The 72089-nt window shown below is 37.5% G+C and overlaps 1 protein-coding gene and 1 long non-coding RNA gene across 3 annotated transcripts; one reads left to right on the top strand and one right to left on the bottom strand.

Moving 5' to 3' along the window:
• Positions 1 to 43789: 43789 nt before the first annotated feature.
• On the bottom strand, positions 43790 to 63138 carry LOC131392994 (uncharacterized). Of its 2 annotated transcripts, none has more exons than XR_009215820.1 (4): positions 62821 to 63138; positions 61760 to 61887; positions 51537 to 51630; positions 43790 to 44175 (listed from the first exon to the last, which is right to left on the bottom strand). It is a non-coding gene; the product is annotated as an uncharacterized LOC131392994 (long non-coding RNA). The 2 variants fall into 2 exon arrangements; XR_009215819.1 differs by lacking the exon at positions 43790 to 44175 and adding an exon at positions 50316 to 51440.
• HTR1F (5-hydroxytryptamine receptor 1F) lies at positions 46026 to 47126 on the top strand. Its single transcript, XM_058523372.1, has one exon. It carries the CDS (start codon positions 46026 to 46028, stop codon positions 47124 to 47126), a length of 1101 nt encoding a protein of 366 aa, XP_058379355.1.
• Positions 63139 to 72089: the final 8951 nt, after the last annotated feature.

Here is a 72089-nt window from a genome sequence, read left to right as displayed (position 1 = left end):
TACAATACCCTCAAAAGTTAATAGTGCCTGAGATTTTCCAGACCTCTGAAGTGACTTTCTTCCGGCTCCAACTTTCTATTACTAGATGAATATATTAAGACAGACGTGAAGAATGAAATTAAGCCAGCTACTTAACTGAATGTCTGTTAGACATGATTGTTCCTTAAATATTTGCATATACTTACAATTTACATATACTTACCAAAAATGCGGGGCGGGGGGGCAGTTCTCTTCTCAGTATTCTAAGAGAATAGCTAGTTGTGTAATACCATGGCTAATTTCCTCCATCATTTGTTTCCAGTCAGGAATGACCTTTCTGGGGTTATGTTTTATCGAGTCTTAAGTGGGCTAGCTTCAAAAACATACAATACTTAGAGTTAAATCTAACAAAATATCAGCAAGCCCTCTATAAAATAATTGCCAAACATTGCTGAGATAAGGTAAAGAAGATCTAAATAAATGGAGTGGTAAATCATGGTTAGAACCCTCAATATTGTAAAGATATTAATTCTTCCATAAATTGAGCAAAATAGTTTTCATGAAAATCAGATTTTTGTGGAAATTGAGTCTAAGATTTATCTATAAATACAAGACAATCTTGAAGAATAAAAATAAAACTAGATATCTTAAACTACCACGTGTCAAGACATAAAACTACAGCAATTAAGATTGATGTTGTTGTAAGGGCAGAAAAATAGAACAGAGACTCTGAAAAGATATCCACATATATATAGTTACCTGGTTTATAATCAAGATGCTACTGCAATACAAAAGGAGAAAATAGTCTTTTCAAGAATTATTCTGAATCAATTTAATTTCATCGGGGAAAAAAAATGAGTCATGATCTTTATCCTACAATATGCACAACAAAAGTCAGCTCCAGATGGATCATAGTCCTAAATATAAAAACATAACATAAAATATCTAGGCAATAACATACCTTCATGACCTTGGGGTAGGCCAAGATTTCTTAAAGTGGACACAAAGAACAAAACAAGAAAGAACAATATGGACTTGATTACAATTAAGAATTTATAATAACCAAAGGATGCATTAGGAAAGTTAAAAGTTAAGCCACAGTTAACCACATAATTGCAATATATCTATCTGATTAAAAAAACTTATATCCAGAATATATAAAGAAACTCTACGAATAACTAAGAAAGAGACAGACAATCCAATTAAGCACAAAATGAGCAAGACTTGAACCAACATTTCGCAAGGGATAGCCAATGGCCAATAAACAGAAGCAAAGATATTCAACCTCCATAGTCATCAGAAAAATACAAGTGAAAACCGTAATGAGATACCTATTGCAAATTTAACAAAATAGCTAAAATTTAAAAAGCTGCTAATACCAAATATTAGTGAGGATGACGAGCAACTGGAAATCTTATACACTGCTGGTGACAGTGTAAAAATGTCCAAACACTGGAAAACTCTTTAGAAGTATCTACTAAGTTGCACATTCAATACTCTTACTAAGCAAATTTCGTTTCTAGCTATTTACCCAACAGAAATCTGTACATCTATGTATTCTTCAAAAGACAAATAGAAGGCGGCCCCTAGCAGCTTTATTTGTAATAGATCAAAAACCGAAAACAACCCAGTTCCATCAGCAGCAGAATGGACAAGTAAAGTGTGGTATATTCATACAATAAAATAATATACAGCAATAAAAAAGAGCTACATTGCATACAACAATATGAATATCACAATCGTAATGTTCAGCAAAAGAAGCCAAGCACAACAGGATACATACATACCACATGATTTCATTTATATAATATTCAAATGCTGACAGGCTAATCCACGTGGATGAAAGTTAGAACAGTGGTTACCTTTTGTGGGAGTGGGCGTGATGATGTCTGGGAGGATACATGAGGGAGCCTTCTCAGGCACCCACAGAGTTCTTCTGCAGCCTGATCTGAGAGGTGGTTTATGATATGTCCACTTTATAAAAGTTCACACAGCTGTACACTGAAGATGTGTGCACTTTTCCATATTGTTTTATTCTTCAATAAAAATATTTGTCCAGGGGCCAGCCCAGCGGCATACTGGTTAAGTTTGCACACTCCACTTTGCTGGCCCAGGGTTCGCCAGTTCGGATCCTGGGCGAGGATCTACGCACCGCTCATCAGGCCACGTTGAGGCGGCCACCCACATAGAAGAGCTACAACCCTACAACTGTGATACACAACTATGTACTGTGGCTTTGGGAGAAAAAAGAAAAAGAGGAAGATTGGCAACAGATGTTAGTGCAGGGCCAATCTTGCTCAAAAAAAAAAAAAATTAGGCATGTGGCAAAAACTTAAAAAAATAAAAAATTCAAAAAAAAGACGTTGGTGCCACTTACATTAATTGTTGGCCTGGGCTCACCTAATACTCCCTACTCAAAACCTAACTGTTCTCTCTGACTTCTTTTCTCCACTGTCCCTTGATTTTTAAAACACATGGTTTTTTTTCTCTCATGGTATATAGGTAGAGATCATTGGTAGTGACAAAAATTTTGTGTGGTCTGCACCAAGAAATAAATGCTATAAAAATAAACTGTAAAGAGTTTGGATTCCTCCTATTGACCATCACTGAAACATTTTTAAATGAATTTCTTCTAAAGAATGTTATTACTGATAGTCTCTATTTTGAGTGAGTAGGAAAGCAATGTAAATTCCATTCAAGAAGGACTTAGAGGTATAACCTTTTCTATTTTAAAGACGTGTGTGTGTGTGTGTGTGTGTGAGGAAGATCAGCCCTGAGCTAACATCCATGCCAATCTTCCTCTTTTTTTTTTTGCTGAGGAAGACTGGCCCTGGGCTAACATCCGTGCCCATCTCCCTCCACTTTATATGGGATGCCACCAAAGCACGGCCTAACAAGCAGTGCATCGGTGCGCGCCTGGGATCGAACCCGGCTGCCGGCAGCGGAGTGTGCGCCCTTAACTGCTACGCCACTGGGCCGGCCCCTTAAAGACTTTCTATTTAGCAAAAATGGAAACTGTCACTCCAGTCTTCCCTCTAAGAAACTGGCACAAAGATAGCATTTTTTAAAGCCTTGAAATAAAATACGTAAAGATAAACTGTAGATTTAAGATACATATTTGGGGGATAAACCACAAAGAAACACAAGGATTTGAAATCTGTGGAAACCAAGATGATAGTTTTTGTTGGAGGGAGAATGAGGACTGTGATGGGGATCAGGAACAATGAGAGGCTTCTGGGATTGCTGGCGAGGTCCTGTTTCTTTAAAAGAATTCATTGAAGTATACATTTGTTTTGTGTTTTATTTTACAATTAAAAAGGGAAAAATAAAATAAAATACTTAAATTATCCCTTGAAAAAAAAGTGTCCCAATATATGATTCAAAGAGAAAATACCAACGACTAAGGCTGTAGACTAACTTTTCAAAATTGTTCTTCTGTATCTAGCATTCATTGAAACTGTTTAATTGTAGGGTCTTATGAAACACCTGTTCTTCTCTATCTGTAGTGTTATCAAACTGTATGTTTTGTAAAAAGCAATCACTTTTAGGGAACCAGAAATTATAACAATTGAACAAGTCACTATAGGAATGCTATGCCAAAATTGTTTTGTCACATTCGATTTTGAAATAAAAATCCTTTTCTGTTGACACTCTCCTGATAATGTTGCTTACCAAACTGAACTATTATAGTTTTAATTAGTAGGAATAAAGAGTTAATGACATTTTTAACGAAATGCTTTGAAGACAACAGGAAAAAAACCATGAAATTAAAGTAGCTATGTTTTCATAATAAAAAAACAACAAGTTGTCTAAAACAAAATTGATTTAGAAGAGCCCGTTAAGCCATAGCAAATTCATCAGATGTTTTAAATATAAGAACAACTGTAGTGACATTTATTCTAGAAACATTTATACCATATCTACCATGACAATGCACTATTCTAGGTTAAATAGTGTGCAGGAAAGAAGGAATAAGTAAATATTAAATAGCTAGATTGGAGAGAAGAGAGTAGAACAAATTGTAATACTAGAATTAAATATAGGTAAATAATAATGTGGTTTCTGAATAGGGAGGGACTTTCTTAGCATAAAAGCAGTGGAAGAAATAGCAAAGAAATAGAGTCATTTTTGATAAGATTTTAAACCAAAATAAAGAGCTATCAATAGACTGATTATATATTGGAGTATAAATTAGTATAAATTTCTGGAAGCATTTTGAAAGTGTGTATTGAATTTGTTCTTTTAAATTTGTATTCATACCCTTTGAAATAATATTTCTTGGGTGGTGAACATGATGTAATCTATGCAGAAATAGAAGTATAATGATGTACACCTGAAATTTAAACAATGTTATAAACCAATGTTACTGTAATAAACAAAAAATTTTAAAAAAAAAGAAAAGAAATAATATTTCTATTTCAAGTTATCTATCCTAAAGAATAATCAGAATTGGGAAAAAATACCTTTTCAAATATTTCCAAAGTGTTATGCCAACACGTTTAGAACATAAAAGCATAATTGGCAACTTTTTTATTGAGATATTTCCCATCACAGATTTTTCCCAAGTTATTATTTTAAACATCACCTTATATTGCCATGACTCTGTCATGAGAAATTCTGGTACAGTGTGATACTTTATTTAGAGCAGCTCAATAAATACCATTTTAACGAAACAGAATTAGTTTGATGACTTTTGAATTAAAATGCCAGTGAATCTTGTATTTTGTGAAAAATAGCCACGTTGTTACATTACTGTCACGAAATGTTTAGGCAGCTAGCTAGCATCAGCTGGTCAGGAAAGTCTTCTTGGGATCTTACCCACAGAGAAATCTTACTGGTTCACATAGATAAATTCTTTTTAAAATCCCCCAATTGGGATAAGTGTCACTGCAATATTTAATCATGATGACATAATTAGTTTCCAAGAACTATCTGATAACTTAAATGCATTTGGAGGCTATAATGTAGTTGCTATATTCTGAATAAAATTATATTTTGAGAGAGAATTCTAGAAATATTTAGAGTCATGTCCATTTCCCTTCTCAAATCCTTCTCCCTATGCCTTGGTTTCAATAGGTCTTATCTGAACTGTACTTAACAGATGCTCCATGCGTGTCTGCTAAATGATGGATGAACAAACATGTGTGGATGCTTGTGAATCTTTATGATTTGGTGCTCGTCTCCTTCTCAAGCAAAGAGACTTGTTATTTTTCTGTTAAATTGCCTTACACCTGCCAAAGAGAGATTAGTTTTGTAGAAATTATCTGGAAATCTTTTATTTTTTTCTTTCTGGAGGAAAACCTTTTTTAAGAAATTAAATTAGCTATAGTGAACTTTTGTAACCAAAAGGTAAAAACATTATTATTGTGCATTAAAAGTTTTTGTATAGATTCTTTTACATTTTAGTAGGGTAGTAGGTATTATTAATGTTCCCCAATACCCACTTTTCTTCTACTTCTGAGTAGGAGGAAGACTCTACTTCCCTACCTCTTGAAGTCAGTCATAGCCATAGAAGTAGTTCTGACAAACAAAATGTGAGGGGAGTTGTTGTCCACAGCAGTAAATACTGGTGCCCAACTACCCAGCTCATTCTCCTCCTTCTGTGCTAAGGAGATGTCATATGGTACGGAAGGACTACAAGGAAAAGAGCCTGCCATCAACCCAAGTTGGACATTTTGCAATGAGGAAGAAATAAACCCTGTTGTTTTAAGCCATTGAAATGTTGGTCTTTTTCCTTGCCACAGGATAACCTAGCTCACGTGCTTCAGGATACCTGTGGTCCATCGCTATATACAAAGTCTTTCTTCAAGACCATGCATACATTCACTAACAGTGAAAAAAACAGTTCATGATATGCTTCATCTCCTTGATTTAAAAGTAGAACAATTCGTTGATGTGTGTTTAAAAGATTCAAATCATCAAATCGTAGTTTCCCTTTCTCTTTCCCTTTAGAAGCCTACTTTGTAGAAATTCAAGGACCCTGGAGATACAGAATCAGTCTCTATGAGAACGGTTAAGGTCAGCTGTAAAACATACATAAAAGATAAAATTTCCTTAAACATGACAGAAGTTTATTTTTCTTTCATGTAAAAGAAGCTGAGCTTGAAATCTAGGGCTTGCATGGCAAATCCACAGTGGCTTCAGAAATCCAAGTTCCTAGCTTTCTGTTCCACCTCCCTCAGTTCACGGTTTTATCTTCAAGGTCAACCTTTTGTTCTAAGATAGCTACTATAGCTCCAGCCATTGCTCTGACATCCAGGCCTGCAGTAGGAGAAAGAGGAAGATGACACCAGAGTGTCCTATCCAGCTTTCTTTAGGCAGCCTTCATGGTTCTTCCTGGAAATTCCCCACAACACATCCTGTTACGTCTCATTGGCCAGAACTTGGTCACCAACCTGCAAATATGGCTTGGGAATATAGTCTTTTAGCTAGAATTAACAGGAGGATGAACGTTAGATGGGAACTACAACCTGGGCCACACGACTTGCCAAGGATTCTATCCTATATTGGCTATAATTTTCTATGTAAATATTCTTCTAACCCCTTAAGATTCAACTTCTACCCCTATTCATTCTTCATATACATATTAACATTACTCTCTTTAAGTTTTATACCTTTTTTCTTTTCTTGATAAATTCAATGATCTTTTTGACTCCAAATCCTGTTGGCACCCATTACAATTCGAAACTCTTCCAAATTGAAATGATACTCCCCCCTCCTGCTTCTCCTCTTCCCTCTCTGATTGTGCCTTTCCTTCTGTTTTCATTGACTGTCTCACATGGTGTCCTCCACAGCTCAAAGCTTGGTCTTTGATATAATTCTACATATATACACAACTGAGTTTTTCATTATCACTGGAAAGGTAAGCTTATCTTTCATATTTGAATATGACTCACCAATAGAAGATATCTGTTGCTGGATATTCAGAGGAATCATTAAAATTAAGAATAAACCAATATAACATATCAGAACATAACTCTGTTGTGTTAACAACCTATAACAAAATAGAAAATGACAGAGCACCTAGTGTTTAAGTATATATTGATTGGACTTAACTTACCCTCTTTCATGTGAGGAGATTATAATTTATCATAAGAATAGAGTTTTTGTTGGAAATTTGCTGTGACAGCAAGATACTAAGTAATATTGGTTTAATTTAAGGCAACATGTAAGGCAGTTTCCAGAAAGAAGCTCATGAACATTTTTTTTATTTTTTTGAGGAAGATTGGCCCTGAGCTAACATCTGTGCCCATCTTCCTCTATTTTGTATGTGGGACGCTGCCACAGCATGGCTTGATGAGTGGTGTAGGTTCACGCCCGGGATCTGAACCCGCAAACCCAGGCTGCAAAAGCAGAGAGTACTGAATGCAACCACTACACCACTGCGGCAGCCCCTAGAAGGTCATGAACATTTTAATTTGAAATATATTATTTACCCTTTGCTTTTTCAAAAAGCAGATACATTCATTTCATATTTTAAGGCATGAGCTTATATGAGTCCTTTCATAGCAGTACAGTCATATTCACATATTCATATTCCTTTGACATTGCTGAAATGAGAGTATCCAGGTGGATAAAGTTGGTACCAGTAGAGCTTCTGCGTGAAGTTGAGCCTTGGAGGTTATGTCCACGATTCCCCTAAAAGTACTCCGTGTGTGTTACACTCTCAAGTGTAACAGGGACTTCAGAATAACCAGATACTTTACCTAAGACAGTGGATCAAATTAGGACATGAATATAGACAGGACTATTCTTGGAACAATATTTTTCCTGTCTGGCACTTGTCAGCACAGCCTCAGGTGGCTGCCTCTTCTATATGCTCCCATAGCACCCTATTTCTCTTTATCAGAACATTTATAATATTATTAGTTTATTTACACGTCCCCTATTCTATGGACTTCTTTTGATGAAACATTGCTCATTAATCTTTGTATTCTGCACTATTTGGGAACCGCAAATAGTATATTATGTTTGGAAATCTCAAATGCTACATTTTATAAAACTACTTGTTCTTTGAATAAGGAAAGAAAAATTAACATGAGCCTTTATGGAACAAATTTATTCTGATTTTTCTTCCTAACCATTTGTGCTATTTGTACACATACCAATCAGGATTTGCAAATACTTCAACTGAATTATTGCATTTATTCATTTATTATGCAACAGATATTTATTGATGCCTACCTTGTGCAAAGTATAGGGCTAGATACTGGAGATACAAAAGTAAATAAGATTGGGAACAGTGCATAGCAAATAAGGCTTCAATGACTTGAACACATTAACACAGCTAATTTTACAAGTGGTGATTCTACAGTGCATTAATTTTAAAGCAATTTTTAAAATTTTGCATCGGAGTTTATCATGAAATGTGTAAATAATCTCCATTAGTACCTTAACAAGTGATTTTCTAAAATCACTGTCTGTGCCTTAAATTATGGGTACAAATATCAGTAGTTCAGGTGATCGTCACTTACTTCTAATTGAAAAGTACAGATATGGTTTCTTCATCTATATGGTGAAATATGTGATTCAAACAGGCTTTATTTGGATGGCTCTAACTCATATCAGCCCTAAAAGAGAAGTTAAGCAACTTACCTTAAGAAGTACAAAATTGGATTAAAAATTCAGGGTGTCTGACTTCAGGCTCTTAACCGTTACTTCACAAAAGCTGGACCCTAATGGCAGAGAACAACAATGTGAGGACTGTTGACAAGGAGCCACAACCCTCAGAGAAGAAAGAACGGGAGTTCGGGCAGCACCTGACCTCCGTTCTCACGTCACCGCGTGTCACCAGCAGGCTCTGTCATGAGGTAATTGGCACCACCCTGACTCTTCACTCTCCTCTCCCCTCCCAGAAGAGAGGAGGGCAGGCAACTTGTCCCATTTTCCCGAGTTTTCACCTAAATAATTCCACCAGGGTGAGGCTCCTGCAGTTGGCCTATCCTCGCTAAGGATTTCTCGCCAAGTCAAATGTTAGAAATAGATTTAATGGCTGCAAATGAAATGATTAGGGCAAAGAAACTACTGTCTTTAAGAAATTTAGGCTTAATAACATTTTCCCACATTGTTAGGGTTTTTCAGTGCTTGCCGATGTCCCCTGTCCAGCACGTGTTCTAAATAATATACTAGTATTCTGACAAGTTTTACACAGTGGAGAATTTTTTTTAAAAACTCAGTTGTGCATTCAGTATCTAAAATTAAATGTACTGTCTTCTGTTATAACTTTTTAATATGGAAAATTAAGCAAATAAAAGTGAATAATTTGTAAATGACATTATAGAATACATTGTGTCTTGATTGAAAGATGAATAATTTATTTCTCTCAGCAATCGGTGTCTCCATGCCTGCTTAAATTTCAGCTTTGGATTTTTTTTTTAATTCATTGACTTAATTCATTTTAGTCATTGATTTTACTACAGACTGTAATAAGGATTAACTATATTTAAATAAATGAATTAATGACATAGAAAAAATTAATAATTTTTCTTTTTTGTAACACTCCAGCGAGAGACTGACCACAGAATGGAGGTAAAATCTGTGATGCTTCTGATCAAATGTTGTAGCACAGGATAAAAGGATAGTGATAATTCACATATATACTAGTAAGTCTAGCAAGGAGTGAAAAGGAAAAAAACAATCAAGTTCTGTCCCTAAATAATCTGAATTGTTAATTTTATCATTTAATGGCTATGTTGAAAATGGTCATGGACATTTTGAGTGTAGGAACACATTTGGCTTTTCTCTTCAAGTATTTCTTTGAATGAGTATCTTTGAACCTCTTTTAAACTGAAATCCGTATTTTAAAATCAGCAATTTACAGTATTATTCAATACAATTATTTTTGCCCTAAAAGTAATATTAATGCCATCACAATATTTCTCCCTGTTATTCATTCAGAGTAATTTGAAATTTTTATTACTGGTAAGACTATGCTAAATGGAGGTCTTTTGCTTTCAAATTGTCTTCACGTTAAATGTTAAAGTACAGGAAAAAAACGTGATTTGGGTAAACTTAAGATAACATGATTATATGTGGAATCCTAGAATAGTTCTCTCTTTTAATTTCCAAATGAAAAATAAATTCATCCTCAGAGTATTACGTCATAATTGTGAGTCTAAGAGGAAATTATTGATACTTTTCTTTTTGGCCCATGAGCTTTAGAAGAACTATTTTCACATACATTATTACACAAAGTTGTAGCATTTAGAAAGACTGACATATTTTTGTTAGCCGTGATCACAAATGTCAAAGGCACAGAAAATACTAGAGAAGTTCTGTAGGATGGTATCTAACAGCTTGAGTATTGGAGCCCAAAAGGCCAGCACTAGCCACTTCCCAGCTGCAGGCCCTTGGGAAAATTATGTACACTTTCAAAGCCTTATTTACCTCATCTGTAAAATGGGATAATAACACCTACTACCTAGGATTTTGGTGAAGATTAATGGAGATAATGTACACGAAAACTAAAATGCTTAGCACAAAGCAACTGTTCAAAAATATTAGCCATCTTTAATACTTATTATCATAATTATTATTATGTTTATTAGTTAACAAGTATAGTTACCATCAAACTTGATTACTGACATACTAATGTCTCTCCTTTAAAACACTCAACTAGAATAATGTTGATGTGTTACTTTAAATTTGGCTTAATTCTGCAAAATCAAAGTTTAAGATTATCAGGATCAGGTCTTCTGCTGTTTTAATATTTATTAAACCACTCATATGTACAGTTTGTCAAAGAATGAAAAACAAATTTTATCTAGTAAGACTAATCTTCTTAGATCCTTACTTCATTGAAAAAATTACATTCAGAAAAATATAAAACATTAAGGCTTATCCTAACATCCTAGAGAAATAAAGTAAATATAGTTGACCTTCAATTTTAAATATTCTGAATTTCAGATTGACTGTTTTCACTGCTTCATTCATTTTGGCTGGCTTGCCCCCAATTTTCAGAGCAGCCTAGTTAATTATTATAATACTTTCTGTGAACTAAATGGACTTGAAAGACCAAAAGGTAGCTCCCCTTACTTAAAAAGGAAGAGGTCACAAGGATAAAAAGGCTCCAAGACATTGTACTGTATCTAAAAATTCTTATCTTTGCCATGTTAAATTATTTCTTCATGAAATCCACTTATGCATAAATTGAAAGTCTCAAGTAAGATGAGGACTTAAGGAAAATCACAATTCAGTTCTCCTGCCAGCTGGTATCTTTTTTATATACTGCTCTTTTAATATCACTATTTCAGGACTACTCTGTGAAGACTTTAATTTTTAGCATTATGTTTGCTTTTCAATAGCAATACTGACAGCCATGTTATAAAACCTTGCTTTAGAAGTACTTAACAAACCACAATAAAAATGCTGTCAATGTTGTTAAACACTAAAACCTTACTCTGAGCATATTTATAAGTTCTGTAAAAGAGGAAATATATTTATTTTCAGGTTGGTTACATAAACTATTCTGTTTTAAACTAAATTTTGTAGCTCTTTAAATTCAATCATTGTTTACCTTAGCACTGCTTAGGTTTTGGAAATGACAGTTTTTAAAGACAGTTCGCAAACTAGATCCTAACTTCTAAAGTGTGTGTGTAAATTTGTTCTTCAAAGCTAAAAGAGTTTGTGTTCACACACACACACTCAAGCACGCACCCAACAGTAGAAGTTAATTGTATTGCCAAGTAGTCATCCTTATGGGGTAGTTTCTGACACTGCCCTACAAATAACTCCCTTCTAAAGACTTAGGAAATAATTAATTACGTAAGTGCCTCTGCTGCTGACAGATCTGTCAGTCAGTAAGCAGAGCAGCAGCTGGAACGCAGCAATCTACGCCTCAAGCAATGAATCAATGCCTCTTTTTCCCCAGTCTTTGGGGAAGGACAACTCCTTCAGAAAGGCAGGCTCCTGCAAAGGACGGCCAAATTCCTTCAAGTCTGATATACATGTGGAGGGAAAAAGCGACATTGGGAAAAGTAAACCATTCAATGGCAGGACATAAAGTTCAAACGAGAGCCGCTGTCATCTTTCTTCTGTCTCAAGGGGCCAGGAGCACAGGCTGGCCTCTGTGTTTCTTAACTGCCACTTCCAGACCGTGACTCTCACCTGACTCCAAAATCCTCTCCGTCTTGAAGTCCACACTCTCTTCCTTCTGTCACCCTTCCTGTAACCTCACTATTACCATCTACTACTAAAGGGTCAGAGGTCAGAGGTTTTTAGAATTTGGTTTATATGAGTCTCCCATTCCCTGTCAGAACTCCTGGGAATTCCAGACTCTCTGGCCTCACAGTTCCCAGTTTGAACAACTTTCATGTACATTCTGTTTTATCCTCTCTCAAGCACTGCACACTTGGACTTCTATTACTCCAATCTAGTCCATCAGAAAACCTTCTAATTCCAAAACCTGGTGTTCTAAAACCATCTCTCCTTACCTTCTTTCAATTCTTCATTCATACATAACCAAATAGTAATTTCTCTGGTCTTTCAGTTCATCAGTATGCCCCTGGTTTCACTTGCTTTTGAGTTTATCTTAGACCTCAGGATCAGCGTTAGTTATGCTCTCACAAGCCCGCCACTGTCTCAAATTCCCCAGATGGTGGGCAGTGTCCAAAACCTGGGGAACAGTACTGCTGAGTGCAAGTGGAGTCAGTTATACAACGATCACTGTAATTTCAGATTATAAACTTTTACATAGCATTTTATCAGACATCCAGCAGAGTGTCTGGACCATTAAGATATTTATAACAACAACAACCAAAATAATAATAATATATTAAAGTTTACTATGTGCTAAGTACTCTACAGTTCAGATGTATCATTTTATTTAATCCTCTCAACGACCCTAGGAAGCAGATACTATTACTATCTTCATGGGAAAAATGATAGAGGAGGCACAAAGAAGTTGATACCATTTAATAAATACTTGCTAAAGAAACTCACATATATTGGTACATTACCCCAGACCTTTTTTTTCAATAGACTTTATTTTTGAGAGCAGTTTTAGGTCCACACAAAATTGAGTGGACGGTAGAAAGATTTACCTTATTCTCCTCTGCCCCCAACACACATAGCTTCCTCCATTATTAACATTCCTCACCACACTGGTTCAGTGGTTACAACTGATGAACCTATATTGACACATCATTGTATCCCAGAGCCCATAGTTTACATTAGATTCCACTCTTGGTGTTGTACATTCTATGAGTTTGGACAAATTTATAATGACACGTATCCACCATTACAGTATCTCATAAAATAGTGTCACTGCCCTAAAAATTCTCTGTGCTCCACTTGTTCATCACTCTCTCCCCCTTCACTTCTGGCCACCATTGATCTTTTTACTGTCTCCATAGTTTTATCTTTTCCAGAATGTCATATAGTTGGAATTATACAACAAGTAGCCTTTTCAGATTGGCTTCTTTCACTTAGTAATGTGCATTTAAGATTCCTCCATATCTTTTCATGGCTTGATAGCTCATGTCTTTTTAATGCTGAGTAATATTCCATTGTCTGCATGCACCACAGTTTATTTATCCATTCATCTACTGGAGCGGTGTCATCAAGATTGTAACATAGGTCATTTCAACTTTGCTCCATTAACCTACTGAAGAACATCTTGTTTGAGAATTGTTTTTTCAAAGTGGCATTAACTCATATCCTCTCAAGTCGGGGTCCCGATATCAGTGATTTATTTATAGGAGACAAGGTCACATTCTAAACTTACTCCAATAGGTAAGATTTGAATAAGACATGTTGTTTAGATTTTACTAAGACATAATATCAAAATTTTATTACTTTATTTCATTTTTTATAAAGCAATAATATACCTTTAATATTTATCAGTTTTATACCTGGTCTTTTAGTTTTTAAAGTATTTGAATCCATCCCTAAAGTACAACCCAAGCCTACCAGCATTTCAGAATCTACCAGTTCAGTGAAGATGTTGATATGGAAACAGGCAGACTGTGGGAACCACGCTGAGCTTCAGTTTCTCATCTGTAAAATTGGGATTAAAAGTAGTATCTTCCTCGTAAGACTATTGTCAGGAATAAATGACATGGTGGGTGCTTACAACAAGAGCTAAAACATTGCTGGAAAGAATCAATAAGATGTAATCAACCCTGAACCTGATAAGTAAACAATACCTTCAATGGAAATTTTAAAATTTGTTTCCCAATTTCTTTTGCATATTTTGCAACTTACATATGCACTATCTGATGAAATTCTGAAAATGAATAGTGCATAGAACAGAGCTAATTACCAGGAACTGGTAAGTTGTTTTGGGGATTTTTTAAATATATATAATCAACATAAGGCATGCTTTAGGATGGTGAAAGCAGTGGTTTCCACCGTCCTCTTCTTAGTCCCAATATCTTTCTCCAGAGGCAAGTACCTAGACCTCTTTCAGCTTTTTTTCCCCTGGCAGTTACACTATTTTCAGCCATATAAGGACACAGAAAAATGACCTCATACGTATATTTTTTAAAAAATTATTTGTGTATGTTCTCCACCAGAATAGTCACTAAGAAACATCAAGATATGGGTTCCCAAAAACCATATAACCAGCCCTTGAAAACAACTATTAGAAGGTCCAGGGCAACCATTTGTAGCAAGACTGGAGAACAAATATGCTGTATTGGAGCAAGAGGCAGCAGCAGGGTCCACAGAAGGTCATCCGTGAAGGAAAAAAATGACTAGATACAAAATTTGATTAGATGGCTAAGTCCAGAAAAATGAGGCTATCATGAAGCAAGTTATGCAAGAAAAAAGAAGGGAAACTAGAAACTCCAGGAAAAGCCAAAGCCGAAATAACAGAGACACGTAATATTAGTAATCATTGGTTCTGTAATAAATAATATTTATATGTGTATGTAAATATATGTAAATCAAGTACATAGCCACAATTATGTATTTGATTTCCAACTCTTAGAATCAACCTGTGCTAACCTCTGTGAACTTAATAATGATAAACTTGAATTGCAATGTTATGAACTTCAATAAGGTAACAGCAGAAGTCATAAGGTACAAGACAAAAGAAAATTTAAGGGATCAATAGGAGTGTAAATATCCTCATTTCACACAGCAAAGAGTCAAAAAATATTTTGTTGTTAATGAAAGCAAAGAGAAAATTGATAGAATGCTACTGAAAGCCACAAAGATAACCAATGAAAACGTTTCAAATAACTGGAACTGTATAAATATGTAGATGGAATGGGGCTTTGAAGATTGGAGAATGGAGTGAATAAACTAAATCACAATCTATCATAGCAAAAAATCAATAGGTTATTTCTAACCTGAATTTTTAAAAAGTGGTGGGAGAAAATTACTAAACTTTCGATTAATTTTCCTGTCTCAACCCCTCATCTCACTCCATTCTACATCATACCTGGTGTTTGTAGAGCATCAGTCTTTCCACGTTCTCCAAGATAAACTGGCTCTACTCTGTGCTATATTCTGCGTAGTAAATATCCTGGGCTGTGGCTTATCTCTGCTTTACTGTCTCGTTTATTATGCCTCCATCTATTTTTTTGGGTTTTTTTTGCCTTATCTACTTTATTGAGGGAAGTTTTGCATAAGACAAATTGTATCAATTTAAAATGTAAAATTCTATGAGTTTTAATGGTTGTATATACCCTGAAACCACCACCATGATCAAAATATACATTTAAACCACCTTCAAAAGACTCCTTGTGCCCCTTTACAGTCCTTTCCTCCCTTCGTCCCTGGACCCGGGTAACCACTGATCTGCTTTTTGGCACGTATATTAGTTTGCATTTTATATAAATGTTACAATACAAAATGTACCCTTTTCGTTTGGCTCCTTTAACTCAGCACAATTTTGAGATTCATCCGTGTTGTATTGGTAGTTTGTTGCCTTATACTAATGAGTAGCACTCAATTGTATGAAGGACATATCTTTTTTATTTTTTTTATTTATTTATTTATCTTTTATTTTGTGAGGAAGACCAGCCCTGAGCTAACATCCGATGCCAATCCTCCTCTTTTTGCCGAGGAAGATTGGCCCTGGGCTAACATCCGTGCCCATCTTCCTCTACTTTATGTGGGACGCCGCCACAGCATGGCTTGATGAGCGGTACATCAGTGCGTGCCCGTGATCTGAACCAGTGAACCCTTGGCCGCCGCAGCAGAGCTCGCGCACTTAACCACTACGCCACCAGGCCAGCCACTGAAGGGCATATCTTGTTATCCATTCACCTATTGATGGATATTTAGATTGCTTCTAGTGTGAGGCTATTATGAATAAAGTGGATTGCACATTCATGTATAAAGCTTTTTGTAGACATACGTTTTCATTTCTCATGAAAGTAAAGACCTAGCAATGGAATGGCTGGGTCATATGACTTACATATGTTTAACTTGAAAAAAATGCAAATAGTTTTCGAAAGTAGTTGTATCATTTTATACTCCCACGAATAGTGCATGAGAATTTCACTTGCTCCATATTCTCACCAACAATTGGTATATTTCATCTTTTTAGTATTAGCCATTCTAAGGATAATTTCATTATCATTTTAAATTACATTTCTCTGATGACTATGATGTTGACCATATTTCATGGGCTAATCAAATATCTTCTTTTGTGAAATCTCTGTTTAAACCTGGTATCCACTTTTTAAACTTTCTTTGTCTTCTTATTACCAAGTTGTAAGACATCTTTACATATTCTAGATACAAATATTTTGTTATTTATATGTTGAATGGATACTGTCTCCCATTCTGTGGCTGGACTTTTTATTTCTTTTTGTGTGTGTGCATGAGGAAGATTAGCCCTGAGCTAACATCTGTTGCCAATCCTCGTCTTTTTGCTGAGGAAGATTGGCCCTGGGCTATCATCTGTGCCCATCTTCCTCTACTTTATATGTGGGACGCCTGGCACAGCATGGCTTGATGAGCAGTGCATAGGTCCACACCCAGGGTACGAACTCTGCAAACCCCTGCCTGCTGAATCGGAGCATGTGAATCGAACCACTATGCCACTGGGCCGGCCCCTGGACTTTTTATTGCTTGACAGTATTTTTCAGAAATCGAAAGGTTAAAACATTGATAAAGCCCAATTTAATGATTTTCTTACACTATGATTTGTACTAATTTATCCTAGCTAAGAAAGCTTTGCTTAATCTAAAGTGACTAACATTTTCTCCTATGTTTTATTTAAGAAGTTTTAAAGTTTCAGCTTTAAATTTTATGTCTATGATCCATTTTAAGTGATTTTTTGTATATCTGTGAAGGATCAATATTCATTTTTTTTCCACATGGATAACAGGTATTTCAGCATGATTTATTGAAAAGACTTTCCTTTCCCCTAATGGATTACCTTGGCACTTTCTTCAAAAATCAACTGACCACATATGTCTGGGTCTATTTCCAGACTACTTGAAGTATTCCTATGATTTCTATGTCTGCCTTTTCACCAATACTACACTGTCTTTATTACAATAAATTTAGAGTAAGTCTTGAAGTCATGATCTGTACATCTTTAAACTATGTTCTTTTTTAAAGCAGGTTTACCTTTCCATATAAATTTTAGAATCACTTTGCCAGTTTCTAAAACTGATCCTACTTGAATTTTGACTGGGACTCTATTGAATCTACAGATAAATTTGGGGATAATTAACATCGTTATACTGAATCTTCAAATCCATGTCTCTTCATTTATTTAGGTTTTCTTTAAATTTCTTTCAACCATGTTCTGTAATTTTTAGAGCAGATGGTTTGCATGTCTTTTGTAAAATTAATTCCAAAATACTTTATGTTCTTAGTGTTCTTGGAAACGACTTGTTAAATTTTCATTTACCAGTATATAAAACTACAATTAATTTTATTAACCTTGTATCCTGCAACTTGGCACAATTCACATATTCTGCTAGTTGATTTTTTGTGTGTGTGTGTGTGTGTGAGGAAGATCAGCCCTGAGCTAACATCTATTGCCAATCCTCCTCCTTTTTTTCCCCTTTTTCTCCCCAAAGCCCCAGTAGATAGTTGTACATCATAGTTGCACATCCTTCTAGTTGCTGTATGTGGGACGCGGCCTCAGCATGGCCTGATAAGCCGGTGCGTCGGTGTGCGCCCAGGATCCGAACCCCGGGCCGCCAGTAGCGGAGCTTGCGCACTTAACCGCTAAGCCACAGGGCCGGCCCTGCTAGTTGATTTTTGATTCCTGTAGATTTCCTAAGTAAACACATGTGTCATCTGCAAGTAGAGAAAGCTCCCCCTCTTCCTTTCAGATCCTTATGAATTTTTTTTTCTTGCCTTTTTTGCCATGTCTGACACACGATGTTGAACAGAAGCAGCAAGAGCAAGCCTCTGTGCCTGTCTCCATTTTAGGAGAGTGACATCCAGACCTGCACGAGGAAGTATGACGTTACCAGTAGATTTCTTATAGATACCTTTTGTCAGATGGAGAAAGTTCCCATCTATTCCTATTTTCTGAGAGTTTTTACCACGAAGGGTGCTGAATTCTATCAAATATTTTTTTCTGCTTCTATTGAAATAACATGGTTTTTCTCCTTTACTCTGTTAATATGTTGAATTACATTGTTTTTTTAATGTTAATGTAACTTTGCATTCCTGAGATAAATCCTACTTGCTCATGATGTGTTATCCTTTTTAAATATTGCAGGCTTCAATTGCTAGTGTTTTGGTAAGGATTTTAACATCTGGGTTGGCGGGGATATTGCAGGTTTTTTGGTTTTGGTTTGGTTTCCGTGTCCTTCTCTGGTTTTGGTATCATGATAATATTGACTTCATGAAATTAGATGGAAATATTCCCTCCTCTTCTATTTACTGGAAGGATTTTAATTCAATTTATATTATTTCTTCTTTAAATATTTAGTATAATTCACCAGTGAAGCCATGTGTAATACGAGTTTTCCTTGTGGGAAGGTATTTAGTGACTAACTCAGTTTTTTTCACTGATAGAGGGCTCTTCGTGTTATCTATTTTTTTCTTGAGTGAGCTTTGGTAATTTGTGTCTTTCAAGGAATTTGTCCATTTTATCTAAATTGTCTAATTTCTTGACATTATTGTTTCTAATATTCTCTTATCCTTTTAATATCTGCATGATTTGTATGGAAAACCCTTTCATTTCTGATATTGCTGATTTGGTTTTAATCTTTCATTTTTCTTGATCAGTCTAGAATTTCATCATGTTTATTCATCTTTTCAAAGAGCCATCCTTGACTTTGTTAATTTTATTTATTTTTGTCTATTTTTATGTCATTAGTTTCTGCTCTTACCTTTATTATTTCCTTCCTTCTACTTACCTGGATTTAGTTTGCTCATATTTTTCTAGTTTATTGAGATGGAACCTTAAGTCATTCATTTTTAATATAAGAAATAAGCTCTAAATTTTCCTCTAAGAACTTTGTAATTGTCTCCAGAAATTTTGATATATAGTATTTTTATTATCATTTAGTTCAAAATATTTTAAATTTCCTTTGCAATTCCTTATTTGACCATGGATTGGTTAGAAGTGTTTGGTTCAATTTCCAAATACTTAAGGTTTTACTGGGCGTCTTATGTGTATTTTGCAGTTGTTGGGTGTTCTGTAAACATAAATTAGACCAAGGTAGAAAATTATGTTGCTTAGATCCTCTGCATTCTTATTCTTTTTTTTTTTTTTTTTTTTTGGTCTAATTGCTCTATCATTTGCTGACAGAGGGGTTTTTAAAACTTCTGTGTTGTCTGTTTCTCTCTGTAGTTCTTTGATTCTGTGTGCCCGTGAGCTCCTGATCACACAGAATCCCCAAGTAGGGTTAATTCCCTTAAAAACATGCAAAGCCCTTTGATAGTGCATGGCCCATAGGAAGCACTCCACAAACGTTAGCTACATCTAAGCTAACACCCTTCATGTACTCAAGAAGCTAACACAGTCTCTCTTCTAGCCCTACAAGGACTTTAAAATCATTCCTTAGGGGGGCCGGCCCGGTGGCGCAAGCGGTTAGGTGCGCGCGCTCCGCTGCGGCGGCCCGGGGTTCGCTGGTTCGGATCCCGGGCACGCACCAACGCACTGCTTGGCAGGCCATGCTGTGGCGGCGTCCCATATAAAGTGGAGGAAGATGGGCACGGATGTTAGCCCAGGGCCGTCTTCCTCGGCAAAGAAAGGGGATGATTGGTGGATGTTAGCACAGGGCTGATCTCCTCACAAAAAAAAAAAAAAAAATCATTCCTTAGAAGATTCCTAATAATTTGCTAACAGTGAAATCTAGGATCCCTTTATCTACACCTTATTATAGTACATTTCTGCTGCATTTGACACTGCTAATCACCATTTCTTTCTTAAAATCTCTTCCTGTGTTTTCTGTGATGGTGTATTCTCTGTTATTTTGCCATCTCTCTCCCCAGCCTGCCTGTGTTCTGCCGGCTTCACAGTTGGAGGTGTTCCCCAGGGTCCAGTGTTAAAGCCTCTTCTTATTTTGTATACTTCCTCTCTTGGTTATTTTACCCACCCCCACATTCTTGACCACCACCTCCATACCTGTGCTACCCACATCTTCTTCTCCAGTCTCTCCGTATTGTCAACTGCCTGATGAATAGTAAGTACATACCTCAAGGTAAAAGTCCAGCACCCCAAATTACATATGTCTAAGTACAACCTCATTACCTTGACACACACCCTGAAACTATTAATTTACCTTAGTTATGTAAGTACGTTGTTTGATGTAACCCTCTCAGTCACTAAAGCTGAAAACATTAACATTTTGAGGAAAGCAATAAGGTATAGTGGCGAGGACTACAGCCTCTAGAGCCAAACTCTTGGAGTTCAAAGCCTACTGTCTGAGACTCAATTTCCCCATCTGTTGGGATGTACAGTGGGGATAGTACAGTAATAGTTCCTAAGTCCTAGTATTGTTGGGAGGGTTCAATGAGATCATGACTAAAATGCAATCAGTGCACCATAAACTTTTGCCAGCCTTATTATATCCAAATTCTCCCTTGCTTCCTATACCCATTCAGTGCCACAGTCTGGCAGTTTCGCAATGGATCTTTTCAATAAACACCCATTGTTATTATTACTATTACTTTAGCATTTGCTTTTAAAATAAAAGTTATACTGTATAGTTTCTAGAACAAATCTAATAAAATCTGTTTTCTTCCATTTTTCAAATTAGAGAAAAACAAAATAACATTCAAAATTAAAGAATAGTTTGAAAAATGTTATAGTTACGTTAAGAAAGTGGTAGTTTGCTTAAGTCCACTTTATGAGATTTCTGAGAGGGTTAGTCTGCGAGAGACAAATATGAGATGCAAAAAGTGCATTAGTAAAAGGATTTAAGACATTGCTGTGGGGACATTTCATGCTGTTTTGATAATGTGATTTTCTTAGTGCAATAATTAAATCTACTCTGAGATGTGATGTGAGACCACCATGGTTTGGGGAGGATTATGAGTTTTACAGATTAAATAGGAATGACTCCGTAATCTAACTAATGAAATAAGTACATATTTTACACCACAGTACCCCAAATATCATTTAAATAAGAAAAGATGCCAAGTTTTAACTTGCTCATGTTCTATTTGAAAAAATTCTTTGACTCAGCAGCTATTTAAAAAAATTGTTTGTCAAATAAAAAGTATCATTGACACATTTCCTTTGTTTCTTTATGGAAATTGTTATAATGTTCATCTTGATCCCTAAAAATGGTGGTTCTCAGCCTGACGGCACATTAGAGTCACCTAGGTAGTGTTTTAAAATCGCAGTGCCCATGCCACGCCCCAGATCAATTAAATCAGGATTTCTGGGGCTGAGCCCCAGGCATCAATCGTTTTGAAAATCCCCAGGTGATTTCAAAGTGGCAGCCAGCAAATTGAGAACAGCTGCCTTTTCCCTCCTTGATGAGCTTTTATATACCTTGTGAGTGGTTACTGATCTGCAGTTTGTAAAACATCCTGGATGAATCACTAAAAGAAGTGGTCATTGCAAGTTACCAGGAAATAGTAGATGTCCAGGTGGTTGATAAAGGAAAGAATCATTATTGCTGTAGAGAGGTAATTCTCAAAACTGAAGTTCCTTCAGTAGCCTGGGTGGTTCTAGGGACAGCAGAGGCCAAAAGAAACTGACTTGAAGTCGATTCCTATGAGTAGGGAAAGAATATGGGGTTGAAGCCTAAAAAACCTGTATCAAATGACAGTTGTGCCAACTCAATTGTATGTGACAATAAACAAATCACTAGACTTCTCTGAGCCTATTTTGCCATCTATAAAAGCGTAAAACACTGTGGTTGTGAGGATATTATGAAAATCATACAAACAAGCTATATAAGGCATCTCATCTGGTTTCTACTATTATAGCAGGTGCTCAGCAAAGGTTATTTCCAATTTTCCTTTTCTCCAATCCCTATACCTTTCCTAGTGCCTATTCCCTGTTACTTGTTAATTGAGTTTATTCTATTTAAATTAACCCACCAATGACCAGAGTGGACCGTTTGAAATCTGTCTTGTTGATGTAGCCTGACTGAGATTGTGGTAGGCTGGTTTCTAGTCCTCAAATCTCAAATCACTTGTGATCTGGAAATCAGATGAAAATGAGTTGGAACCTTCTCCAGAATTCCCAAACTGTGTTTTCTAGAACTCTAGTGTCTCACAAAATGTACTTGGTGTGCCACACACACAAAAAGGTCTGTAGTCAAAAAAATTAGGGAAAAGCAGTATACTGTGGTCCCCTCTTACAGATACACAAAGCAGCATACTGAAGCTTCAGAGAAGTTCTGCAGTAGAGATGTGCCTTTAGCCCAGAACACCCTAATTTTTTTGGACCAGCCCTCCCCCACAGAGACACCGTTAACGGTTTTAGTGGTCCAAGGCCAATGAGCACAGCATGAGAAACATCGCTGAATGAAATTTCTGATGACTGGTCAAAAGCCAGACAAGTAATTGTAACTTGCCCCTCCTTGCCGTTGGAAGAAAGCCCACCTCCAGCCAACTCTGATCAAGAGAGAAAGCCTAAAAGCTGTGGGGGAAGTTTTGAAGTAAATTCTGAGATGAAATGTTAAACTAGAGATTTAGAGCTGCAAGAGTCATCAAGATTGTGGCTACTCGTTGTACTGTTGAATTTTTTTTTTTGTAATTTTAATGTATGTTGACACAAATAATCAATAACCAATCTATAGATAAGAAAGATAGAATGATATTTATGAGCCTAATGTGAGGACTAGTCTAGAAGTGCTCCCTTCCCCAGGGAAGAAAGCACGCCAGGGAAGCGTTGTTTACAGTATGGTTATGTACCATTTCAGGACAAAGAACATACATCAAGCATGACAGGAACATAATTTTTTTTCCCTAGTCACAGGAGATGTTTTGCCAAGGTTTAGCACATACACAGCAGGTCAACTTGACCTTAGTTCTCTGGGAAGAAGAGCTTATCTTCAAAGAAGTACTGGTATTGGCGTCAGAGAGAAGGAGACATTACATCCCTATCTTTTAAAGAGTGCATTCTTCGCTTTGGGAAAATGTTTGAGGCAGATGCACAATGCATGTTTGGTGGGCCATAAGTCAGGCTGCTCTGGAAAACAAATTTTAGGCCTAATCAGATTTAAACCAGAATGGCTTGCCCATATACCTCAATATGTGAAAACTTATTACTATTATTATTTTCATTGTGTATTACATGTAAACATGGTATCTAATGTCTTACCCGGCAAGTCAACTTCTCTGTACAGCAAAAATTAAACAACTGAATTCACTGTTTTCTCATTTTGTAATTTAAAAAATGGAAAATAAAGGAAACAACATAAAAGACAAGAGATAGGATCTCAAAAGGAATGGAATGCTTACACAAATCCTACCAAATACAGTAAAATGTGTTAGGGTAGCCAGATAAAATACAGGACACCAAGGTAAATTTGAATTCCAGATAAACAACTAATATTTTTGTCAGTATAAGTAGTCTAGACATACTGAAAAATTATTCATTGTTTATCCAAAATTCAAATTTAACTGGATATTCTCTATTTTTTTATTTGCTAAATCTGGCAGCCTAAATGTACTAAATATCCAAACTGCATCAATAATGACATGCATAGAATACAAGCAATGAAAATAGATAATGTTTTAGCTTTCAAATATTGACGTGCTACAGTGAAAAATAGAGAAAGAGAAAGAAAGGCAACTTCAATTTTTTGCAAACAGATGATAAAAATTAAGATCAGTCTAGGAATTCAGATAAGCTGATTTGACAACTATTTAGGACAGCAGTATTTAAGAGGGAAAAAAACGGAAAACTAATAAGCAAATCTCAACTAAATTTTGCAGAAACTGCTTTGGGAAATGAAGATTGATAGTGTGATAAATAGCTACAAAGGCTACTTTAAATTGCAATTATTTTCAGTCATAAACCCATAAACAGCTTTTATTTAAATAAATGTAAAATTCCTTCAGCATGGAACTAAAGATAAGCCAAGAGAGAAATTCTTATGCATAAAGAAAACGCAGACTTCATTATACTTAAGTCAACATATGAGAATTGTACTGTCAGAGAGCTGTTTCTGAAAACAAAAAAGAAAACTAAATATAAATCTGTATTATGAATTAATTGATTACAAACAATAGATTTTTTCTTTGTATTCAAATTAGCAAGATATAAAGTAATCAGAAATTCTTTTGAAAACAATTATGTCAACTACATTTATTGGCATTTTATTTCAATATTTTATTGTATTCAATATTCCTCAGATTTATATCAACAGAATTTCTGTAGTATCTAACTAATGCGGGAAAAAAACAGAAACACAGAATACAACTAACAATTTGCTTTGGTCTTGTTTGGAAAGATCATTTAAAAATAATGAAAATTAAATTGTTTCCAAATAGTTCTTAAGCAAATGCAGACAGCCCTACCACCAAATATTCTCTCTCTGGTCCTACAATTTAACCTACTGATCCTTATGTACAATAAATATCACTTTAATAACACCAAAAATTATGTTTCCTTTTTTTGACTTTCTTCACAAATTCACAACAGATCAAATAATTGTGTGTGATTTCACCTTTTTCAGTAGTTTGCTCAAGGTTAATTAAAATACTGATTTTATACTCTGATAATGACATTTTGCTAGGTTTTTCAATAAATAGAAAATTAGTAGTCTTAGGTAGAGGTTAACGACACATTTAACCTTTCTAACCAAATAAGTCTACCAAATGTGAATTACTGGCCTCCGTATTCATCGGAGCATCCTTGTTCTCCCAATTTGTTTCTCGTAGTTGATTACTTACTGAATAAGCCGAATTTACATAAGAACATTTGCATTTGCTTCAAACATTTGGAACATGTATATAGAACTAACATGCAGTGACTCCTCAATAACGGTTGCTTTTGGACAAGAATCAGAAACATTTATACTATTTCTGAAAAATATTGCATTATGGAAAAAACAGTTCCTGCCGTGACTATCTCTGGAAAAGCTTCTTATAGCATAAAAGAGTATTAGGCAGGAAGGAGGTGCTGAGTTGTCCTGATCTGCCTAATTACCTAAATGTGAGGAGTTTAAGAAACCCATGGGGCCCCTGGTGGCGTAGTGGTTGGGTTCTCTCGCTCTGCTTCAGTGGCCCAGGTTCCCAGCTTCTGATCCCAGGTGGACCTACACACCGCTAGTCAAGCCATGCTGTGACAGCGTCCCATATAAAGTAGAGGAAGATGGGCACGGATCTTGGCTCTGGGCCAGTCTTCCTCAGCAAAAAGAGGAGGATTGGCAACAGATGTTAGCTCAGGGCTGATCTTCCTCAACAAAAAAAAACCCCACAGTTACCCTCACAAAATCTTTCTTAAAGGGAAGCTCGCAGAGAAGACAACGCCGAGCCGTCTGCCGTGTGTTGTGTCCTCCACAGTGACATTGAACTATTGCCGTTCCCCTGCAAAGCTGCAACCCCAGAGTCTGTGCTTTTTGATGTTTCTGTTGGCCTCAAAGTGTTACCTACAACATTGGGTCCTGTGTAGGAAATCTCTGATTTTGTAATTTAGACTAAGATCCTCTGGGTTTATGACTCCTCAAACTCCATGGGGCTGAAAGGATTCGGGAGAAAGCATCTATGCTTGCCCCCCAGGGCCAGAGATCTTAACTTTCTGGAAGTTCATGGTACGTCTTATCCAAACCTATCTAGCAATATTCCTTTGTCTTTCAGACTCAGTTGTACACCCTTTGAAGGCAAGGTCTATAATTGGTTCTCAGTTTTCCCAGCCCCAGAGCACTGGACTTCATGCTTGCTAGGAGCTCATTAAGCATTCAGAGATTACTACTAAGGAGCCAAATGCATCTCTCTTCTGTTTAGCACCAGGAGCATCCTCCGGTCCAGGCCAGTTTTCTGGACTTTCTTTTCCCTCCTTGCAGTGGGATGCAGAAACTCAAACCAATTTCTTTTTCCCCAGCACCCACACAAGCTCCTTGAGGTTCTTTTCCTCTAAAATTGATTGGACAGTAGAACGCAATCATCACAGTGCTCTCCCTACTTCTCCTTCAAGTTTTAGATTAACTCTTCTCAAAGAAGCGAGACAGGGAGGGAGGGCAGGCAAAAAGGCTGGCACAAAGCAGTTAATTAGAGTGATTTCCTCTGGGGCTGACTTGATATAGTCCTGCAAATACAAAGTGACCTAGAGAGGAAGAATTAACCACAACTCAAAGAGATTGGGGCGACATCTGTACCAACTGCCCAAAATATCATGGCCATCAAGAACTCATCAGATCTGGTTTTCTCCCTGCCTTGGAAGAACGCTAAGTATTCAGTGTCTTTTAGGAATCTTCTAATGGCAGATAAGCATTCAAATGCTATAAAATTGTCCACAGATACTAGAGTATAAAAATGCAGTATAGCTCTGACCCTTACTCTGAATCCTCTCCTCCTCAACTCAGTATACATCAGGCCAAAGTAAGTCACTCTTAGGGCTCTGATGTCATTTATTTTCCCTGGCCATAAACATATCAATAACAATTATCAACATAGAGTAATCAGTAATTTAATTCTTCAATACTATTTAACATTTAGATTTAGTTGACATGGTGGGGGGTAATGGCCACCATCTGTAATGGCACCCTACTCTAAAACCAATTCAAACTCTCTCCTCAGAACGTGTCACTGGGGTGGGGAGATACTGAGACCATGAACTGCTGGATGAAGCAGGCACTTGAATGGAAAGGTTGTACATCCCTGGAGCCAGGGCTTCGTGTTGGATGACATGCAAGCCGAGAAAGTTAGTAAAGAAAGGAGCAGAGAAAAATGCAGATGAGAGAGACCACTTGAATCTGGAAAGAAAGTTGGTCCCCTTCCCATTTCCCTCTCCAGTCCCCTGTGCAGCCCAACTATACTTCGTTTCCTGACCTCATGTGATATGAAGTCACTTGTTCTAATGACCCTCTTTTCTTAAGCTGGCTTGATTGGATTTCTTTTTTTCATAAGCAGTCAAGCCCTTCATAAACCCAGATTAATTCCATTAATAACATATATTAATTCAATTAATGACATGAATTTGCAGGAACTCTAAATTAGTGACATATATTTCTATGCAAATAATATGCTACATTATATGGTCATTAAAAGGTGCTCCAAAAGCTGTTTAATAGACATTTCCTATCATTTTTTGCACTATTCACTTACTTTTTCATATATATTACAGAAGTAAACTTCAGTCCAAAGAGGTAAGTAATGTCAAATTATGAAATAGGAGAATGGAAATTGTAAGATTACTTTTTAATACATGTTACAAATGTAAACTTCAGTCCAAAGGAAGTGAGCAAATGTCAAATTATGAAATAAGAGAGTGGAATTTATAAGATTGAACTGGACCTATAAAACAAAGGCAAGATTTGGGAGAAGATGCCATTTCATTCTGGACCTTCACACAGACAAAAAGCATTTTGATCATACGCTGCATTCTTCAAAGTAAAGTCAATAGACATATTCCAAGGACACTAGATAATGATATCTTTAGGAGAAGAACTGGCAACATACCTATGAATAATAAGTTTTGGCAGGCATTTTGAGAATACTAAACAAGCACAGAGTTAACACGAATGCCAAAGATTATACTCACAAAACACTAATTTTAGATGGCTTGTGCAATACAAAATTTAGCCAGGAGAGATCAGGGCAGGAATATCCATGTGCCCATGAATTGTTCTTCAGGTCAATGCCAGAAGGTTATTGACCAAGGCTATCCCTACACAGGTGATAGCCACATCGGCTGAAACTGCTAAGATTCCCCTCTTTCCCTCAGTTCCCCTGCATTTCAGATGACCTTTTGATTTCTCTACCAAAAAAATGTCCCTTCAGGACTTCATATTATGTCCTCTTCTTCCTAGACAAGAGTCGGACTCCAAGAGAAGTATCAGAACTGCTGCATAACTAACCTCTGAATCATTCTTTCTCCCACTTTTGTGAGCTTTTTTCATCCAAAGAAGAAAATTGATTGCTAAATATGATGCTGCATTTCTATTGTGTGTTAAACTTCGGCTTTGATAGAAAAATAGCAGTCTGTCACATGGACATCTTTTGCATTGTAACTTCTTTTTCTCATTTTATAAAAATTGATATCTGACAGAAAATGGTAAATAAGTTAAATTTTAAGTTGATGATTCAACCCAAATGACAAAAAAAACCCCAACTTTATTAGTGATTTAAGAATTAAAATAAATATTTGTTGATTAATTAGATTATTTTATGGGCTTTTTAAAACTCATAAAAAACAACTCTGCTTTGACAGGGCTTAGAAAATCTTTCAAATACGTTAACTCATATACTCTTAATTAATTATTTTGCTTGCTGAACCTGCAAATGAGGTTTGCTTCAGAATTATTTACATGACTCATTGACTTTGAAAACTCCTATTACAGAACAGATCATTAAAATATTAATCTAAGTCTATCCTAGTAGTAATAAAACTTAAATAGAAGTGGGTTAAATGACACTTATTTAGCTCTTTGTTTATAGTACTCACGTTATTGTCTTTAAACCCTTTTTGAGTAAAAAGATCAATACTTTAATAATCAAGTGTACTAGACACAAATGTCTGGGAAACAAATAGGAACTTTAGACTGTTAGCTTCCTGGGTATTATTACAGACATTCTATCGTAATCAAATACCATTACATAGTACAAGCAAATTTTGTCTTAGAAAGCCTATTGTACTTTAGATGTGTAGAAATATGGGTATATGCAAAATAAGCAGTGACAGGAGTGGACAGAGTCTGGAAGATGAGGTTGACTGGGCTCCCACATGGACACAAAGCCCTTCAGACAGGGTAGAGACCCCAGAAATGAGAGAAAATGTCACCCTTCTCCTCTACCCAACTTCCTCCTTCCCTCTGCTCCTAGCTCTTTTCATCCTTCATTTGGCTCTACTTTGGAAGTCAGGAAACAGTCTCTGCATGCTGAAACCCTGCCTCACATCCTCTGACCCCCCAAATCCTCGCTGCCACACTGGCACGGCTCCCACAGGACCCCTACACTTTGCTCTTATATAACACCTGTCTGGCCACATGAAAACTTGGCTCTTTTCTTGTCTTTCTCATACTCTAACTAAAAGTTTCTTAACGGCAGGGACTAAATTTTTTTTATATCAGAATTGTGTTATCAGCATAGAGCCTGGCATCTAGGAGGCATGCAATAAATGTTTGTTAAAGTATTGATTGAAAGCTTACATAGTAGATAATTGTCCCTGGAACTGAAATTGCAGCATTGAACCAAAAAATCTAGATGCCTGCTTTTATGAATCTTACATTCTAGTGGGAGAAACAGATAATATACAAGTAAAAAACTAAGAATTTCAGATAGTGATAAGTACTACAAAGAAAATAAGATAATATGGTAGTGTCCGAAACTTTAATGAGGAAAAGAGCCAGTTCTGTAGCAGAGAACCTTCCAAGCAGAGGAAGTAGTAAGTCCAAAGGCTGTAATTTAGGAGGGAGTTTGATTTTATCAAGTAGCCAAACTAAGAAGGCCTGTGTGGTTGCAAGAACGGTGAGAATACGAGAGGCCGATACCACAGAAGACTGAAAAGTGAGCAAGGAGCAACTCACATGGGGCCTGGAAGGATGTGTTTAAGGATCTAGACTGTACTCTAAGTGCAATGGGAAGTCATCGAAAATTTTGAAGAGCAGAATAAAATCATCCAGTCATGTTTTTAAAGGCTCACTTTGCCTAGAATATGAAGAACGGACTATAAAAGCCAAGCAGGAAGACCATGTAACATGTAATAAAAATTAAACATTCTAGTGTGGACTGACACTCTAACAAAATAGACACCAACTACTGCATATTCCAATACAAGATGCTATACTGAACCCTGCTAGTCAGGACTGAGAAAGGAGGGGGAAACCAAGTGTTATGTCTCCTAGGCCTTCACTACCTCGAGTTTATCGCAGTGTTGAAATTGAATAGAGTAGGAATTGGAAAAGAGGGTAAAGATGATCCTTGGAGAAAGTTACAGATTTGCTAAGTTCCCCCCCCCTTTTCTATAAGGAAGTGTGTTTGGAGGTAAGCATGTGGTTAGTGCTTCCCCCTCACCTCAAACTGAGAGAGGGGAGCTTCAAGGAGATTGGTCAAAGAGCATGATTTATGATTCCTAGAGTCTGGAGACCAAGGGTTGGTGGTGGACCTACACTCAGAAAGCCTAAAGTTAAGAGACTGTTGCTGGCCAGCTGCTTCACCACAAGTCCAGCAAAGGTGACTGACTGCTTTGGGAATGGCTGTTTGTTGAGATATTCATTCAACAAATATTTATTGAGCTCCTACTATCCATCAGGTCCTGTTCTGGGAACTTGGAAAATATCAATGAAAAAAACAAAGATCCCTGCTCTCCAGTCAATTACATCCTAGTGGGTAGACATAGACAAAACATTCAGATGAAATAAGTATATAGCATAGGAGGTTATAAGTACTAAGGAAAAAAGAAAATTTAAGCTGATTAGGAAGATGGGGGAAGGGGTACTGTAAGGAGGAAGAGAGGTAAAGGTGGGTTGAAATATTAAGTAGAGTGGTGGGAATTTAAGCAAAGACTTGAAGGAGATGATGGAGTTAATTAACCAAGTGGTTGTCTCAGGTAAGACCATTCCAGGCAGAGGATACATCTCCAGCAGTTGGTTCTAGCTTGAGCATGCATCAGAATCGCTTAGAAGGTTTAACACACAGATCGCTGGGCTCTACTCCCCAAGTTTCTAATTCAGTCTCAGGGGAGAAGACAAGAATTGGCATTCCTAAAAGTTCCCAGCTGATGCTGATGCTGCTGGTTGAGAAACTATACTTGAGAATCACTGAGCAGAGGAAACGCTCCAAGGTGGGAATGTGCCAGAAGCATTCAAATGTTTCCCTGAGCGAGGGCCACTCAGGGAAGAGCCAGCTGGAGCCATTCTGAAAGAGCTTTACACTGGAGGGCCACCTTCTGAGACTATGGGCTGAGTAACATAAAACTATGGGCTAAGGAGAATTCTCGTGACCAACTGGGCGAGGTAAGAGCTCTGCCTTGAAATTTTCACTTAATTAAACTCACCTCTTCTTTCAAGACACAACCTCCTCTGCCTGTAACCTAAACTTATTTTCCAGTTGGGGTCTTTATCATTTGACTTGAGCTACTTTTCTCTTAATATCCTCAACTTCCTTGCTACCTTGTGCCTCTCTCCCACAACAAGATATCCAACAGTATTCATTTTCCACTCTTCTATCAAGGCTACTGAGCACTTCCAAAGAAAAATTGCACTGTAGTAAAGATTGATGCCCCTACAGCTTTAAACAATACACAGAATTCTTTTTTCTGCCTTTGATCACCTCCCTCCCTACTGTCTATAGCAACTGTACCAAATGTTCATCTTACCCTTCATGATCCCTGCCTCCTCCCCCGCAACAGATGACACAGTCTCCTATTCAAAGAGAAAACAGAGTCTATGACACGAGAAAACCTCCAAGTTCCTGCCATTTTCCACGCCCCCACATACACATATGCTCACATATTCACTGGCTACAAACGTATTTCCCTCCCGTGTCTCCTTTCCCTGGTCTCAAATAAGACCATACAGACAAAGTATTTAGGTAAGTGTTTCACACAAACTAATGTACTCAATAATAAGTGTTTGGTTGGTTGTTAGTTTTAATTTTATTCCTTTTAAAAGTAAATAACAAATGCATAATGAGTGTAAAATTTTCAAGTCCCTTCCCAAACCCCATTTTCCTATTTCTATTCCCCAGAGACAACCACAGTTACTGTTTCCTGTGTATCCTCCCAGATATAGTCTATGTGGAAATCAGCAAGTGTATTCTTAAATATTCTTTATGTTATACGAGTAGTAACACTATACATACTTTTCTGTGCTCTCACTTTTTATTTTAAAATATGTTTTGGAAATTTTTTCTTCCGGAATATAAAGAGCTTCCTTGTTCATTATAAGCATATAAAATAATTTATTTGTCTATATCTGTTGATGTACATATTCAATTCTCACACATAGAAATATATTCATAGGGGCTGGCCCTGTGGCATAGCGGTTAAGTGCGTGTGCGCCACTGCTGGCTGCCCGGGTTCGGATCCCGGGCGTGCACCAATGCGCGACTTGTCAGGCCATGCTGTGGCAGCGTCCCATATAAAGTGGAGGAAGATGGGCACAGATGTTAGCCCAGGGCCAGTCTTCCTCAGCAAAAAAAAAAAAAAAGAGGAAGATTGGCGTGGATGTTAGCTCAGGGCTGATCTTCCTCACACACACAAAAAAAGAAATATATTCATAGGATAAACTCTTAGAAACAGAATGATTGCTTCAAAGATGACTGCCATATTGTCTCTTTGGGTTTACACACTTACAGCAGTGTGTAAGAGGACACAGAGTGTTTTTTATTTGTTCATTCATCAACCATTTTTTGAGTGACTATTGTGAGCCAAATTTTCTCCTGGGCCCAGCAATTAAAGTCTCTGCTTTAAATAGCTTACATTCTAATGAGGAAAGACATAATAAATAAATAAATGGCAGTTAAGTTTATAATTTAACTTTTTACTTTGCTGGGGAGCTTTTGCTTCAATGCTGCGAAAATATACTAATTATCTTTGTGTTTTAAAAAAGTCAAATTTCTCAACTTAGACTTTTCATCTATTTTTTGTCTTTTTCAAACTTTCTAAATTTTAAGGTTTTCATTAGTAACCAAACCTCTTAAATGAATACTTCACATTGACTTTCTCCAATTCTTCATCTTCCATGCATTCTTCAGTGCATTGCCTTAACCAATCCCTGGTGATTTTGTAGATGTATGGGGTCTCAACTAATAATGCATGAATTATAAATTAAATTTTCAATCCACATCTGCCTTCTAGACAACATTGTATAGGCTGTCACATGTCAGTCTCAGTGTGTTTGAAACTGTTGCTTTCATCATCTCCCTATCCTTCTCAGTCCCCCCAAACCTCCTTTTCCTGTGTTCCCTGTCACGTACATGACCCCATCATCCAACTGGCTGCCCATCATGGAACACAGGAGTCACTCTAGGCTCCTCCTCCTCCCTCAAGCTTCGCCTTCTCCCGAATCAAATTAACTGCCAAATCCTGTCACACACTGTAAAGGAGTTTAAAACTGTTTTCTCTCCTCACCCCCTGGTTTCACTCCTTGGCTGGAGACTCATTATCTCTCACCTAGACTGCTGAATAATGTAGCATCATAGCCTCTAATCTCTACCTATTCTGCTTCACGTTCTCCGTGGCTCTCCATGGCCTCCAAGACCGTGTGTACAACACTCCCACTTCCTGTCCAGCGTTTCAGCCTCAACTGGCGCACCCCTTCACGTTACTCTCCTGCCATGCCCTTCCTTTCTGTTTCCTCTCTCCAAAGGCCTTCTCTGCAGCCTGCTCCCCGCCACCATCTATCAACCCAGCAAACTCACTCTTCAAGTCTCAGTTTACATTGAAACTTCAGTGTGAGGTCTTTTCTGATCTTCCAGGTGGATCTGCTGCAGCCTCCCGTGAATAGTCATGGGTCTTTTTTACACATTTACTAATGCATGTGTCACAGTGCTCCTCAGGTTGTAAGTGCTGGCTTTATTCTCAGGCTTCATGCGGTGGCAAAAGCATTTCAAGAAATCCAAGCTTAAATAATCACAGCTGTATGTCCAGTGGAAAAATAAAAATTCCCCTTCCTGGGAACTCCCACAAAATTACTAAGGTTCATTTGTCTTTGGATACATGCTCACTACCAAACTAATCGTCATTAGCTACAATCATTGCCAGGGAGTTACGATTTTTGTTATCAGTCAGGTTCCCAACAGGAAATAGATGGCACACTCATATTAGGATAATTCAAAAAGAGTTCATTTACAAAGGGACTAATTTGCAAAGAAGCGGCGTGGGTAGGGGAAACATAGGCAATGCACTAGTCATCCTGTCTGTGCACCATGGCCGGGGATGAACCGAGATGTCAGATTCCCACATGACCTGGACAGGTCTCAATGACAACAATGCCACCAGTGCCGCCTTGGCATGCTGGACAGCTGTAAAGCAGCAGGCAGCAATTGCTCCTGCCCCTGCTGCCACCTTGGTCTGCTCAGCAGCCAACTAGGGAAACCAGCTGCCACATAGAAACCACATCAGTCCTGTTACCCACCTCAGTGCACCAATGGGCAACCTCTGTGCAGAACTTCTAGTCTCAAGACGTAGAACAGATGTCCTAACAGCAACGATATTGTTCATCGTGCTGAGTCCTCCCTCAACTTCCGCTGAACCAACAGCAATTGTATTCAAAATTCTGCCTGAGATTTTTCCATATTTATTATTGCTATTATCAGTTCTCAGTAAACTAAGACTACAATTTCCGATAGTTGTCTTGATTGATTTGAACTCAAAACCTCATTTTAGAATGCATATTTTAGATATACTGCTTGTTATAGTTTTTAATATTTTATTTGCCAACCTGGTATAGAAGCATTTCAATATTATTAATTTTGGATATCCAACAAATCTGGCTGTTGGTATCCCTCCTATTATAAGAAAGAAAAGGCTTGGATGCCTGGAAAAATGTACTTATCTTACACAGTGCAATGATTTGTATAACCTGATAGTGAGCTCTTTAAGAAAATGTTTTATGACGTACTCATTTCTGTATCCAGGGTGCCAACTGCAATGCTGAAACCAAATAAATGTTTTTGGACTAGGTCTCTTATTGTACATTTCTTTTCCCCAACTACTGATAAACAATGTACTCTTTGAGGGCATGGGCTGCATCTTTTATGCATATATATCACATATGTGACCTAACACACACTGCATTGCTTAATAAATATCTATTGATTGATGCTCAAAACTTAGGAAACAAATCAGGAGGTTCAGCCATTGTGTTCTCCAACTTTTTGTCATTCTGTTCAGATGACAGTTCAGATTTGGTCTATGCTAAGTAACAACAATTATGTATGATTAATACATAAATCATCATCAGCTAACCTTGTCATTTCTGAAATAGCCAATACACTCTTTATAATTTTTAAATAATTTTCTCTAAAGTAAATGACTTTACTAATATCAGTTCCAAGTACATTGATTAAAATTCTTTTAATCTAGAGATAATAATAGCCACTACTAAAGTAGTCATCAAAGTAAAAGTAGGGTAGAAGTAACTGAAGTTACCGAGTGCGAACTTGTTTTTTAAGTTATAAAAAGCCAGCCCAATAATCTTGGAGAAGATTTAAAAAAAAAAAAAAAAACTATTTGGTAGTAATTTCAACATTCTCAGATGGAAAAAAATGTTAAGTCAAAGTGCGTTAAGAAGAGTTCTCCTTTCTTGTCATTCGAATATAGACAGATTTCTCATCATCTTGGGACTAAATCTCAAGATGTCACTATCTTATCCATACTCTGCTTCAATTTGTATCTTAGCATTCTGAGACAATTTACTGTGTAAAATAAACACAAACAAGATATGATATTCTACGGCATTAAGTAAAGCCAACTAAATAAAATAAAAATGAAAAGATACTCATCTTATTTAAAATTGTAGCTACTTTATACCTTATATTTATATGAAGCCAGTGTATATTTAAGCTAAATATGTCTCAGTCAATCACTGCCTGTCTTATCCAAATTTAAAAGTTAAGTTTTTCTTCATATTTTAGTTAATAGCCTTGGTTAACCAGCAGCCTAGAAGACCAGACTGCACCTGAGCAGAGCTCCAAATCACGGCTATATAACATCTGCCCTGTGTTTCAGTGCTGAACATTCTATAATGTCATTAACTGAAGATGACAAATCAACCAGCCAATTTCAACTGGCAGCAATTCAGCACTCACACGATGCTACTAGACTTCTGCTTTATACACCAGCCCTACCAAGCCAATGGTGCCCAGTAAATGTCAATATTAATCATTTGTTCTATTTATGATACTCAGTTAATCAGCTAGTACTTACTAAACCTATTAGATGTAAAGAAGTGCTTTATAAGGGCTTAAGGGGATCAGAAGAGAGAAAGTGAATTAAAGATGAAAGACGAGGGAGAGAGATATTTTCAATTTAACATATTTACAAAAGATAAATAGAATAAAATGGAAGAGCGTATATCACAATTAAGCGAAATACCTTTCATTCCGTTAGTTACATTTGCATAAAATATAAGTAATAGTCTAATGCCTTTCAAGTGCTGGTAAAAAATTAAAGAGAGAAAAAAAGAGATTGTTGTACTTGAAATTGCTTGAACCTTGCGAGCTTAGCTTGGTTAATTAGTTATTATACATCAAAAAAAATAAAGTTGCTAAGTTAGATATCATGACTAAAATTAGGTCTCTTTGAACCTCACAAGAACAGCTTTCATTGAGTTTTAACACATCCTAAGCATGCAATATTTTTTCTTCCAAATAATGTACCATGACGTTTTTATTCATGTTTAGGTGAACTTAGCTACTGTCTCCCCAAATTTTGAGATAGACTTTGTCCCATCCAATATTTTATTCTAGATTAAGAATAAAAAAATAAGTATCTAGATTATGGTATTTACCATATTGTTAATAATTAACTAACTTGAGAAAGAAATTTTTAAAAATATTCTTCACATCTAGCATACAGTTAAATCTCAACTTTTCAGAAACTTTCCAGTAAGGGTATAGAATTTCCAGATTCTTTATCTAGTTCCTGGCAATACCCACTTACATAAGACATTATTATATCCAGTGTCACTAGAGAGTGAACTATTTGCCTTATTGAATACTCAAGGAGAGGGAAAGTTAGACAAGGAGGAGGGAAAGATCATGAACATGTTCTTTCAAAATTTCCATCTCTAGCTTGCTAACAGATTACTCGTTTTCCATTTGAACTCAGATAGTGGGAGAGTACCTCATTCCCCATTCATGATAATTGTACGTGTTTCCTCCCACCACCACCTTCTTATAGTGGAATTAGAAAACTTGGTGTTAGACAATGGTGGTCCTATAGACACTGTAATATGAAGACTGAGGTAAAAATAAAGGTAGTACTTTTTACCCTGTTAGACCCATTTCATGATTTCTCTAATGCTTATGAGAATCCTAAAAGTAGAGGTTGCTAACCCCGTACTACAGATGACATAAATATTGAGTTTATTAGGTGCCGGGCACCTAAAGGATTTATATTTATCCTTCAACAACACTTCATAAGGTTTGACTCTTATTATCTTCACTTCACAGAAGAAGCTGAGTATTTGAAAGTTGAAATGGCTTTCCTGAGCTCATACTGGTAAGTGGGGGAGACGGGCTTCACCTGAAGTTCTGTTTAACTCTAGCACTGTGGCTTTTATTCACAATACTTGACAGTCTTAATAAACTGAAGTCCCAGTCTCAGGAGTAAACGTCACTTCTTATTGCCTGCACAGTCCCACTGCTGCCACCTCCCCGCCCCTCCTCCGCTCGCACACACGCAGCTTCCTCCCTCTTGAGATCTCAGCGTCAGGAAATGTCCAGGAAGCCTTCCGAAAGGAAGCGGTGCACACCCTGAGCTCGTGCGTGTGCATTTGCTTCCTTTCCCACAGCAGGTGCTGCTATAGCTCGTTTCACGAGTTCGTTGAATGTAGTGCGGTTTTCCCTAAGATTTTCCTTGTTGCAGTTTAGTTGTTTTCCCAACTGTAGCAGACTACCAAGCAGGTGTCTCTTGAAAACAATAACCAAAATCATTCGAGCAATGAAATGTGTGAATATGTAAATTTCATTTAAAATCAGAATTGCTCTCTTCTTTCTAAATATTTGTAAGATTTGGTTAAAGCTGGTAAATGCTTTAATGGTTAAGCTGCTTTCATTAATGGTTTTAATGAAAATATTGCTTAATATTTTTAAGATTTGGTTCAAGCTGCTTTGGTTATTAATTTCCAATAATCACTTTGCAGTGTATCTGCTTGTATCAGTCTGGGACTGGTCAGGGAAACACTCAAAATATTCCTGGAACAAAGGGACTTAATGAAGATATCGGGGTTTTATATTAATGTTTGAAAAGCTAGGGAGAAAAGGTCAGGAAATTCAAAATTAAATTCAATCCAATTGCTGCTCAAAGTTCAAGAAGCAGACACTGAAGCACCTCAGCCTAAAGCCCCAAAGTAGCCATTTCTCAAAGACTTACTTGTAGTTCTCAAAAATATCTGAGAAAATTCCCAACAACTACTTCCAAGGGAACACAGTAGCTGCTGTCAATGTCTGCCTGCCCATCTGGCTGCCACCACCTTCAGAGAGTCAGCGATTCTCCTCCTCTGCCTGCCAAACCTTGTGGGAATTCCTCTCATTATCAAACTCTAAAGCCAGACTCTTTGAGAAGGAGATTCTGGGAAATGTAGTTCCCTACTTCTTTATGTTGTAGGGATTGGGAGCTCATAGTGATGCTGAATTGACGACAAACAATCCAGCACAGTCCATCCTTGTCAACTCAGCATCAATACGTGTGACACTGGCTTTGGGACCAGGTAGCACACAGAGACTGACAAAACAGTGAGGAGACTATCAGCAAACAGCTTTTAGTGGAAGCTGGAAAGGAGGTTATGAAACTGTCTTGAAAGTAGTAGCAAAACAATTTGTTCAAACGTGGCCTCCAGTAACTTGAAAAATGGAATGTGTTTCATGGACTTGTGGATCTGGCCAAGAGGATTTCCAGGCAGAATGTTTAAAGTGCCAATTAACAGCTTTTTAGCTGTATGTAATAGGTGTGGAAAGAAAGAGAGGAAATAAAGTTTGCAAGCAAAATTTAGAAGAAATAGGTAAGAGCCAGGACTTGTTGGGTAGGAAAACAAAGCTATTTCACATCGCTAATCTCTCCAGATAGCAGAAGAGTCTCAAAGTAAAAATGGCCTCAGGGTAAAGAACAGACCACGGGTATGGCTGTAAAATCCTTTATTAAGACTTCAGGAAGGTTTAAGGGAGTGCCTAGCAGAGCTTCTCAGCTAGACAAAAGGACTTCTAAGAATCTTAAGAGTGTCATCCCACAGCCTTAATATTCTGTGCAAAGTAGAGAGAAGTCTGTCTTGAAAAAATTATACATGTGGAATTTGGGGCATGTAGTGACTTCCAGTGAGATCCATAGGAAAACATGAAGTTTTTAAGAGAATTATATTAACTTGGACTAAAAGGGAAACAGTTCAAAATGAAGACTTTCTACAGGTAGAAAGCAGGCTGAGAAGTTTACTTACCTGTAAATCCAGACTATTTCAGAATCAAGAACCTGGAGGGGATATTCAAGAGCCACAGAGAACAGTGGATTAGGGAACCAAGTTAGGGAGCAGCAGTGGGCCTAATGAAGGTACATTTCTGATCCTCAGAGTAGAGCACTCTGACAATATTTGTCTGGGCGGATAACAGATCAGTGACCACTACGTGCCTACCGTTTCCTCATCTTTTTGAAAGGGGGTGTCTGTTGCAATTATCCTGTCCCTGACTCACCATTGGGAACTGGGGAACAGACAGCTTGTCTTTTTTAGTTCACAGGTCTCTGAATCAAGAGGGACTACAGCCTCAAGGAGACTCCTCTGCTTCTTGACCTGATGCAAAACATGAGATCATGGACTTCGAGACTCGTGCCATGACTGGATGAGTTTTGGGGTCCAGGGTGGGTGAATGTATTTGGAGTATGAGAGAAAGGAGAATCATTGGAGCCAGTGGACAAACTAAGGAAAGATGATCCATAGGCTGAGAATGAGACTGGGTCAGACATCTGGGAAGCAGAGGCACACCACCTAAGTTGGATATGGGCAGAGTTAAAGCAAACTGTGATGGGAGAGGTGGGTACCAAAGCCAAAAAGGCAGTTGAGTTGACAAATCTGAGCAGGGTATGTCAAGAATCAGAATTCAAGAAACTTAGAGACCGGATCTAGCAGGTAGTGATAAAGAAATAGGGAAAAGAAAATTTATATATATATACATGGAAAACGTGAGCAATGTTCTATTGACTTCAGAAGTGCTATAATACCTGTGTGAAGACCCACATCGCTGTCTGTAAGCAAGTCTCCACTGGTATGAAGGAGTTAGGGCAACTCTTGACATTTTCATACTCTAACCCTGGAATCACTCCCTAAATTTGAAATCCTGCAATCTCAGGCTCTGAACATAACTACAATCTCTCTTTTTTTTTCATGCTTGCACATTACCTAAACCAACATTAACCCTGTTCCTTAACCTCATCAAGACCTCAAATTACTCAGTCTTGGCCTGTTTCCTCGTGGAACAGCCCTCTCTGGTTTGCTCTTTTCTGAAACTGGCATTGATCCAGCGTCGTCACCAGCATTTTCCCTCCGCCTTTGACACCAGTTTGCATCCCGATTCCAGATCCAATCCCGAATCAATTCACTTACCTTTTTCTTTAGGATATAACCCATAATTTTGGCGCACTGATGGATTATAACAAACACCTAGACCAGTTTTATTCCAATGACCTTCTAAAGGTTCTGATTTCAGCTACATCCATGAGTGCTCTGTCATCATTTTCTTTATGCCTCCTCCCTAGAGCAGGGGCACCACCCTCTTCCAGCCTCATCACTCTACCTGCACACTTCACTCTGCCAAAACACAGATCTTATCCTTTCACTTACCTTTTTAAACATTTCGAAGACTTCTGCTTGCCTATAAAATAAAATCCTGTGTCTTATCATAGCAGGCCGGCCCCTTCATTGTCCTCCTCAGTTAACTTTCATCCCTCACCTCCAACCCTGTCCGAATGCACCCTTGCAGTATCCGTGTTGGACTACTGACTTCATAGGTCTGAACGCAGCCCTCGTTTTTATGCCTCTGCTTTTGCTCGTGCTTTTCGCTCTACCTGGAAAGGCTTTCACTGTCTCACTGCGGTATGATTAATTCTCCCTTACCAGCATTTCTAGGACACTTGATACGGACCTCTATAATGCCCTATTGTGCTGTATTATTGTATCATAATTATGTGTTTAGCTGTTTTATTACCATGCTAGTTTCTTAAAGACAAGAACAATGTGTGGTCTTGCTGTTTCATTTTGTTCAGGGGTGGGTTTGTTGGTTTGTTCGGTATCTTTTACACCTAGCAGATTAATCAGAACATAAATAGCACTCAATAAATAGGTGTTAAAGGAATAAATGGGAGCAAAGAAATATAATAAGAGCCGAAGGGAAGTGTCAGAGTTGGAAAGGCAGTAAAAAACAATTTTTGAAATCACTTTGAACATGTTCCTACTATTACGATTTATACATTTAGAACTGTTCGCTATCTTAAACATTTCCAGCAAGAAATGAGCAGTTCATTCTATTGGATATCTGTATCTATTTGAACATACTTCTTACTCTATAACATAATCTTCATTTTACAGAAAAAGTAGTTACTTTACAGATCTCATGATTAGAACAGAGTCATTAAGTAAAGTAATCAATCTCTCACAGACAGTAAAATGGTGATGAAGGGAATGGGTTTGTTCCACAATCATTTGTTCTGTTGCCACACATTGTAGAGTTTATTAAGCCTCTACCCCTCAGTCTTCTTATCTGTGAAATGGGAGATAATAACTGTACCCGCCTCATAGATTAGCAGTGAGGATTCAATGGGTTAATATATGTAAAGCACTTAGCATAGTCCCTGCAGAAGTAAACACTCAGAAAAGACAAATATTATTATTCCAACTGAAGCTGCCAACTTCTAGGTTCTCATGAGGTCTCCACGGAATTGAATTTTACTTTCTTGCCTCTCCACAATGTTATTACTAAAACTATTTGGGTAGGACCCCCCAGGTTATTTACAATATAAAGTAAATTAAACTATGCCCCTATGAGCTTATAGTTTAATCTGAATGAGAACAATATAATTGGACATCAAGATCAGACACCTGAATATAAATTAACACTAGATTAAAAACACTGTTTGTAAGCAGAGGAATAAAATGCATTATGTGGCTAGATCAATTGATTGGTACATATTCATGCTGCGTAAAGCTGGGGGAAGTTTTTCTCTCTGTTATTATCAAGAAGGCTACATATAACTGATGGGTTTACAAGTTCTACTTAAAGAGTAATCCTGACTGTTTCCCAGTGAAGACATTGCAAATACAGAATGCAATTTGTGTTCTAAGAGGAGGAGAACCATGTGTGACACAGGCTGTGTCCAGTAACCCAGAGGTGGTCCCCAGCACCATGAGGACTCACAGTGGGAAACGTAAAGGATATGAAAGAATCAGATTAGAGGCTATGTCTGAATTAATGAAACTGGATGGTTTATTGAAATCCTAATTGCAAATGGCAAGGAAAATAAGACAAAAAGAAAAAGAAACCCAATTGTGATTGACTTTATTTGTTCTCCAATTTCTTTGTTTTCTATAAACACAACTATCAGCAGATTAATTAGTTTTCTAAATTTAATAATGGGAGATTTCTTGTAAACTGCCATAGAATATGACACATTTAGACTTTTCCCTTAGAATTAGGTACCATTTTACTGAGGCTAATTGAAATGCTACAGTGTAATGTTTAGAGAAATCGGTTGAATTATCAAATAATTCACGTTCTAATTTTAAGCTGGTCTGTTTTCCTATAGAATTAATTTTTATTATAGAAACCCACATAACTATTTCCAAACAGTTTCTCTTGTTTAATATTCTATTCAAAATGTAATTTCAGGATTACCTTTTGAAGAGGCTCTTATACCAAAACTGTTTATCAGGTAAATTAAAGTGGAAAGTTATTTTTGCTTATAAAATGGAAAGTGTCAGCACTTTTAAATCAATTCCCGTAATGATAAATAAACACTGCTGCAAAGGAATTAACCAATTAAGAAAATATTTAGGTTTTTATTGAGTATATAATACAAATTTTATGATGAGAGAATGGGGAAAAAATCAGAAGGTAGAAATTAGTTAATCTACCATGTTTCTAATATGTCTAATTGGTTTGGAGTAAGCATTTCACCTGTGACCACTGACACCCTAAAGATGTTTCCAGGGAAAATAGCTCAAGACCGTGAGGTCCACTAATACTGAAAGCACACATGGAGGGTTTCCCTGATGGTCCTGACGGTGCCAATGAGCTCACCATTATGTCCCAGGCCCTGTGATCCAACACTGATTTAGGAAATACGGTCACAGTGCATAACCCACATAACAGTCTGAAAAGAGTGGACACAATGTGGGGGAAGGAGAGTTCATAGGCCTAAGCCGGGGGTCCAAGAGCTGCACGAAGACAGCAATAAAAATAGTCAGGGAAATATCAGGAGGAAAGCTAGAGTAAGATCACTTATTTGAGAAACTCCAAGAAATAAGTTAAGAATGTGAGAAGAGGAGATGTAAGAAAGTTGTACAGCACAAGTGTCAGAGCTGCTCTCAACAGAGAGGAACTCATAGATGCTATAGCAGTAAAGGGAGTAGACAAACAGCTGAGAAACACCATGTTGATTTCCCCCAGAAACCTGATTCCTGGGACCAACAGCATCAGCATCACCGGGGATCTTGTTAGAAATGCAGATTTGAGGGTCCCACCCCAGACCTACTGACTCTTAAACTCCAGAGGGTGGGCCTCAGTAACCTGTGTTTTAACAAGCCCTCCAGGTGATACTGAAGCAAACTAAGTTCCAGAACCACTGGTTTAGAATTTCTAGGGAGACTTGAGCCTCCATTCTTTATCTGGAGTTGTCTTAGTTGCCCTTTACAATTGGGTAAGTGTTGATATAAATAACATAGATATACAACACCTTTCCAAGTACACACAGGACAACTACTTATATTCTGGGTAGTAGGTATTCAGATTTCTTCTGCCACTCAATTTGCTTAGCAGCAAGCCATCAGCACCTGCCTTCAATGAATATGAGAAAATAAAAATTAAAGTTAGTACTGGTAACCCAAACACAAGTAGAATATTAAGTATGCTACACTCCAAGATTTTATAATACACACACACACACACACACACACACATACACACTTCATAGGAAGCACTTGACATAAAAGTATCAAGTATTTTATTTTATTTTTTGTGTGTGTGTGAGGAAGATCAGCCCTGAGCTAAATCCATTGCCAATCCTCCTCTTTTTGCTGAGGAAGATTGGCCCTGAGCTAAATCTGTGCCCATCTTCCTCTACTTTATATGGGATGCCACCATATAAACCTTGACAAATTGTGCGCCGGTGTGCGCCTGGGATCCGAACCTGTGAACCCTGGGCTACCGAAGAGGAGCACTCACACTCAACCACTGGCACCACCGGGCCAGCCCCTCAAGTATTTTAAATTATTGTTCTATCAGTTCCAACAAATAAAACATAGCCACTTTAAAGTTAATTTAAGGCTTATGGAGGTATAATAACAGTTATAACTAAGAATAAAGTTTCAGGTTTCCATCTTCTCTCTGTCTTTTCCTAAGATATAGGTATCTGCTAAAACTTATTAAAGAAAGAACTAAGAACTGAGGCCAAAAAAAAAACTATCATAAAAATGATTAATCTTATTTCATTACATTCCAATTGCTCTTATTTGACTTGTAATTAAGTAATAACATGGACTGAAATAAAAATTACAAGCCATGTTTGTAGAGTCCTCTTTCAGAAGTAAGATAACATGGTCGTTACAATGATGACTTTTTTTTTTTTTTATAATTTTATTTGTTTATTTTTCCCCCAAAGCCCCAGTAGATAGTTGTATGTCATAGCTGCACATCCTTCTAGTTGCTGTATGTGGGACGCGGCCTCAGCATGGCCGGACAAGCGGTGCGTCGGTGCGCGCCCGGGATCCGAACCCGGGCAGCCAGCAGCGGAGCATGCGCACTTAACCACTAAGCCACGGGGCCGGCCCACAATGATGACTTTTAAAGAAGAATAATTTCCATTTCAGGGTGAGTACCATTATGAGCTCTCCTTACTGGCAAGTTCACCTTGTTAAGTGGGTTATTTGGTCATATATGTCATTGTAATAATGGGCAGTGTCGTACAGTTATTTGACTCCAACTAATTTTATTTCATCTTTTTAAACCAAATTAACTACTTATATCCACAAAGACTACTAAATACTCTGACATTTTCCTAATTTCATAAAATGATCATGGAATGCTAGAGATATACTAAAAATATTTTGTTTTTATTTCCCTTTTTATAACCTTTATATCCTGACATAAAATACGTTAAAACTTTCTTTAGTCTCCATCAACCCAATGATAATGTTCTCAATGTAACTTGGAATCAAGTACAAAATTGTTTATGATTTTAAATACTGCCTTAAGTATGATATTTTCTTATATTACATTATATAATGCACAAATATATATTAATGATGTGCTTTTAAACTTTTACTGCTGTAGACAGAGAAAAACGTAGTAGGATTAATACAGTTTTTAAACGCAATTCTATGATGGTAGAGAGTTTACAGAGTAAAAGGTTAATAATTTACCCATAAAAATTGTTTTATTTGAGCCATATTTTTTCAAGCTGCTGTTCTTGTTGGACTTCTTATATTAAATGAAAAGAAAAAGAAAATCTGTAATCTGAACTCTATTTTTTTATTCCAAAGAATATTCTGGGAAAACATACACATATTTTTTAAAAATTATTCTGAAAGGAGAGAAAAATCTTTGAAACCTTCTCTGAATTATTTTTCCTCTTCTTCATTACAGGTATCCATGTTTTCAGCTATATTAATCTTTCAAAACAAAAAAAAATGGATTTCTTAAACTCATCTGATCAAAACTTGACCTCAGAAGAACTGTTATACAGAATGCCATCCAAAATTCTGGTGTCCCTCACTCTCTCCGGGCTGGCGCTAATGACAACGACCATCAACTCCCTTGTGATAGCTGCGATTATTGTGACCCGAAAGCTGCACCACCCAGCCAACTATTTAATCTGCTCCCTTGCAGTCACAGATTTTCTTGTAGCTGCCCTGGTGATGCCTTTCAGCATTGTGTACATTGTGAGGGAGACCTGGATTATGGGGCAAGTGGCCTGTGACATTTGGCTGAGTGTTGACATTACATGCTGCACGTGCTCCATCTTGCATCTCTCTGCTATAGCTTTGGATCGGTACCGGGCAATCACAGATGCTGTTGAGTATGCCAGGAAAAGGACTCCCAAGCATGCTGGCATTATGATTACCGTCGTCTGGATTATATCTATTTTTATCTCTATGCCTCCTCTATTCTGGAGGCACCAAGGAACTAGCCGAGAAGACGAGTGCATCATCAAACACGACCACATTGTTTCCACTATTTATTCAACGTTTGGAGCTTTCTACATTCCATTAACATTGATTTTGATCCTCTACTATAAAATATATAAAGCAGCAAAGACGTTATACCACAAGAGACAAGCAAGTAGGATTGCCAAGGAGGAGCTGAATGGCCAGGTCCTTTTGGAGAGTGGTGAGAAAAACACCAGACTGGTCTCCACACCATATGTGCTAGAAAAGTCTTTATCTGATCCATCAACAGACCTTGATAAAATTCATGGCACAGTGAAAAGTCCCAAGTCTGAATTCAAGCATGAGAAATCTTGGAGAAAGCAAAAGATCTTAGGCACAAGAGAGCGCAAAGCAGCCACTACCCTGGGAATAATCTTGGGTGCATTTGTAATATGTTGGCTTCCCTTCTTTGTAAAAGAATTGGTTGTTAATGTCTGTGAAAAGTGTAAAATTTCTGAGGAAATGTCCAATTTTTTGACATGGCTTGGCTATCTCAATTCTCTTATAAATCCACTGATTTATACAATCTTTAATGAAGACTTCAAGAAAGCATTCCAAAAACTTGTGCGATGTCGATGTTAAAGAAGGTTCATTATTAAAAGGCTTGGAGTTTTTTGAGGTGAAGTAACTTAATGAATGCTAAATAATAAAACATTTAAACTTTTAGAAGCAAATAAATTAAAACTGCTAAAATGATAAAAATATGATTTATATTTTAATAGCAACATGAATATAAAATTTATTGATTTAAAGATGTTTCTTTTAACTATCATTGTAGAATACTCCAAATTAGAATAATTTATTGTTTGTAAACACTATTTGCCTATGAAAAGTTCCTAAGAGGCTAACTGGAAATATATATGTATGATTAAGAGCAGTGATTTTCCAGGTTTGTGTCTTACAGCAATTACAGAAGATTGTTCAATTAACATACCTCCATCCGTAATTTCTATATACTCCTATTGTTTCATTATACAATTCTATTATTTTATAGAAAAGATATAATTTACCACAGAGCACACAGTTCTCCTGCCTAACCTCTCTTGTCCCTTCTGCCTCCTACCCTGGGTGAAAGGGGAAGGGAAGGAGCTAACAAAGACTGTTCCTTAGTATGACAGGAGGAAACGGACAAGTCAGAGGGTGATACTGTTGGTGTATGTAGATAGTAAAGAGTATTCATAAAGTGAGTTAGGTACTGCAAAATAATTTTGGATGCTGAATTTGTGCATATTTAAATACTATTTTTGTTTAATATGAATTCCCAGAAGAACATTTTCTTAACCATATATTATCAACATTTGAAATCAAAGCCTTACACTAGTAGCAATTACTCAAGGAGGGGGCTGTGGAGAGGTATTATAATTGCTCCATGTTTATTTAGGAATCAAAATATGAGGCACTAAGTTCCCTGAGTTACTCACCAGAGTTATTATACTCCTAACATTTTTTAAGAGCATAAAATACATTTCATTCCTGTTAATGTCTGTAAGCTCAGCTGCTAACTAAAACGTCCATGGTGCTTAGCACTTCAGCAGCTCCATAGCTTCCCTTTACATGTGATTTCCTTTTATTAGAGACAATGTGGTAGAAACCCTTAGAACTTTCCACTGACGTCAAAAAAATCTCTGGTTTTCCAACTGGCAGAAATGAACAGGCAAAGATTCATATTATGCCAATTACATGTATATTATATTTAATATATATTATATATATATCTCCCAGTCACTCCCCTAGTTTAGTGAGCCAAAGCAATTCCATAAGTTCCTCTTTCATATCTCTATAAAGGTTTGAAAACAAAAGAACTCTGCTTCTGGGAAGATTTCACTTCATTTGAACCAGCAAGGTCAGAGACCACGTTTTGGAAGGCATACCATTGACCAGGATCATTTGAAAAATAATACATTTCTTTTCTTTTATGCTGCACCTTTCTGTGTATTCTAAATACTCTTTCCCAGTGGGGTGCTTAAGAGTGCATTACATCAATTTTTTATGTATCTATGACACATTACTCTCAATCTAACAAATATTTACAGAGTTCTCATTTTATATAAGTCATTGAGACATACTATATAGAAGATACAGGAAATAATAAAATACAGTTTCTCTCCTTAACATGTTTGCAATCTAAAAACTGAAACAAAAAAATGAACACTATAAGAAAAAAGAAAGATCTGGCCTGGAAGTTATTTACATAGTTATTATGGTTCAAAGGAAAAATTGATCACATCTGGCTGAGAAAAATCAGCAAAATTTCATAATGAATATATGTAAAATAGACATTAAATAAACAGCATTTGGGCAAGAGAAATGGAAAAGCGCACTCTGAGTAGTGGTAACATCAGGAGTTCAGATTGAATTCTATAAGCATTTGGTGGAGCATGTTCATGAAATAGCAATGAGTTTGGCAGCTATTTAGAACAATAGAAGAAGAGATTAAAAGAGAAATTGGCTATTATTGTGGCTGACTTTGAATGTCAGAAAGAAGTCTATAGTCAGTTTGGTTGCTGTATGTCAATGGGTCATCACTGATGCTTTTTAGCAGGAATATTACAAGTTTAGGGAAATTATAAAATATATATATATCTGAATGGATTCAAGTAGAGAGAGTACTAGAGATAATGACTTCTTGTTAGAAAGCAAATCAACAATCCAGGCAAAGGTGATAAAATCCTGAACTTGATTCTGGCAGCAGGAATGTAAAGGAACAAACAGAATCTATAGGGTGTAGCAAATACATTAATAAACAGACAGATGGAGAAACATGAGATGGAGAGACACTGAGATAACTCCTCCTCAACTGAAATGAGGAACTTGAGAGAAGGGACCTGTGAGTGAAATGGCGACTTCTGTTTTGGGCGTATATACACATAAAGACACGTCAGAGCTCACAGGCATAAGACACGTCAGAGCTCACTGGCACTGCTGAGTAGTCTGGTCCAAGCAAAACTAACAAATAGATGAGATTCATCTAAGGCTCCCAACACCTCTTTTGTCCTCTTCTTTCATTTTTATTTCCCGCGGCCCTTATGCTGTGTTGACAGTCCAAAGCCTGCTCTAGTCCGGATCATTCTCTCCTCACTTCTCTTTCCCCTCCTCACCAAAATTTGATTCTTTGATTTATTCATTCAAAGGCCTTGCTAGAGTGAAAATAATCTGTTCAATTAATTTATTTACACCCACCTCAGAAATGTATATATTTATATTGTAGAACTCTAAGAGACACAGCCCATCAACCCAAAGGAACGAATCTTAAGCAGGGTGAGGCTCACACAAATGCACCTTCTACCCTCTACTCTGAGTTAGACAGAAACTCAAATCCAGGAAAATAACACTGTAAGTGACAGGGAAGTCAAATCTCCCTTCAGACTTCTGCAGAGAATCAAATGTATTATTTCTGTGTGTCTGAAGCATTTTTTAATTCAAAGAGGCCACAACACATTACAGTAATTATCACTTCATCTATGTGTTTCCCTCACATGCTGAAGGTATTGATCATGCCAAATCAAGGACCAAATATGAGTGATCTCTCCATAATATCCTTAAATGGTAGGTAATGTAGGGGCTCAGAATCTGCAATTTGCACTTTTTTTGAAATTTATGAAGAACGGATTATATGTAACACGATATAATTCCCTGAATACAGAGGATTTATTCTCTCAATGAAAATTTTCCAAGTAACTAAAAGAAGAAAATTGTACAGAGAAAAATATATTTTCACATTTACAACAAATGTAAAATATAATAATGTATATATTTAACTGATAAGGTAGAGGAAGAAAACGTAAATATCATAGAGAGTGGTTAAATATTAGATAATGAAAGTTAACTTCTTGCTACAATTTTAAATATACCAGCACCAGAAAAGTAAGTGGGGGTCTTAATTTTGCTCTGCTTCTTCTAAATATTTTTGAATGAAGAATGTGTAAACGGTGAGACAATACACCAGAGAAAGATAGGAAGTCAAACTACTGGATACTAAGTTCAGTCCAATACTCTATCATTCAGCAGAGCTATGTACAAACCATGTTTGAAAATACACTTCTGCTTGTGAAATATGGTCTTTATTGCAGGACTGGTGTAAGAATATGGATTGCCTAACTTAAGAGTTTTGCGTATTCCTTCTGTTTCCCAGTAGACCCACAGGGTCAAATCCACAGCATAAACAGGCTATCCAGGTCCTGGCAGTTGACGGGTCAATCTTTATGAAGGACCAATTCCCATTTTGAAACTCCCAAACCAATCCTTCTCTCCCTTTTCTGGTGAACTTGATCCCCCTCCCCTGTGCTCTGGGGTATAAATGTTCCTTGCTCGCAAGTGAAGAAAAGCTTCTTTTGGGCTCACTTTCAAATTCTCGCTTATACCAGTAATGTCAGTTTTCTAAATTTTAAAATTCCCCTAGCAGAGTATAATCCCCATATTCACAGGCTCAATCTTAAGCTTGTCCCTCCGTACCCAAGAGTTTTGTGTCAAAAAGAAATGGAGAATTAATTGGAAGCCAATTACTAAGAAATGTGTTGACTTGCTCCACCAAATTTCCTCAATGCATTCTAAAGTCCTTCAAAAATAATCTGCTCAATTCAAAATGTGTCCACATTAGAGTAATTTGTTTCAGAAAATGTGTTTCTAATATCCTCCTAACAACTAAATGATTATATTCAGACCTTTATTTTGCCAGAAAATATCTCTAAAGGCAAGTTAATATCTCTGTCATGAATAAAGTAAATATTTTCTTATGACATTGTGATAATTTTTTGTGGTCTTGTGAATCAATATGTTTTCTCCCATTATTTAAAATGAGGGACTTGCTGAGAGAAATATTTTCCAACATTATAATAAGTGTCCGATTGTTGATATAGAAGATCTTCTCTGTACAAAATGTTAGTACTTGAAATCCACCTGAAAAAGATAAAAATTTTTCAAAGAATTTACACTCTCTAGTTAGGCCAGAAATCATAAAATTTCTGAGAAACAGATGTATAATATTATCTTTACCCGCAGTAGCAACAATAAATCTCGTCAAAGCAGCCTTTCAGTAGAGGCTGTGTTTAGTCGCAATTCCAGTTCCAGCTGTGGCGAGCTTCCAGCTCTGCAAGGGCAGTAAAGTGACCTCATTGGTTCACATGGACACAGCAAGGATTGCTACGTTGACCTTCCTATGCTCTCCAACATCCTTTTCATTATATTCTATTCATATTCCTAAACTATAAGTAATTAATATTCATTCCTTAAATGTATACTTTTTATACCGTTATATTGTATATATTGCATCATCATTATTATATTATATTGCAAGCCAATTAATAAAGGAAAATTTTACTCGCTTCTACCGCCCACCCCCCCAGCAGGTACACATTTCCTCTTTGTGTTGGTTGGTTTGGTTAGGATTCGAATGGATCTGTGACCCTAGTAGAGAGTGTGTGTGTGTGTGTGATTTTGCAGAGGTTAAGAAGGACTGAACTGGAAAAAAGAAACGATCTTCTTAGCATAGCATACTGTTGAACTTGAAGGTGAAGGAGGAATGGGAGGAGGAGGGGGATTTTTCAACAGGAAGGAAGAGGAGTAATAGATTTTCAAAGCAGTGTGCAGAAGGATCTCCTGAGACACTGGCTAAAAAGGCAGATTCCAAAGATTCTAAGTCTATGAGCCCAGAGTGGAGGCCCAGAGTCTGTCTTCAGCAGGTTCTTGGTTATTCTAACAAAGGTGCAGTTTGGAGCTTTCCCACAGACCACTGCCTGAACGCTCCCAGCTAGCTAGTCAAATGTCTGTGGGACATAGTTATAATAACTGAAAATGAAATTCCACCACCATTTTACTAGAAGAGGCCAAGTCAGAAACCAGAAAAGTATTTTGCTACTACATGAAAAATGCTTAATGAAAAACTGAACAGAAGTAAAAATCACATTAACATTGCTGAGTGGATTATAAAACATTTATTTTTAAAAGACTATTAAAATCTATTTTCAATGAGTATATTACTTAAGTTTTGCTAAGGCAAAGAATAAATGCTTTTCCTGACATATGAGGCAGCAATTTGGAGTAGAGAACTCTCTAGATTTGAAATCAGAAAGGCCATATGGGAGTTCTGATTCTGCTACACATTAACTTGAGTCTGAGCAAGTTTCATTTACCCTGCTTGCCTCAGATTAGAGCAGAAAGACGAAGGAGATAAAGTGACATAAAGCAAACGCTCTTGAAAAGCGCTAAAGGACTGCAGAATGTAAGTGAGCATTGTTATTCTTCTCTCTGGTGGGTCTGGAGTGAGTCAGGGTGCACTTGACACGGAACCTGGTGTTCTGCGTCGTGCCTTTTTCCGAGTCTGGAGAGAAGCAAGTTGTTGACGGCCTCCTGCTCCTGGCTGTCCCCTTGGTGAGTGGTAACTCCCAAGAACCCTGTCCACGCTGCAGAAATGCTGCTGGGCCCTCACCAGTCCCTGCCCTTGTTCTATCCTGCCATCCCTGTTACTGAATGCCCAGCATCTTCAAAACTTGTTTAGCTTTCTAGAAGGATGCAATGCAATCCTTCTACCCTATTAAAATCTTAACTGCAATTAGTCCAGCATTAATTTCTTCTGTTGATATATTCAGAGGTGATTTCTCATATGTTTCAGGATTAGGGTTTTATTTTAATTCTTTAAATACTGAAGGGGAAACTTTCATTTGAAGTGAGAATCCTAAGTTGAAGAAAATAAGACTGGAGGCTTCATTTTAGGCTGTACTGAGTGTAAGAAAAAAACACTACTAATTTGTATAAAAATATTAATATTTAAAGAAACTACTCGATGGCTCCCTATTGCTTATTCTTTATATGCAGACTCTCTTGCTTGACTTTTAGGGACTTAATGTTAATAACAAAAGACATCCCTCTAGAAAATCTTACTTCCCACTATCCTCCCTCGCCCCAACGAATGCTCTCCTCTCCAGTCTGGCCCCTCTCTTCATTGTCCTCGCAACATGCCTTGCTCATTCTCGTCTCCATTGCTCTTGGCGCTTTTTTTTCCCTCCCACCTGATGTGCCCTTGATGTTTAAGCAACTTATCCACCAAAGCACGATTAAATTCCCCTTCTCGCTTGAAACTGAATCTGTATTCAGTTTCACTATTGTGAAGACACAATATTGTCTTCAATAATTCTCTATTTATTTTTAATATCTCTAATTTCTTCACGAGTGTTTAGTTTTTATATCAACTAAAAATAATAATGTAAGTTACTTAGAGGACATAGGTTCTTTCCATTCCTTCCATACCTGTCCCTAATATTTTCAAATACTGATCTCCTTGTCTAAGTGAGCCTGGTTCATTTCACTGTGTCCTAGCAACTAAAATATAGTTACAGTTGATTTATTTTTATTCCTAAGTTTAATACAAAGAAATACAAGTGGTTTATTATCAAAAAGGAAACTGAGAAGTAATGTGTGTTTTGGTAAAAATAGGAAACTAGTCCTTATTTTTCAATGATTAGGGACTATTTTACTGAAAGTCATAAAACATTAATTTTTTGGAAATATCTGTGTATAATGATAAATTTCAATATACTATTTAGTAATTATATATCATATATGCCCTATATAAAAATGCTTTAAATTGCCTATTTCTAAAGATAGTATTTCAATCGCTGTTCTAAAACAGATATAAATAAATACACTTGGTCATATTAAAATATCGGCTATTGGCTTCCAGCCCACCTGACACGGAGTCTTGTTCACACTTCCTCCCCGGCCCTAGTCTCCCTCTGTTCCACAGTCGGTGTGTGGTTGGAGAGAGGGCAGCATCTTAGAGTAGGAAGTATCTCTGCAGTGAACTAGAAAATGCAAGATGTTCTCCAACTCAAAAGGAACAGTTCTTACGTCCTGGGGAATTCTAGAAATCATTCTGTGTATTTTTAAAAGCTGGAGAAATATTTCTTATCAGTTTCACTCAGCTCAAGCATCTTAAAAGAGGAGCCCACAGGGGCCGGCCCGGTGGCGCAAGCAGTTCAGTGCGCGCGCTCCGCTGCGGCGGCCCGGGGTTCGCTGGCCCGGATCCCGGGCGCGCACCGACACACTGCTTGGTAAGCCATGCTGTGGCGGCGTCCCATATAAAGTGGAGGAAGATAGGCACGGATGTTAGCCCAGGGCCGTCTTCCTCAGCAAAAAAAAAGGAGGATTGGCGGATGTTAGCTCGGGGCTGATCTCCTCACAAAAAAAAAAAAAAAAAAAGAGGAGCCCACAGCCACCTCACCATCCTAGATGATTGTGGTACAAGCACTCTTAGGCTGACCACACATAGAAAGGTCAACTCTTCAAAACTGCCCACCTCTACAGCAAGCACCTGACACTCTCTCCAGCATGGGGGACACGCTGTGTTAGCTCCAGGGACCCAACTGAACTCCCCTTGTTCTCCAAAGGACCTGTGTGTCACTGTTGTCCGTTCATCCACAAGCTCAGGTTCTAATTACACACTCTTAATAAAAGGGAATAAAAGGTGAATTGCAAGTTCATATTTTTATCTCTTGTGTTTTCATTTATGCTGATGTTTCAAAATATAAAACCTGAACTCAGCAATGACTTTTTGTGTTAAGCTTGATTTTCTTTTCTATTATATCTTCCCACCAATCTAAAGGTTTAAATGCTATTTATTCTACTTGCCATACTTATACAAAAATAACTCCAGTTATAAATGCATGCGCACTCTAGGAATCCTCTGTCCTTTTCCCTGTTCTCACAGTATGTCATAAGCAAAACGTGTGGAGGTGCAGGTTGGGTGATCGACTTCCTATGCTTGTCTTTTCCATTGATAATGGCTGGCCTAGAGTCATATGTGTACACTACTGAACCAATGACAAAACTTTAAATGCATTTTCTTTCTCAAAATCTTCCCATTGATGAAAAACAACATATAGTGATTATCTTTAGTAAAAAACAAAGACATGAAAAAACACTTAAGTTTAACGGTTTTATAGCAATTGCCCAAATTATAGAAAATGTTCAAGCATGAATTTTAATAGTCTATGAAATATAAGAATCTATTCAGTTTGTTGCTGTTAAGAGGGTAATAAAAATAAATGTATGCTGGAATTTGACATTGCTTAGCCCCAAAACATAGTAAAATGTGAAATAAATCGTATTCTTCAAATAATGTGTTGGCCTTTACTGTATCATTTCAAAATATCCTACAGCATTCTATTAAAAAAACTACAAAGGAAGAATAAAAATATGTAGCAAACACGGATTTTAAGTGTACAAGTGTTTTCCCATAGTGTTTGTGGAAGCCTGAACTAGAAAACGAGTCTCTCTCATTGGACTGTACCACCTGCCATCACTCTGCTTGTGGCCCTTCACCTCACTTCACTGAAAGAATTTACAGTCTCAGTTTTAAAATTCCATTTAAAACAAAGCCAATTCCTTTTATTTTCCTGAAAGAAAAAAAAAATCAGTAAAAAGTAGTTACTGAAATACTGTTACTAAATAACATTCAAGTGTAAATGGAAAAGAACGATGGGAGTTTTCTTCCCCCTGCGCTGCTTTATTCTGAGTTCCAATCTTTCAAGAACAGTTTTGAGTGTAATCACGTGTAATTATGTATTAGATTTTGAGAAACAGCTTCTTTCAACTGTTCTCTCTCAAAATAAATCTTGATAGACACGAAGTGAAAGAAGTGTTGGCACTTGAGGAAGAGAAGAAAAGGTCATAGAGCAGGTTAAACAAAATGTTTGTACATATTCCACAGAGAAAGATATATCTTCGTTAATTACTAAGGAAACTGTTAGAAGGAAACAATAGGAAAACAAACAAACAAACATTTGCAATTATTCCCAAATATCTGTGAATGGATAACTGCACTTCCTAGAGAGACGTGGCTTTGGTGTTATTGGGTTCTTGGTCTCTCCTTCTCCTCCTCCCCTCTCTCTGTCCTCCTCCTTCTTTTGATTATGGTATAAATTTAGTATATACAACTGAGATTTAGATAGCGGTGCTCTGCAGAGTTTCTGCAACCTGATTGCTGAGGTGTTAAACGGAATCCGGAGCCCAAGATCTATCGAACCTCTGCAGACAGAAAGCCCACACCCGCTTCTGCCGCCAGCCTTCGTCCGGGGGCTCGGTCCCATTCGAGAGCGCGGGCGTGGAGTTGGAGCATGCGCAATCGCAGGAGCCTCGCCGGCCCAAGGGGACGCTGACCTCTGCGCTGCGCATCAGCGACGCGGTTCCCGCAGAACTCACCTGTCTGTGCAAAGACCAGGGTCTTTATTTCCTACTGCTCGGCTGGAGGTAACCGTTTTGCCACACAGTCGACCTCTTTGTTGAGTCTTCAGAGCAAATTGTGTCTTGTACTTTGTCAGCTTAAATCAGCTGAATTTGACTTAGTGATACCAGAACCCTTGGAATACCACGTTTGCCTTTTGAAGATGTAGATGCTCGTATCACGTCTTGACACTGGTCTTAAAGGATCTTACAACTGTCAACTAAAATAGAACCTTTCCAACTGACAAAAAGAAAAAGGCTTATTCAGGAATAAGATTTACAGCATGGGTTTCTCTAAGCTCTTTTCCAAGTGTTTGGGGAAAGAGTAAGACAAAGTATTTCTTAGAGACATGGCAGGAAATTAGATTTAGATAAATTTCTTCCTCTGAAAAAACTACCGTAGAACTTTTTAAGAATTTCCTTTTTTTTTTTTTCTGTTTTTCTTCTTTAAATGATCCGCAATTTGACTATGGTGGATCTTAAATTTGGATTTCTTTTAAGTTACCTTCCTTGGTGTTCATTGGAGTTCCTGGATCTAATGCTTATTTTCTTTCACAAGTTCTGAAAACTTCTCAGTGTCTTCAAATATAACCCCTACTCCATTCATCCTCCCTCCCTTCTCTCTCTCTCTCCTCCTTCTAGAATTCCAATTAGACATATGTTAGACCATTTTATTCTGTCCTTCATGTCTCTTTCATGTTTTCTACTTCTTTGTCTCTCTGGACTTTAGTTATAGACAATTTGATGTAAACCATCCATTGAGTTTTAAATTTCTATTAATTGTTCATTCCTAGAAATGTTGGGTTTTTCACACATCTATTCTTTACTCATGATTTTATGCCTTTTTATATCTTGAAGCATTCTGAACAAACTTATTTTTACTTTTTCTGTCTGACAATTCTTACATCTGAAGACTTTTGAGCCTTTATGTTGTTTTTGGTGCCTTGTTTCCCTAGGTGTTTATTGATTTTTTTTCTCTTTACTTTGAGCTCTCATTTTCATTTGAACTTTACCTGTGGAAATTCTTTGAGACCTGGGATGAAGTTGGATTCCTTCGTGGGAGGATTAGCATTTCCTTCTGTTAGGCATCTGTGGGCATTATCAATACTGTATCAATTTAACCTAAATTATTGACTTGAAGTTGTTTGCTTTTGTGTGTGTGTGTGTGTGTGTGTGTTTCATAATACCAGGTGATGTGAATTCAGGATACAAACTTAAATGGAAGCCAGATTGTGACTATGAGATTTCAAGAGAAATCTGTTTCCACCTTCAACCAGAATCAAGATTCAATGTTCAACTTTCCAGATGGGCAATTTTCTTTTTTTCTCAGTTCCAGATTGGTCTTAGCTCATTCTTAAACTGGGAGTATCACACTTTGGGTTCTAGTTTTCTTTAAAGGGGTCTCCTAATATAATCCCTAACTTGAGTAGGGTGTAAGCTTTGTCTCCCATCCCTGAAACTGTAAAAATCAATGCTTGAGATCATCTGAGCTCAGCAAGTGCCATTAAGGCAAAAAGCCAACCTTAGGGCATTACTTACCTCTCAGAGTTCCTGCCTTTAACATATTTTTGGCCTCAGTAGTCTTTACTCTTTTTTTGCAGCATTTGCCTGCATTTAAGATTTTTAAAATGTTTTTGCTCAGCGGTTTCAGTTGTTTTCAGCAATAGGATCAGTTCAGGTACTCGCTTCACTGTGTTACCGGTAATAGAAGTGAAATTGCTTTACATTTGCTTTTTCTTCTGCATTCATTACAATGACTGAAGCCTTTTCTCTATCTTATGATAATTTATTTCTCCCCTTGCTGTTTCTGGTACAGGTTTCCCCCGCTATCCAAAAGTAGAGCATTCCTTTGAAACCTTTCGTAACCCGAAATGGCATAAAGCAAAAAGCAGTTACCATTAATTTATATGGGAAAATTTTTTGAGCGTTTTCAGGCCCAAAAAATAATCTACCAAATAAATCAAGATAAAGCACAGATGCTCCCAGACAGTTCAAAGCTATGGCGCTGGATGCTGAGATGCTGAGACGCTGAGTGTAGTTCCCCGGGAAGGAGCTTGGCGGCGCCACTCCGTGCCTGCTACAAAACAGACGCTGAACGCCGTTAATCTCTTCAGATTTCTTACAGTTAGCGAAAACAGGTGCTAATATAGGTCTTCCGTAAAAGCAGAGAGGCATAAAGCGATCTTTCAGACAGCAGGGGAGCTACGATTTATTTTTTAGATCTACAATTATGGGTCGGTTCTCAGATTTTCCTATCCTAAAATCTCTTTTTAACCTTTTAATCCTAATCATCTTGGTTTTTAGCTCTTGTCTTATTGGAGTATTTGTTTTGTTGTGATGTTATTGCATAGCGTAAAACACTCACGGGTACTCTCCCTCTGTAGTCTGTTTCCCTTACTTCCAGACTTTTGCATCTTATGAAACGTGTCTTTCCTTCTTGCTTGTTTCCTTCCTTCCTTCCTTCCTGTTTGTTCTTTTTTACTCTACTATAGTTTCATAATCACCATGTGATTTATTTTTGCCTGGATCACACTTATCATCAGGGATTACTGCCCAGGTCAAAATAGTATAGATCATTTTCCTTGAATCACTTCGATCGCATCTATAACCAGCTGGTCTTTCCTTCAAGGCCTGAGCATGCGGGGATGGCAGGGTTGGAGCACCGCTGCGGAGGAGGCAGTGTCACCCTTGCTGAACATCTGGCATCTGAGCTCTTTTCTGAGATTCTGTCGCGAGTGGATTCTTAGATCGGCTGTCACTGCAATGTTGGGCAGTTCCGTTAAGGATAATAAGCCTATCGGCGCTTCTTATCTCTGATGAATGAATTCTCAATATAAGGTTGTATTTTTCTGGGTTTCTCCTTTATTTTTCTCAGGGCTACCTACTTAACTCCTCAGTCTACATATTTTCCAAATTGGATGACGTTAGTGAGAATTTTTAGGATACTCTAGACACATTTTTTCCAATAATTCTTCTGGGATGTGAAGGCAAGGTTAGGAAGTGTAATTCAATATGACAGTCTTTTCCGCGTCTTGCGTCGATCACATTTCTCAAAGGTATTAGGTTGTGACCCTTTATTTGTTTTGTTGCTGCTGATAAATTTTAACTTCCCCTCCTTTTGTAGGTTTTTGTAATTATTTATTTGATCATTGACTTAAGTATTGGGGAATCTTGCTTCATTCCACTGCCCTTAGCCAAATAAAACTTACTGTAAAAATACTTATCCTGCAATAAAAATTATTCTTTTTATGAATAGCGGTCACTTTAGATATTTACATTTCAATAATATATGTCTGTGAAGAATAATGTACATGTAACAAGAGTATTTATTCTGTATAAATTATCACTACTGGTAGAAGAAAACACAAGTAGGAATGAAATACAAGATAATTATTTTGTGGGAGGGGTATAATTCTGGTTGCTGGACTTCTGTGATAGCCCACTGGGAGAGCCAGGCTTTCCAGTACTTAGAGGTAGTGAGCAGGTCCTGATTGTCTGGAAGAAAGATCTAGAAGTACCAGAGGAATAAAGTGGTACCGAAAATAAATTTGACTACTTCTTTTTCACTAACAACCAGCCCAGGACTTATTTTTATTAAAAAAGAAAAAAAAAAGTAGCCACAAAAATTTTCCTTATGTCAAGAAAATTTTTCAGTGTTGGCTTTATATAATGTGAACTAAATAACATTCACGCTTTATTCATAATCAGCTGCTACTACAAGCCTGAGGTTTAAAACACAGGATTTGCACTACTATTTGCTGCCCTCTGCAGGCTAGTTTAAAACTCACAGATAATATTGGAATTCTGGAAAAAACAAAACTCCCTAATCTTCCAGGATAGATGTACATTAGTGAACTTGAAACAAGAATGCTCATGAAATCTCAAAGTATTTCTATTTCTTTTGCATAGATGCCGTAAGACTGGGAACTATTACTTGTTAGATGAATGAGAAATGGAGATCTCTTTTCAGGAGTTTAGTGTTAAAAGGAAAACAGAAATACGCTTGAGGTAGAAGTTAGGTATTGGTTTGGTTTTGATTCTTAAATAACAGCACAGTTGAACATACAGGTCAGTGTGTGAAACATGACTTGATACTTTTTTTTCCTGCATTTTTTTTCATTAATTGACACTCCCTCGTTCAAGGAAATTTCTCTGGAATAAATGTTAAATATTGGCCTTCAAATTTGGAAGGCTTGATGCAATTATAACATAAGAGTTAAAAATATATATATTTGTCTCAATCAGTCCCTCCAGTGATTAAGTTGCAAAGTAAGGGAGTGGATAATAAAAAACCCGGAAGGTATTGAGGGTACTCTGAAAGCGAAGGGTTTCTGAGCTTTCTTTCCTCTGGGCCCTGAGCAGCTAAGAGTTCCCACAGAATTTTCTATTCTAGAAGAGAACAGTAGCAATCTTGTAAAGATAGTTGCATGAGATATGGGGCCAGAAATGGGACTGATGGAGGCCTGGTGTGCATCCTGTGGCCTGTGTTGGCATGAGAGTTCTCCCCAGAGACCCGAGATAGGATGCAGAAATTAGAGAGAGAAAAAGAGACAGAGAGAGAGAACCAGCTGCCCTGCAGGGGCCTTAGGGGCACAGGAAGACACTACAGTAGATCATGTGGTTGTGATCCCATCTGGATGCTGCTGTCAGCATGGAACAAGAACCTGTGAGTACTGAATAAAATGAGTTACATTTCAAAGATTGCAGCACAGCATTGAGACAGATCAAACAAGAGAAGTAGATGTACTTTCCCAAACCTGAGAAGAAAGAGTGCTGCGGGGGGCAGGTTCTGAATTTGAATAAAGTATGAAATATTCAGAAATCCCTAAAGCACTAGAGTTTGTTGGAAATAATTAAGCTTTATCCTTCAGGCAGAGTAGGGTCTTAAGATAGAGATTTCATCCAGATATAAGAAAAGCAAAGTTACACTTTTCACACCTGCATTTGTGATTGGAAAAAAACAGTGAAAGATTCAAAAGAAGCTTCCGAAGAAATCTCACCATTGTTGGGACTCGGCATTTGTCCATCTTTTCACGAGCATCTCACTCTCTGTTCACACTTGGAGTTCAGAATTTCTCCTCTTCCCTTCTCCCTCTAGCCCCTTTCTCAGTTTGGTAACTCTCCCCAGCTAAAAAGAGAGCAGCAGAAGGACAGGTATTGTATTCATTTTATCGTTTGTCTCCAGTACCTAGACGGGCTCCTGGCTTACAGTACATGCTCAAAAAATACTCATTAAAATGAAATAAATTTTTTTTAAAAAAACTACATGACTCAAGCTCAGATGAGAAACCAGTCTTTTGCGAGAAAGGCAGAATTAATACAAAATATTATTTTCACCCTTTCCTTCTTATTAATGCACTGGGAATAATTTTTGTGGCTACGTAGCTTGGTACGTGGCAGTTACTTAGGACCCAACTCAGAAATTGTAAGAGATTCACCACTTGTCAACACAAAGGACTGGCAGGTGTTATCCTTTTTTTTTAGAACTATATTTTAAATGTTACCATTTACTCTTTTCCCTTTTGGATGTCTCTCTCATCCTCAGTGTCTCTAGCTTAGCATCACTCCTAAGAGTGGGTAAGGGGTCAGAGACATATGCATTGAACACGAGAATAAGAGGACAAATTCCAAATTAACTTCAGGTAATAGCTTAGTATTTCAAACAAGCATTGTTGTTTGCTGCCCCTTACTGGTTAGATAATAAAATTGCTAAGTCACATTTTAAAAGTGTAGTTCTTGGCGCTGAAATCCAATTTTACAGGAAATAATCCCTTTACCACAACAAGAATTATACAAGTGAATCATCGTAGACACTGAACACCATATGGGAAGAGTCACTTAATTGAAGGCCATTTTCTGGCCTTCAATTTGGATAATTGTAGAGAAAAGTTAAGTAGGAAAAATACTAAAACAACCCCCATATATGTAAGGTGCACTCCCTTGCTTGAAAACTTGAAAGTTACCATTGGCAACAAATATTGTCAGTTTGCTTTCCTTGAAGTGACAAGCTCATTTCATTCATTTTTGAGAAAATATCTGCCGAATGCCCACATCTGAATACCTGTGGTTTGTCTGCCAGTCACTCTTTCCGGTACAAATGGCGTTCCACGAAAAGCAGCAGCGCATTCGGGTTGCATCTGAAACTAGATCCCAAGTGCCTTTCTCAAGATGCCATCACAGTACTGCGTTCTTCAGCAGGAGTGCTTTATGCACACTTGCCATGTCACACACGGAACATTTGAGAGGAACAGGGCTGAGCTGCTAGGAAAATGCTTCAGCAGCTGCCTTAGGATAAACCACAGAATTCTGAGGGCTTCCAGAGCAGCGGGGGCTGGGCCTCGATGCAGAGCCTGCAGTTCTGCCCCGGGCACTGTTAATCGTCCACGAGTCCAGGGATTCCACTTACTAATGTTCTTCTGCCTCTAGCACCAGGTTGGCTAGCCATGGGGGACTTGTATCTGGGCATGAATTGGCCATGGCTTCACCACGAGGTGATCCAGAACCGAAGGTTAACAACCTCATGTGGGGTTTCCACTGCTGCACCTTCAGTAAGCAGCATGGGTCATGGGGCTGGGGTGAGATAAGCAGCCCAAAGCAGTGTACAGAAAGGATCTAGTTCTCGGTAAACAAGTAGGCAAGATTATAGATAAGAAAACAATGCTGAAAGTCTAGTCTAAAAGACAAGGCAAGGTTGAAAATGGAAAGTGAACAGTGAAGTCAGAAGTCATGAGAGGGAAGAACAGACAGCAGGAGGAAGCAATTGAAGAGTAGATTTGTGCAAAAGCTGAAGGAAAAAAAGCCTCCAGCAGCACAAGAGTCTGGCAATCCCCTCTCTGTGGTACCTGGTATGCCACAGGGGACTTCAAGGCAGCTCCCTAAAGGAATTGTGCAGGACGGGAAAGGACAGCTGGGCAGGGAAAAATCTACCTGAAGCCAAAGGGAAACAGGATCAGAGAAAGTGGGCCCAGGAAGAGGGCTCACAGTCAGATGGTAATTGCAGGCAGAGACATGGCAGATCCTGTGCTAGTTCAGAGATGCCTGGTGTCCTCCTGCTCCAGGGAGAGAGAGGCCACCGTCTCTCCTCTTCCCTTGACACTGAGCTGCTGGAAAGAATCAAGATGGCTCCTCTTGGTCATTTTCAGCTAGTGCATTCCAACTCCATCCCCTACACTCCACTAAAAATAGTAAAGGTCATCAGTGGCTTCCGAACTGAAAAATGCTATGGATTTACTTGTTTTAATCCTCATTTTGCTACTTCATTCCCATCGAGCTTCTTCTCAAAAGTGCCTAAGAGAGGCCTTCCCTGCTCCACCTAAGAAAACAGTGCTCATTGTCACACACGCGTTACCTGACGTTATCCTCTTTTTTACTTTTATTATAGAAAATTTCAAATATAGAAAAGTACACAGAACAGCTTCAACAATTACCAAACTCGTGGGCAAAGTAGTTTTATCTAGATCCACACCCACTTTCCCCCCCACACTATTTTGAAGTAATTCCCAGACGTCATATCCTTTCATCCATAAATATTTCATATGTATCTGCAAGAGAAGGACTCTTTTTGTTGGATAATTATAATACCATTGTCACAACTGAGAACAAAATAATAATTTTTTCATATAGCAAATAGCCAGTCAGTATTCAAATTACCAGTTTACTCATGAATGTCATTTCCTTTCTAGTTCAAATCAATTTAAATAAGATACATTGGTTGATAAGTTTCTTAATTCTCTTTTAATCTACAGGCTCCCTCTCTGGCGCTCTCCCCTCTTTTCTTCCCCTGCAATCTATTTATTGAAAAAAACTTGACCATTTGTCCTACAGAGTTTCCCACAGTCTGGATTTTGCTGATGAGTTTTGTTACTATGTTCCCATTTTCCATATCTCCTGTGCAGTGCTGGTTGGATCATATGAGGTCTTCTTGGTGAAGCTGCTTCGTAGGGGGTGTGGTGTTCTTCCAACAGAAAGCATACTATCTGCTTTTGTGATGTAGGCAGACACTCATGGGCATTGCTTAGATCCATTAATGCATTAGGAGTAGCAAAATGATAAATTCCAATTCTATTGTTCCATCTTAATTTATTAACTGGAGTATTTCTATAAAGAGAAACTTACCCTCATTCACTGTTTGCTTATCCAGTAATAAAGTTCATATAGGAAAGACAAGATAAATGCTTGATTGGTTCCCTTTTTTTAAATTAAGTTTCAAAATAGTAAGTTTACTAGCATCCTGCAACAGTGGCCAGTTAGTGTTGGTATTTGTCTCCATTAGCTGCTATAGGTAAAAAATTCTCCATCTCCCACCCCTATAAACTCATAGCTTGAAACAATAAAGCACTTCTGCTTCCGGCTGAGATGGAGAAACAAGGCCCAGAGTACCCTCTTGCCTAAAGTAATTCTTAAAAACATATAAAATGCATGAAACGACAGTTTGCAAGACACCGTAAGACATTAGGCAGCAAGGGACAGTTAACCCTGAGAGGGGGAAACAAGCAAGGCAAGCCGCTTGAATGCCCCCCACACTGACTTGAGGGGCTTTATAGGCCACGGCACAGGGAGGGGAACTGAGACAGATCCCAGAGTACTCCCGGAGGTGAGATGTCATGGAGATTCTAGGGCGTGCAGAGAATCGAGAGTTCACAGGACACAGTCCCAGAGGGGAGAGAACTCTTCATAGAGAGAACCCTAGAGACTTGCGGAGGTCTCTAGGCTACTCCTCTTGAGGTCAAGGCTACCCCTTGACACTACTCCTCAAGTGTCAGCTGAGGACTGATCAGCAGATGCATGTGAGGAGCTGCCCGAGACTGGAGGAAGAATCATCCGAAAGGAGTAGAAGCGACAGTGCCTGCCACTCCCACAGGGCCAGGAAAAGTGCTTGTCCCCACCAGCCAGAGAAGGCAGCCCCATGACGCATAAAGCTGTGGGAATGGTACGTGGAAGCGTCTCCTCTCCGCTGGAGGGATTAACTAGTACTGGACTAAGCGCTGAGCTGGTCTCACCTGAGAATCTTAAATTCAAGAGTCAAAAGGTCAAACTGTTTTCACGTAATATAATCATAACCCAGAACAAAGCTCAAGAATCCTTATAGGAATGTAAAAATATCCAACATCCGACAACATAGAATTTACGTAGTCTGACATCCAATAAAAAATTATTGGGTGTGGAAAGAAGCTGGAAAATAAGACCCATTATGAGGAATAAACCACTCAATCAAAACCCATCCAGAATGGACACATATGTTAGAATTAGCAAACAAGAACATTAAAAACATTGCTATAACTGTATTTCATTCATTCAAAAAATTAAGTAGAGACATGAAAGATATTTAAAAAGACCCAAACCAAACTTTTAGAAATTAAAACTATAATGTGTGAAATGAAAATGTTGAATGTGATTAATGGCAGGTTAGACATTTCAGAAGACAAGATTAGAAGATTAGTAAACTTAAAGATACAGAAAAAGAGCTATCCAAATTAAAACACACAAGGGTGAAGAAGCAAATTTATATGGTGACTGACAAATAGTAATGTACAACTGGAATTCCACAATGTTATAAACTATTATGATATCAATTAAAAAATAAATAAATAAATAAACACAGGGAACAGGGAATTTTTTAAAAGATGAACAAAGCTGTGAGCTCTGGCACAATTGAAGCACACTAATGTACACATACTTGTAGCCCCAGAACAAGAGGAGAGAGAGAAGGGGACAGAAAAATTGTTTGAAGAAATACTGCTGAAATTTTTCCAAATTTGGTGTAAACAATAAAGCCACAGATCCAGAAAGGTCAACAAACCCCAAGCACCAAAATCATGAAGAAAACTACACCAAGGCACACCATAATCAAATTGCTTAAAACCAGGGTAATCTTAAAAGCAACCAGGCAAAAAAGACACATTATGTACAGAGGGAGAGAAATTCAGATGACAGCAGAGTTCCTGTCAGAAACAATGCAGGCGAGACTGTGGAGCAACAATTTTCAAGTGCTGAAAGAAAAAATTTGTCAAATCTACACCCAGTGAAAATGTTTCAGAAATGAAGGTGAAATAAAGACATCTTCAGACATACCAGCACTGAAAGATCTCTAACATACCCACACCATGAGAGACATGAAAGGAAATCCTAATCCTGCTCAGTTAGAAGAGCAATGATGGAAATATGATCCACACCAAGGAACGCAGAGCTCCTGAAATAGTAAATTCATGGGTAAATATAGGAGTGCCTCCTTGTTATTTAAATTTTTTTAAAGATAATTTGTTGTTCAAACAAAAATAGTAACAATGTAATGTGGAGTTTATAACATATATACGAGTAACATGTATGACCACAAAAGCACAAGGGAGAGGAGAGGAGGAAGGAGAGTATCCTATTGTAGAGTTCCTCAGCTCTGTTTGAAGGTAGGCAGTGATAGAGTAAAGGTGTATGCTCTAGAACGTAAAGCAACCACTAGAATGACAAAACAATAAGTTATAGCTAATAAAGAAACAATGGAAATGAAATGAAATCACATTAAATATTTAATTAAACCAAATAAAAAGAGAAAAAGATGGAAAAGGGAGCAAAGACCATGTGAATCAAATAGAAAACAAATAACAAGATGGTAAATTTAACCTACCCACACTAATAATCACATTAAATGTGAATTGTCTAAATGCCCAAATTAAAGGAGGAGATTGTCAGATTGGATTAATAAATTAAGACCCAATGTTATGCTGCCTACAAAAAACACACTTCAAATATAAAGATACAAATAAACTAAAAGTAAAAGAATGGAAAGAGATATGTCCTGGTATTACTAATCAAAGAAATTTAGAAGAGCTATATTAATATCATACTAAGTAGATTTCAGAGCAAAGAATTTTACCAGGGTAAAGAATGTCATTTTACAATGATAACATTGTCAGTTTATCAAGAGGACAAAACATTCCTAGATGTTGATTCCCATAATAACAGCTCTTCAAAATACAGGAAGCAAAAATTTATAGAACTGTAAGGAGAAATAGGCAAATCCATGAGGATATTCAGCGAGTTCAATACCACTCTCTCAAAAACTGCTGGAACAAGTAGAGGGAAAATCAGCAATGACCTCTGTTCTGGGAGGGCAGCAATCCATGGCCTTGGAGCTAAATCCACCCCCTCGTCTGTCCCACCTGGCTTTGTAAGATTTTATTGGGCTAGAGACAAGCTCATGAATTTATGTATTGTCTGTGGCTGCTTTCACACTGTAATGGAAGAGTAGTATTTAGGGAGAAGTTTATGGCACCAGGTGCCAATATTTTGTACAGAATGAAGATAAACCAACATATCAAACTTTGTGAAACACCACTAAAGCATTACTTAGAGGGAAATTTATAGTACTAAGTGCCAACATAAAAAAAGAAAAAATATCTCAAATAAATGACTTCAACTTCCACCTTAAGAGTAGCATAATTGTGACAGAGATTCTATGGCCTCCAAAGCCTAAAATATTTCTATCTTTCTCTTTAAAGAAAAGTTTACTGATAGGTGACATAGAAGATTAAAAGAGTACAACCACTTTGACCTAATAGACATTTATAGAATACTTCATTCAACAATAGCCGAATACACATTCTTTTCAAGGGCAAATGGAACTTACCAAGAAAGATCATATTCTGAGCCAAAAAACAGTCTCAATTAATCCAAAAGAATTAAAATTATACAGCATATGTTCTCTGATCATGATAGAATTAAATGAGGATGATGCATACATCTGTAAATCATCGTAGTGATGGTTTCATGTGTGTACACATATGTCAAAACTTATCAAGTTATCTATGTTGAATATGTGCAGTTGATTGTATATCTGTTATACTTTAACAAAAATTTTTAAAAAATAGATGTTAAAAATAAGCTAGGCAGTTGAGAGTCTCTGAGGTGAGATTTGTTGGTCAGCAGGTGGCTGGCTGGTCTAGAATGGCTTCAGCCGAGATGATTTAATTCTGTTCCCTGCAGTCTCTCATTGGCCCGCAGGCTGGCCTGGCCTTGTTTACAGTGTGGTAGCAGGGTCGCAAAAATGAGAAAGCACAACTGTGTAAGAGAGCAAGCAGAAGCATGTGAGGCTGCTGGAGGACTGGACTCCGCACAGGCACGCTGTCCTTTCGGCTGCGTGCTGTTGGCCAAAGCAGGTTACAGGGCCAGTCCAGATTCAAGAGATGGGGAGACACTGCCTCTCAACAGGAGGAGCTGCAATCATGTTGAAAGGGTAGAGATACAGAGAAGGGACTGATGGAGGCTATTTTTGCAATCAATCTAACTTAGGATCATTATTAAATCATATATTTAACCATATTTGATGTATTGTAGTCAGTTGCAGTTATCCTTATTGATATTCGAATTGTCCATATTAGGACAGTGGGGGCCAGTGTTCACTTAGAATCACTGCCACGTCCTCTAAGTGGGGAAACTACATTTCCCAGAATCAACTTTCCTGTGTGGTTTTGGGTCAGAGCTTGTCAATGACAAGAACTCGTGCAAAATTTGAAAGTTAGAAATGAAAGTCATTATTCTCAGGAGGTTGCTGTGACCAACTCAATCACTTCACAGACCTACCCATGAGCTCTCACTTTGAAGCCACCATACGTAGATTGACAGCGTCTCAAACTCTTCTAGAATTTTTGCCTTTCACACCGCTCCAAGCTTCAGGCTGAAGACATTAATGATGTGATCCCCTGGCTTCTTTCCCAGCTTTTCCACACTCATGTAAGTTCAAATTCTTATAATAAACCCTTTTACGTCCATAATAGTTGTTGTGGCTCTTCTCTTGTTTGAATCCAGGCTGATGAAGAGTTTCTTCAAGTAGGCTCCTGAGTCCTTTTGACACAACCTGTGCAGTCTTTGATAACTCACTCACTTTCTGGTATAAGAAGATATTCTAAGGTCATCTTTTACTATTACTGCCCAAGATATAGTTCAGCCATTTCTAAAGGGACCTCTTGTTTTTCTGAAGTCACTTGGAATAGTTTCTGTCTGAGTGTACGACTTACTAATAACAGCTCCTATCACTATCCGACATTAAATCATCTATTTGCTCATAGTCTCTCTCCTCCGTGAATATAAGTGCAATGAGAGCAAGGACTTTGCTTTGTGCACTACTGCATCCCTAGTACATTTCCAGATACTAAAAAATTTTTTCTTACTCTTTTTGAGGGATTTCTTATAATTTCTGTATTATTACCTATAGCTTGAGCCCCTTTAATGCAGGATTAACTCCTCCACCAGAAATGTAAGAGTTTATGTTCTTAACTTTGTTTATTTATAAATCTATCCCAAAGATTTCTGATGTCTTTTTTTTAAAGCTATATGCAATGAAGAAAATGTTGGCAAAATAAATGTTTAAATCTTTTATGTTAAAATTTACTATGCAAGGTGACAAGTTAGCTGCTGATTTCTTGTCTTTATTATACTGAAATTAAATTCAACATTTACAATCTCAAAAACAAAAAGTGTCTAGAAAAGTGTCTATGACATTCCAGGCATTTTTCCTCCAGAGACAAGACTTCGAATACATAGAGGAAGAATCCACTACACTGGGACAAAAGTAAGTGTGGCTTTGAGCAAAAGTTTGCTGCAATGCAGCTGTTATGCAACACCTGGTAGCTCTGTGGTTTTTGTGGACACAAAAAATACACAGTGAACTCAGAAAATTATCACCACAGCAGTCTATTTTGTATGAGTACACTGGTGCCAAACATTTAATGCTAACCACAGAGCCAGAACGTCAGTATGCAGATTAATACACGGTAAAAATTGAAATGTAAATAATCATAAGCACACCACTACAAACCACATGTTTTTCATAAAATGTCTTCAAATTTCTTACTGGCAGCCTGAGTACCTGTAATTGGAAAAAGCCTTCAGACTAAAGAAATACAATCTTTCTACTATAAACTTCATTGATTTGAATTTATTGAGATAGAAGAGTAGCTATAAATTTTTTGGTGTTTTAATAAATCCAAATTACCACAGCTAAACTAAAAGAGTGTAGCTAGAGAGGTTCTTTATGTTTTACTAAATCAATATGCTTTAATATAAAAATTAACACACTGAAATTATATGTGTAAAAAGTGTTTCCAAAATACATAGGTTTTTTTTTAACAATTCTTATCTTATTATTTTAAATATGCATTCTTCCATCTTCTTTATGAACTTGCTTGTACAACCTACAAAGATATTCTAAACTATTGATGTCTGGATTCTTAAGTTTTAGTGTTTTGTAAGGTAGTAACACGTTAAAGATGGAAAATGTTAACTGAATGAGTCAGAAACCACTCACAGATTTCCTAAAGCCAAAAAAGTAAACAGGAACGACCTAATCAGTACTGTGAAACCAATATCCAAGTTGTGGTCTAGTCGCAAAATACATCTGTTTGGTAGACTATGAATGGGTTAAAGAGATCATGGTAAGTATTTGTGTTCTTTTTATACCACAAATATAAAATATGGTGTGTCAAGCCAGGGAAGCCTATAGAAAAAGAATCTATTGATCTATAATAAAAATATATCTATTTTTGAGAGCCCAAACTTCATTTTACTGTAAATTTTGATGAGGCAGGAATAGGAAAAGCAGAGCATGCTGGGTAACAGTAGTACCACTCCCATGGCAGCACATGGTAAATGATCAGATTTCAAGTCTTCCAGGCTGGGCTTTCTCCTTAAATAAATACACATACACTCATTTTTTGGTCAGTCTGGGTCTTCCCGGAAGCAGACACCAAGATGGAATTAGAAACACAAGAGTTACAGTAGAGGTAACACCTGTGCAAGATCAGGAGCAGAGGGAGCAAACATGGGCAGAGAAAGCCTGCAGTCCACAGTGCAGGTCTGACACCTGTGGAAGTGAAAGGGGAAAGATGACAGACAGGGAGGAAGAGCCTCAGACTAGGGTGCAGCTCTGAGCAAGTCCCAGTCAGCCCTAAGGGAGCGCTGGCGCAGACTGCCCACAGAGGAGTCCGGAGCTGGGAGGAAATTGACGTGCCCTCGTACCCTTGCTATGCTTAGTCTCTCCACGGAGCTGCCTGAGAGAGCCTAGCCTTGATTTGAACACGAGCAGATCTGGAAGGCACTGCAGTTGGAGACTGTCAGTCCACTGCCCTCCTTGTGGCAGCTTGTCTCCTGAGGGGAGGTCTAAGTGGCACACCTTCATCCCACCACGTTTCCCATAAAGATTATAGTGATCCATAAATCTCTTTCTCTTTAATGATAGATCATTTCTAAATGTCAAATACAATATGTGCTATCTTATCAATGTCATATGGACTATTTGATCTTTCAGTTGTTGTGAAAATAAAATACGTACAAGGAAAAAAT

This window comes from Diceros bicornis, chromosome 27 (assembly GCF_020826845.1).
Source record: "Diceros bicornis minor isolate mBicDic1 chromosome 27, mDicBic1.mat.cur, whole genome shotgun sequence".
Classification (NCBI taxonomy): Eukaryota; Metazoa; Chordata; class Mammalia; order Perissodactyla; family Rhinocerotidae; genus Diceros; species Diceros bicornis.
This window is presented reverse-complemented; position numbering and strand designations above follow the sequence as displayed.

Bases quoted from the DNA above. Each gene is read 5' to 3' on its own strand.
- HTR1F (XM_058523372.1), top strand. From the start codon at position 46,026: ATGGATTTCTTAAACTCATCTGATCAAAACTTGACCTCAGAAGAACTG.